The 52,565-nt window shown below is 42.1% G+C and overlaps 1 protein-coding gene across 1 annotated transcript; it reads left to right on the forward strand.

Annotated features, from left to right (window-relative positions):
* Positions 1 to 469: 469 nt before the first annotated feature.
* Positions 470 to 32,331, forward strand: klhl8 (kelch-like family member 8). Its single transcript, XM_084159818.1, has 10 exons — positions 470 to 563; positions 21,012 to 21,240; positions 21,601 to 22,149; positions 24,002 to 24,188; positions 24,448 to 24,591; positions 26,974 to 27,085; positions 27,252 to 27,420; positions 28,527 to 28,686; positions 29,636 to 29,837; positions 31,693 to 32,331. The coding sequence occupies exons 2-10, from the start codon at positions 21,034 to 21,036 to the stop codon at positions 31,814 to 31,816; spliced, it is 1,854 nt and encodes a 617-aa protein (XP_084015944.1). The 5' UTR covers positions 470 to 563; positions 21,012 to 21,033; the 3' UTR covers positions 31,817 to 32,331.
* The last annotated feature ends 20,234 nt before the right edge of the window (positions 32,332 to 52,565 follow it).

Raw genomic sequence — 52,565 nt, forward strand, 5'->3', positions numbered from 1 at the left:
AGATTGTAGGGTATTTGTTGTATTTGTTTTATATATCTTTTTTTTTTTAAGCAAAGTATAAGGGAGTTATACTCCGGTCTAGTAGGTGGCGGTAATGCAACATTTATTGGATACCAACCGCCATTAAACCTCATCAAAGAAGAAGAAGAACATAAAGTCACTTTTTGAAAACGGCAAGGAACGGAGAAAAAAAAAAAAAAGTATGTACCTTGCTGTCTATTGTCATATGAATCTAGACGTGCCACCCGAATCAAGAGGTATTGACGAGCAAACTCCTAATATCAAACCAATATTCAAACTGAAAACAATAGTAATGCAGTTCATTTGTTTAATTTATAACATGTAATTTTTGAAAGTAATAGATAATGCATGTATTATTTACTGTATCTTACAATGTCAACATTTTTCATACAACGACAACTGTGCTCTGCTGGAAGTCGACTACATATCCCATAAAGCATTGCAAATTACAACATCTGTGCCTAAACGAGTCGAATGTTTATTTCTTCACTCTGCAAGAAATTAGATTGGATTGAAGTGTGAATGGATTTGTACAAACTGAGGTAACATAAAAATACATTTGTTTCATGTAGATTGTCTCAAAGTTTCCATGTAGTACATTTTATTTCATTTTAATGTACAGCAAGGGTGACAATTAGTTTCCTCCAACATCTTGCATGATTGATTCGAAGTGAACAAGTTCAGGATATTGTCAGCTAGCAAGCTAACGTTAGCTAACGTTCCTTGTTGTTAGCTAGCAATAATATACGCCAATAGCTAGCTATTATTTTAGATTTCCACACTACTACGGACTTACTTGCACTGCAAAATAAGAGAGACGCAGACTTTCTGACATCTAACGGTAGATCCTTGCTACCTGTAAAGTTAGTAGCCAATGAAGGTAACGTTTGCTAGCAAGTTAGCTCTAGCTACCTATTTCCCTAGCTAGCATTAGCATGTTAGCTAGCGTAACAATAAACATAACTAGGTGAGCTTATTTGGATGAAAACATAAACATGGAATAGATGGATAGTTGGCTAGCTATGGTTTGGTTGGTTGCCAAAGACTGGCTAGCATAGCAAGCTAAGCTAGCAAGGTGTAGCTTGTTTTTGGTTGTCCAGAATGTCAACTTTACCTTCTCAATGCCATTTATCCATAAGCCCTAACTAAGACATGCTGTAATTGCTCCCTGGCCATGTGTCACTGAACATACGGTCATACAACACAGTGCTGTTTTTTTACTTATTCAATCTTCAACCTCATTCAGAGATATTGCTTGTTTATTGGATGGGTCAGGGTAACTTTGACACATGACAATGGGACAAATCTGCTTAGTAAAATCATGGTGGATGGGACCGGGCAGGCTAATTAACCTATTGCAGAGAGACTCGCATAGAGAAACATGGCTCTTCAAACTGAAGATGTCATTTTTTAGTTCTCTGGGAAGTGGATGAAGTAATTAGACATGACAAAAGTAGGTTGCTATAGTGGCGTGTTTGCCCTGTGTGCGTTTCTTCATGGCTACACATGTCGCTTTGCACAGTGGAAATCCCTGATGCACTGCTGGCACACTGTCAAACACACACACACTGGATAGAAAACCCCAACTGTTGGTGGCCTAAATTTCAATAAGGGTATGGGTGCAGTGCACTTGCTCTCGACCTCAGTCAGTAAATGTATGTCGTACAGCTCTTTCCCTGATTTCAATACACACATTGCCTACAGTTTTATCAGTATATACAGTGCCTTCGGAAAGTATTCAGACCCCTTGACTCTTTCCACATTTGTTACCTTACAGCCTTATTCTAAAATGTATTTAAAAAAAAAAAAAATCCCCCTCATCAATCTACACACAATACCCCATAATGACAAAGCAAAACAGGTTTTTAGAAATGTTTACTAATCACAAACCCTTTACGCAGAACTTTGTTGAAGCACCTTTGGCAGCGATTACAGCATCGCGTTTTCTTGGGTATGACGCTACAAGCATGGCACACCTGTATTTGGGGAGTTTCTCCCATTCTTCTCTGCAGATCCTCTCAAGCTCTGTCAGGTAGGATGGGGAGCATCGCTGCACAGCTATTTTCAGGTCTCTCCAGAGATGTTCAAGTCCGGGCTCTGCTGGGCCACTCAAGGACATTCAGAGACTTGTCCCGAAGCCACTCCTGCGCTGTCTTGGCTGTGTGCTTAGGGTCATTGTCCTGTTGGAAGGTGAACCTTCACGCCAGTCTGAGGTCCTGAGCGCTCTGGAGCAGGTTTTCATCAAGGATCTCTCTGTACTTTGCTCCGTTCATCTTTCCCTCGATCCTGACTAGTCTCCCAGTCCCTGCAGCTGAAAAACATCCCCACAGCATGATGTTGCCACAACCATGTTTCACCGTAGGGATAGTGCCAGGTTTCCTCCAGACGTGACGCTTGGCATTCAGGCCAGAGAGTTCAATCTTGGTTACATCAGACCAGAGAATCTTGTTTCTCATGGTCTTAGTTTTTAGGTGCTTTTTTGGCAAACTCCAAGCGGCCTGTCATGTGCCTTTTACTGAGGAGTGGCTTCCGTCTGGCCACTCTACCATAAAGGCCTGATTGGTGGAGTGCTGCAGAGATGCTTGTCCTTCTGGAAGGTTCTCCCATCTCCACAGAGGAACTCTAGAGCTCTGCCTGACCAAGGCCCTTCCCCCGATTGCTCACTTTGGATGGGCGGCTAGCTCTAGGAAGAGTCTTGGTTGTTCCAAACTTCTTCCATTTCAGAAGGATGGAGGCCACTGTATTCTTGGGGATCTTCAATGCTTCAGACATTTTTTGGTGCCCTTCCCCAGATCTGTGCCCTGACACAATCCTGTTTCAGAGCTCTACAGACAATTCATTCGACCTCATGGCTTGGTTTTTGCTCTGACATGCACTGTCAACTGTGGGACCTTTATATAGATAGGTGTGTGCCTTTCCAAATCATGTCCAATCAATTGAATTTACCACAGGTGGACTCCAATCAAGTTGTAGAAACATTTCAAGGATGATCAATGGAAACAGGATGCACCTGAGCTAAATTTCGAGTCTCATAGCAAATGGTCTGAATACTTATGTAAATACTGATCCAAGATGGCGTAGCAGTGCGTTCGTGTTTGCTATAGTGTCCTCATGTAAATAGCCTGTTTTTTATTTTATTTTTCGTATATATTTTCTTAGATATTTCTCAATCTCACTTTCCATCCGTTAACTAAATATACTTTCCTGCAACCCGCCTCACCCAATGTGGAACGGATTATATTATTTATTTTTATCCAGAACCTCTGGCTGAAGCTAGCCAGCTAACTAGCTACTTGCTATTAGCCACCGTTAGCGGTCATTACCATTGTCCGTGGCCTGCACTACCTACCAGCCAGCTCTAGCCCGGACAATTATCGGCCAGTCTGCACATCGCGCTATTGAGCCAGAGCATATCGGATTTTCTGCCGGAATCACTGGAGCTTAACACCGGATCATCGCAGCTAGCTAGCTGCAACCGAGTGGCTGTTGTTGTTGTTGGCTAATTACCACTGTCCGAAGCTAGCCCCAGTTAGCCTTGAGCTAGCCTCGAGCCAGGCCCATCTCCCGGCTATCTACCTCTCAGTCAACCGGACGGGACCTCCTAGTGTTGACACGGAGCCCCACCGATCCATCACGACTGGTCTGCCGACGTAATCATCTGATGTGGTTTCAACAGGCTTCCCGTTACGACAACCACGAAGATCCATCTGCTAGCCCCGGCCCGCTAGCACACGCAATCAACAGCCGTGCATCCTGCTCGCCTGTGCTTTAGCAGCCTACGATCTGCTCCCGGACTTACTTAGTGCTGTTCACTGGACCTTATGATCACTCAGCTACACAGCTAATGCCTGCTGGACTGTTCCTTTACACGGTACCCCATCCTGTTTATCTGTTTAGCCTCAGCCCAACTTTCGTCGCCATTACCAGTTGTTGTCTTAGCCCTCTCGAATAACACCTGTGATTGCGTTATGCCTCTCTCCCATGTCAATATGCCTAGCCATGTGCTGTTTGGGTTAGTTTTTATTATACAATTTCACTGTAGAGCCCCAAGTTCAGCTCAACCAGCCTCAGAGAGCTCCTTTGTCCCACCCCCCATACACGCGGAGACTGGCTCAATCGGTACCTCCAGTGATGCTATCTCTTTCATAGTTACCCAATGCTTAGGTGTTCCTCCACTGTACTCATATCCTTCCATATCATTGTTTGTAATAATGCCCTGAATCAATTCTACAACGCCTGGAAATCTGCCCCTCTTCTCTATACCCAACGCACTAGAAGTTCTTAAAGCCTTTAGCCGTATCCTTATTCTCTTCCTCCTCTGTTCCTCTGGTGATGTAGAGGCTAACCCAGGCCCTGTAGCCCCCAGTATCACTCCTACCCCCCAGGCGCTATCATTTGTTGACTTCTGTAACCGTAAAAGCCTTGGTTTCTTGCATGTGAATATCAGAAGTCTCCTCCCAAAGTTTGAGTTATTCACTGCGTTAGCACACTGCCAACCCTGATGTTCTAGCAGTGTCTGAATCTTGGCTTAGGAAGGCCACCAAAAATTCAGAAATGTCCATTCCGAACTACAACATTTTCCGTCTAGATAGAACTGCCAAAGGGGGTGGAGTTGCAATCTACTGTAGAGAGAGCCTGCAGAGCTCTATCATACTATCCAGGTCTGTGCCCAAACAGTTTGAGCTTCAACTTCTAAAAATCCACCTTTCCAGAAATAGGTCTCTCACTGTTGCTGCTTGCTACAGACCCCACTCAGCCCCCAGCTGTGCCCTGGACACCATATGTGAATTGCTTGCCCCCCATCTATCCTCAGAGTTCGTACTGTTGGTGACCTAAACTGGGATATGCTTAAAATCCCCGTCCGTCCTACAATCTAAACTAGATGCCCTCAATCTCACACAAATCATCAAGGAACCTACCAGGTACAACCCTAAATCCGTAAACATGGGCACCCTCATAGATATCATCCTTACTAATTGACCCTCTAAATACACCTCCGCTGTCTTCAACCAGGATCTCAGCGATCACTGCCTTATTGCCTGCGTCCGTAACGGGTCCGCGGTCAAACGACCACCCCTCATCACTGTCAAACGCTCCCTAAAACACTTCAGCGAGCAGGCCTTTCTAATTGACCTGGCCCGGGTATCCTGGATGGATATTGACCTCATTCCGTCAGTAGAGGATGCCTGGATGTTCTTCAAAAGTGCTTTCCTCTCAATCTTAAATAAACATGCCCCATTCCAAAAATACAGAACTAAGAACAGATATAGTCCCTGGATCACCCCAGACTTGACTGCCCTTGACCAGCACAAAAAAATCCTGTGGCGTACTGCATTAGCATCGAACAGCCCCCACGATATGCAACTTTTCAGGGAAGTCAGGAACCAATATACACAAGCAGTTAGGAAAGCAAAGTCTAGCTTTTTCAAACAGAAATTTGCATCCTGTAGCACTAACTCCAAAACTTTTTGGGACACTGTAAAGTCCATGGAGAATAAGAGCACCTCCTCCCAGCTACCCACTGCACTGAGGCTGGGAAACACTGTCACCACCGATAAATCTACGATAATCAAGAATTTCAATAAGCATTTTGGTACGGCTGGCCATGCTTTCCACCTGGCTACCCATACCCCGGCCACCAGCTCTGCACCCTCCGCTGCAACTTGCCCATGCCCCCCCACCCTCCCACCGTACCTTCTCAGCTATGCAATCTGGTTTCCGAGCTTGTCATGGGTGCACCTCAGCCACGCTCAAGGTCCTAAACTATATAATAACCACGATCGATAAAAGACAGTACTGTGCAGCCGTCTTCATCGACCTGGCCAATGCTTTTGACTCTGTCAATCACCGCATTCTTATTGGCAGACTAAATAGCCTTGGTTTCTCAAATGACTGCCTCGCATGGTTCACCAACTACTTCTCAGATAGAGTTCAATGTGTCAAATCGGAGGGCCTGTTGTCTGGACCTCTGGCAGCCACAGGGTTCAATTCTCTGGACGACTCTATTCTCTGTGTATATCAATGATGTCGGTCTTGCTGCTGGTGATTCTCAGATCCACCTCTACGCAGACGACACCATTTTGTATACATCTGGCCCTTCATTGGACACTGTGTTAACAAACCTCCAAACGAGCTTCAATGCCATACAACACTCCTTCCATGGCCTCCAACTGCTCTTAAACGCCAGTAAAACTAAATGCATGCTCTTCAATCGAACGCTGCTTGCACCCGCCCGCCCGACTAGAATCACTACTCTCGGCGGGTCTGACTTAGGATATGTGGACAACTACAAATACCTAGGTGTCTGGTTAGACCGTAAACTCTCCTTCCAGACTCACATTAAGCATCTCCAATCCAAAGTTAAATCTAGAATCGGCTTCCTATTTCGCAATAAATCCTCCTTCACTCATGCTACTAAACATGCCCTCGTAAAACTGACTATCCTACCGATCCTTGACTTTGGCGATGTCATTTACAAAATAGCCTCCAACACCCTACTCAGCAAATTGGATGTAGTCTATCACAGTGCAATCCGTTTTGTCACCAAAGCCCCATATACTACCCACCATTGTGATCTGTACGCTCTCGTTGGCTGGCCCTCACTACATATTCGTCTCCAAACCCACTGGCTCCAGGTCATCCATAAATCAATTCTAGGGAAATCCCTGGCCTATCTTAGATCATTGGTCACCATAGCAACACCCACCCGTAGTATGCGTTCCAGCAGGTATATCTCACTTGTCATCCCCAAAGCCAACACCCTCCTTTGGCCGCCAGTCCTTCCAGTTCTCTGCTGCAAATGACTGGAACGAACTGCAAAAATCTCTGAAGCTGGAGACACTTATCTCCCTCACTAACTTTAAGCATCAGTTGTCAGAGCAGCTTACCGATCACTGCTCTTGTACACAGCCCATCTGTAATTAGCCGACCCAACTACCTCATTCCTATATTGTTATTTACATGTTTACATTTATTTTGCTAATTTGCAGTATCTCTATTTGCACATAATCTTCTGCACATCTCACTCCAGTGTTAATACTAAATTGTAATTATTTTGCACTATGGCCTATTTATTGCCTTACCTCCATAACTTACTACATTTGCACACACTGTATATAGATTTTCTATTGTGTTATTGACTGTACGTTTTGTTTATTCCATATGTAACTCTGTGTTGTTGTTTTTATCGCACTGTTTTGCTTTATCTTGGCCAGGTCGCAGTTGTAAATGAGAACTTGTTCTCAACTGGCTTACCTGGTTAAATAAGTTATTTCCTTTTTTTTATTTTTATAGATTTGCTAAAATTTCTAAACCTGTTTTCACTTTGTCATTATGCGGTATTGTGTGTAGATTGCGTAGAAAAACATATATTTAATCAATTTTAGAATAAGGCTGTAACGTAACAAAATGTGGATATCAACAATTTACATTGAACATTTTGCAAAAACACATTTACCGGAAGACCTGTGGAGATGCAAAATTTGATAACAGAATTTCTGTAAAATCTCTCTGACCACGTTTTCCAATTAAGATTCAACGATGTCTGCAGAAAGAATGGGGTTTCAGCCAGGATGTCAGTTAGCCGGCAATTTGCCGGCTTTCGGCCGATTTTAAAAAAATAAATTAAAAAAATAAAACTGTTGCCGGCCAATAGGACCGGGAGGGAAAAAAATCCTATTGCAAAATAATGTTTTTTATTCATTAATAGAAATACCAGTCGATGTAAATACCATCATGCTTATCGGTCTATAGTTTAATTTGCATAATTTAGTGGAATTAAATTGGTTTGTGTATTTTTGTTAGTCATCATGTCCCATTCACCATTCAAGTGCATGCAACACGCTATCAGTGCGTCACCCACCACTTTACAATGTGAGCTGGAGGCAGTATGCATTTTGAAAACATTCTTAATTGTTTGAAACTTGAATATTTTATTTCATATAATGAGGCAATGTCTTACCTTGCTTCTAAGTAGCCTATAGGCTAAATCTGTGGAAACAATAAATGTTTATAAAGACTTCATAGGCGGCACGTGAGTTTCAAGTTTGGGGAAGCTTACAATTTATGCTACTGTTCTGCGTGCCAGTTATGCATTTCATAAGCACATTTTCATGGAAGAGTTTCATTTCAATAATAACGTTTTTATTTCTCAATCATTGTCACATGGTTAATAATAAAAATCTGAATTAAAATGGTGAAAATCTAAAAGTCAACTAATGCGAGATCACCAGCATCTGCCATATGGACACATTGATACGCTGGTCCATTGGCAGCTAAAGAAATGAGCGCATGCAACTCGTAGCCTATAGGCCAATGCAGAAGTAGGCCTGTAACTTCCATTGCTCATTCATTATTGAGGTAGAGCCGGCAGCATACCACCCTGCATCCCACTGCTGGCTTGCCTGTGAAGCTATGCAGGGTTGGTCCTGGTCAGTCCCTGGATGGGAGACCAGATGCTACTGGAAGTGGTGTGGCCAGTAGGAAGCACTTTTTCCTCCGGTCTAACAAAAAATATCCCAATGCCCAGGGCAGTGATTGAGGACATTGCCCTGTGTAGGGTGCTGTCTTTCGGATGGGATATTAAACTGGTGTCCCGACTCTCTGTGGTCACTAAAGATCCCATGGCACTTATTGTAAGAGTAGAGGTGTTAACCCTGGTGTCCTGGCTAAAGTCCCAATCTGGGCCTCATACCATCATGGCCACCTAATCATCCTCAGCTTTCAATTTGCTCATTTATCCCCCTCCTCTCCCCTGTAACTATTCCCAAGGTCATTGCTGTAAATGAGAATGTGTTCTCAGTCAACTTATCTGGTAAAATAAGGGTAAAAAATAAATTGTTGGAAAGATTTTTCAAATAGCTTACTGTGAAGAACTATAGTTTTTATATTATCATTAGCAGTGGATGTTAAAAAAACGTTCCTACATTTCTGTGCAGCAAGCCAGGTACTTCTATGCGTACTCAGGCGTGCGCGCTGTCAACATTATCAGGACGGAGAAACCAGACACATGGTCATTGCTCACATGGAGCACTCCAAACAAAAGACAATGAAAAAATTGGCATGTCGTAAATGATGGTTATGAAATAAGCCAAAACTTGTTTCTCACAAGTGTAGCAGGTTGTGAACTCTGCAAACAACATTTCCACTCTGTAAATGAAAATGGTAAATGACTAATACATGCGTTAACAGAATTTAATGTAACCAAATGACTGGGATTAACGGTACATTTACTACTGGTGACATACTGTATGTAATGGAGATTGATAAAAATATGGAAATAAAGGGCAAAAAAATTCACACAGTAAAACAATGAATGAACAAGAATTGGCGGGAGACAGCTGAGCCCTTCTGGAGAGAGACTCGCCTATATCTTCTCCACATACCCCTACCACTTCTTCTTGTCTCAACATTTATAATTATACTGAAGACACATTATCTTCACACATATGCTAATTATCCTCGATTCCTCTGTGGCTAAGTCATGCTTTCTGGTGAAGTATTTTGAAGTATTTTATTTCTGTATAGACAGGAGTAATTTATATAATTTTGGCAAATGTATTTCCATTTACTTCCCTATTGGACCCACCGCTATGCCATTCATCTCCTGTTCTATTGGTTTTCATAACTTTCATAACATAACTTCCAATCTTAGTCGTATTAGCAACTAGGGCTGACCCATTTTTTTCAGAGCACATAACCTATGCTACACTTGTGAGAAACTAGTTTTGGTTTATTTCATTCTATTTACGAGTTGTCAATTTAGTCATTGTCTTTTCTTTGGAGCGCTCCTGTCAATGTTGAGGAAGGATGCACACCTGATTACACATAGAAGTAGGCCTATAGGTTACCTGGCCTGCGTGCATATGTACAGTGGCTTGCGAAAGTATTCACCCCCCTTGGCATTTTGCCTATTTTGTTGCCTTACAACCTGGAATTTAAATGAATTTTTGGGGGGTTTGTATCATTAGATTTGCACAGCATGCCTAACACTTTGAAGATGCAAAATATTTTTTCTTGTGAAACAAACAAGAAATAAGACAAAAAAACAGAACTTGAGCGTGCATAACTATTCACCCCCCCAAAAGTCAATACTTTGTAGAGCCACCTTTTGCAGCAATTACAGCTGCAAGTCTCTTGGGGTATGTCTCTATAAGCTTGGCATATCTAGCCACTGGGATTTTGCCCATTCTTCAAGGCAAATCTGCTCCAGCTCCTTCAAGTTGGATGGGTTCCGCTGGTGTACGTGGTCCTCTGTAGCTCAATTGGTAGAGCATGGCGCTTGTAATGCCAGGGTAGTGGGTTCGATCCCCGGGACCACCCATACGTAAAAATGTATGCGCACATGACTAAGTCACTTTGGATAAAAGCGTGTGCTACAGTGAGGGGAAAAAAAGTATTTGATCCCCTGCTGATTTTGTACGTTTGCCCACTGACAAAGACATGATCAGTCTATAATTTTAATGGTAGGTTTATTTGAACAGTGAGAGACAGAATAACAACAAAAAAAATCCAGAAAAACGCATGTCAAAAATTTTATAAATTGATTTGCATTTTAATGAGGGAAATAAGTATTTGACCCCTCTGCAAAACATGACTTAGTACTTGGTGGCAAAACCCTTGTTGGCAATCACAGAGGTCAGATGTTTCTTGTAGTTGGCCACCAGGTTTGCACACATCTCAGGAGGGATTTTGTCTCACTCCTCTTTGCAGATCTTCTCCAAGTCATTAAGGTTTCGAGGCTGACGTTTGGCAACTCGAACCTTCAGCTCCATCCACAGATTTTCTATGGGATTAAGGTCTGGAGACTGGCTAGGCCACTCCAGGACCTTAATGTGCTTCTTCTTGAGCCACTCCTTTGTTGCCTTGGCTGTGTGTTTTGGGTCATTGTCATGCTGGAATACCCATCCACGACCCATTTTCAATGCCCTGGCTGAGGGAAGGAGGTTCTCACCCAAGATTTGACGGTACATGGCCCTGTCCATCGTCCCTTTGATGCGGTGAAGTTGTCCTGTCCCCTTAGCAGAAAAACACCCCCAAAGCATAATGTTTCCACCTCCATGTTTGACGGTGGGGTTGGTGTTCTTGGGGTCATAGGCAGCATTCCTCCTCCTCCAAACACGGCGAGTTGAGTTGATGCCAAGGAGCTCGATTTTGGTCTCATCTGACCACAACACTTTCACCCAGTTCTCCTCTGAATCATTCAGATGTTCATTGGCAAACTTCAGACGGGCCTGTATATGTGCTTTCTTGAGCAGGGGGACCTTGCGTGCGCTGCAGGATTTCAGTCCTTCACAGCGTAGTGTGTTACCAATTGTTTTCTTGGTGACTATGGTCCCAGCTGCCTTGAGATCATTGACAAGATCCTCCCGTGGGCTGATTCCTCACCGTTCTCATGATCATTGCAACTCCACGAGGTGAGATCTTGCATGTAGCCCCAGGCTGAGGGAGATTGACAGTTATTTTGTGTTTCTTCCATTTGCGAATAATCGCACCAACTGTTGTCACCTTCTCACCAAGCTGCTTGGCGATGGTCTTGTAGCCCATTCCAGCCTTGTGTAGGTCTACAATCTTGACCCTGACATCTTTGGAGAGCTCTTTGGTCTTGGCCATGGTGGAGAGTTTGGAATCTGATTGATTGCTTCTGTGGACAGGTGTCTTTTATACAGGTAACAAGCTGAGATTAGGAGCACTCCCTTTAAGAGTGTGCTCCTAATCTCAGCTCGTTACCTGTATAAAAGACACCTGGGAGCCAGAAATCTTTCTGATTGAGAGGGGGTCAAATACTTATTTCCCTCATTAAAATGCAAATCAATTTATAACATTTTTGACATGCGTTTTTCTGGATTTTGTTGTTGTTATTCTCTCTCTCACTGTTCAAATAAACCTACCATTAAAATTATAGACTGATCATTTCTTTGTCAGTGGGCAAACGTACAAAATCAGCAGGGGATCAAATACTTTTTTCCCTCACTGTAAATGGCTTATTATTATTATTATTATTATTATCATGTGTACAGCAATCTTTAAGTCATACCACAGATTCTCAATTGGATTGAGGTCTGGGCTTTGACTAGGCCATTCCAAGACATTTAAATATAATGAGATCATGTGACAGATCATGTGACACTTAGATTGCACACAGGTGGACTTTATTTAACTAATTATGTGACTTCTGAAGGTAATTGGTTGCACCAGATCTTATTTAGGGTCTTCATAGCAAAGGGGGTGAATACATATGCACGCACCACTTTTCCGTTATTTATCTTTTGGAATTTTTTTTAACTAGTTATTTTTTTTACTTCACCAATTTGGACTATTTTGTGTATGTCCATTACATGAAATGCAAATAAAAATCAATTTAAATTACAGGTTGAAATGCAACAAAATAGGAAAAACCCCAAGGGGGATGAATACTTTTGCAAGGCACTTTAGGCATATAAATGTGCCAATTTGGGGATCTAATGGTATTTCTGATTGTCTTAACAAGGGCCGACCCCATTTAGTCAACTGGTCAATTCTTTGGTCGATAGGCTGTTGGCCGACCAAGATTTCTTTAGTCGAGCAGTAGCAAAACAAAATCGTAGTTTCATGGTGTACATGACACCTGTCTGATTCGCACCTGTCAGAGTGCACTAAACCATTGTGGAGGCCATGGGGATGGCACAGTCCATCACTAAGACGTGCTACTGAAATTGTATATGGTTATGTTACATAAGAACAATGGTGCAACACTAATACAAATATTATTTTATAACAAATGCGCTTTCTCCCGCGTTGGATAGCGGTCGCTGTCCGCGGTTCTGAAACATCAGTGCGCTGTTGAATTGGCGCCGTCTCCTAGACCATGTTGCTATATGCATAATAGCAAAGTTAATCAGCATATTGGTGTTGAGAACAATGCGGCGGAGGCAGCAGCGGAGTTGGGAGAGAAGAAAAGTGAGGAGAGAGGAAACGCCTACTTAATTATGTCTATAATCAATAGCCTAACTGTTAAATGTGCCTGGCTTTATAAATCACCCATATACAGTGCATTCGGAAAGTATTCATACCCCTTGACTTTTTCTACATTATGTTACTTTACAGCCTTATTCTAAAATTGATGATTTAAAAAAATATATACATACAGTGGGGAGAACAAGTATTTGATACACTGCCGATTTTGCAGGTTTTCCTATTACAAAGCATGTATAGGTCTGTAATTTGTATCATAGGTACACTTCAACAGTGAGAGACAGAATCTAAAACAAAAATCCAGAAAATCACATTGTATGATTTTTAAGTAATTCATTTGCATTTTATTGCATGACATAAGTATTTGATACATCAGAAAAGCAGAACTTAATATTTGGTAGAGAAACCTTTGTTTGCAATTACAGAGATCATACGTTTCCTGTAGGTCTTGACCAGGTTTGCACACACTGCAGCAGGGATTTTGGCCCACTCCTCCATACAGACCTTCTCCAGATCCTTCAGGTTTCGGGGCTGTCGCTGGGCAATACGGACTTTCAGCTTTTTCTATTGGGTTCAGGTCTGGAGACTGGCTAGGCCACTCCAGGACCTTGAGATGCTTCTTACGGAGCCACTCCTTAGTTGCCCTGGCTGTGTGTTTCGGGTCGTTGTCATGCTGGAAGACCCAGCCATGACCCATATTCAATGCTCTTACTGAGGGAAGGAGGTTGTTGGCCAAGATCTCGCGATACATGGCCCCATCCATCCTCCCCTCAATACGGTGCAGTGGTCCTGTCCCCTTTGCAGAAAAGCATCCCCAAAGAATGATGTTTCCACCTCCATGCTTCACGGTTGGGATGGTGTTTTTGGGGTTGTACTCATCCTTCTTCTTCCTCCAAACACGGCGAGTGGAGTTTAGACCAAAAAGCTCTATTTTTGTCTCATCAGACCACATGACCTTCTCCCATTCCTCCTCTGGATCATCCAGATGGTCATTGGCAAACTTCAGACGGGCGTGGACATGCGCTGGCTAGAGCAGGGGGACCTTGCGTGCGCTGCAGGATTTTAATCCATGACGGCGTAGTGTGTTACTAATGGTTTTCTTTGAGACTGTGGTCCCAGCTCTCTTCAGGTCATTGACCAGGTCCTGCCGTGTAGTTCTGGGCTGATCCCACACCTTCCTCATGATCATTGATGCCCCTCCTGGCAGCAGGTAGCTTATTGGTTAAGAGCGTTGTGCCAGTAACCGAAAGGTTGCCTCGTTCTAATCCCCGAGCCGACTAGGTTAAAAATCTGTCGATGTGCCCTTGAGCAAGGCACTTAACCCTAATTGCTCCTGTAAGTCGCTCTGGATAAGAGCGTCTGCTAAATGACGTAAATGTAAAAAAAAAAAAATATTGCATGGAGCCCCAGACCGAGGGTGATTGACCGTCATCTTGAACTTCTTCCATTTTCTAATAATTGCGCCAATAGTTGTTGCCTTCTCACCAAGCTGCTTGCCTATTGTCCTGTAGCCCATCCCAGCCTTGTGCAGGTCTACAATTTTATCCCTGATGTCCTTACACAGCTCTCTGGTCTTTACCATTGTGGAGAGGTTGGAGTCTGTTTGATTGAGTGTGTGGACAGGTGTCTTTTATACAGGTAACGAGTTCAAACAGGTGCAGTTAATACAGGTAATGAGTGGAGAACAGGAGGGCTTCTTAAAGAAAAACTAACAGGTCTGTGAGAGCCGGAATTCTTACTGGTTGGAAGGTGATCAAATACTTATGTCATGCAATAAAATGCAAATGAATTACTTAAAAATCATACAATGTGATTTTCTGGATTTTTGTTTTAGATTCCGTCTCTCACAGTTGAAGTGTACCTATGATAAAAATTACAGACCTCTACATGCTTTGTAAGTAGGAAAACCTGCAAAATCGGCAGTGTATCAAATACTTGTTCTCCCCACTGTATATACATCTACACATAATACCCCATAATGATATAGCAAAAACAGGTTTTTAGAAATGTTGTGTATAAAATTTATGAACAAATAATTACCTGAGATCACATTTACATAAGTATTCAGACCCTTTACTCAGTACTTTATTGAAGCACCTTTGGCAGCGATTACAGCCTCAAGTCTTCTTGGGTATGACGCTACAAGCATGGCACACCTACATTTAGGGAGTTTCTCCCATTCTTCTCTGCATATCCTCTCAAGCTCTGTCAGGTTGGATGGGGAGCGTCGCTGCACAGCTATTTTCAGGTTTCTCTAGAGATGCTAGATTGGGTTCAAGTCTGGGCTCTGGCTGGGCCACTCAAGGACATTGAGGCGTGTCCCGAAGCCACTCCTGCGTTGTCTTGGCTGTGTGCTTAGGGTTGTTGTCTTGTTGGAAGGTGAACCTTCGCCCCAGTCTGAGTTCCTGAGTACTCTGGAGCAGGTTTTCATCAAGGATCTCTCTGTACTTTGCTCCGTTCATCTTTCCCTCGATCCTGACTAGTCTCCCAGTCCCTGCCGCTGAAAAACATCTCCACAGCATGATGCTGCCACCACCATGTTTCCTCCAGACGTGACGCTTGGCATTCAGGCCAAAGAGTTCAATCTTGGTTTCATCAGACCAGAAAAATCTTGTTTCTCATGGTCTGAGAGTCCTTTTGGTGCCTTTTGGCAAACTCCAAGCGGGCTGTCATGTGCCTTTTACTGAGGAGTGGCTTCCATCTGGCCACTCTACCATAAATGCCTGATTGGGGGAGTGCTGCAGAGATGGTTGTCCTTCTGGATGGTTCTCCCATCTCCACAGAGGAACTCTAGAACTATGTCAGAGTCAACATCGGGTTCTTGGTCACCTCCCTCCCTGACCAACGCCCTTCTCCCCCGATTGCTCAGTTTGGCCGGGCGGCCAGCTCTAGGAAGAATCTTGGTGGTTCCAAACTTCTTCCATTTAGGAATGATGAAGGCCACTGTGTTCTCGGGGACCGTCATTGCTGCAGAAATTTTTTGGTACCTTCCCCAGATCTGTGCCTCGACACAATCCTGTCTCTGAGCTCTATGGACAATTCCTTCGACCTCATTGCTTGCTTTTTGCTCTGACATGCACTGTCAACTGTGGGACCTTTTATATAGACAGGTGTGTGCCTTTCCAAATCATGTCCAATCAATTGAATTTACCACAGGTGGACTCCAATCAAGTTGTAGAAACATCTCAAGGATGATCAATGGAAACAGGATGCACCTGAGCTCAATTTCGAGTCTCATAGCAAAGGGTCTGAATACTTATGTAAATAAGGTATTTTTTATATTTTATTTTTATAAATATACAACAATTTTTAATAAATGTACAACAATTTCTAAAAACCTGTTTTTGCTTTGTCATTATGGGGTATTGTGTGTAGATTGATGAGAAAAAAATAATATTTTATCAATTTTAGAATAAGGCTGTAACTTAACAAAGTGGAGAAAGGGAAGGGGTCAATATTTTCCGAAGGCACTGTATCTACAGAAATAAGACAGATCCTGCTTCTGTTTGAGTGTTTGTTTAATAGCCTACTGATTCCGTGAGCACCAAGTCTCAGGCAACCACAACATGTCAGATAAACAATTTCACATATTCGGCTGTTTTTAATCTTTGCTATGCTGTAATAAAGGCTTTGCACTTATTTTGTTAGAACAGCCTCTCTGGTATTACCTGTAATTTATTTAGTGTTGTTTACACCCTTCCAAATTGTCAGGAAAATAATATTTATAATAATAACCCTCCTTTATCTTGATCTCCTTATTGTTATTATTATGATCATTATCATTATGTCGTCATCATTAGGAGGCTTAGTATAGCAGCCTTGTGTCACCACCATCGAGCTGTGGGCCAAAGAGCACATTCTGTTTAGTCCTAATACCGTAACTTACTTAGGCCTATATTTCAATACTTATATAGGCTACTGTATCATTCATTCGTTCATGTCATCACACAGCATATGAGTCATTCATGATTTGAAATGCAATCAGCTGGTAGAGCACGGCGCTTGTAACGCCAAGGTAGTGGGTTCGATCCCCGGGACCACCCATACACAAAAAAAAATGTATGCACGCATGACTGTAAGTCGCTTTGGATAAAAGCGTCTGCTAAATGGCATATTATTATTATTATTATAATCAAGCATTTTCGTTTTAGAATCAAATAAAGCGACCCTTAAATAATTAGCGTAAACAATAAATAAACCTTTCCATTTCGGAAATTGCATTCACGAAAGAATGTGACTGTTTTTAGTCTTTGCTGTAATAAAGGCTTTACAAAAAACAAGAACAAATTACAACACTCTCTGGTACACTTATTTAGTGTTGTTTACCTTGTTCCAAACTGTCAAAAAATGATATTGTAATCTAACAGCACCTGTTTGGCACACACGCAGCGCTTGCTCCTTAGCTTATTTTTCTTGATCTCCAGTATTTTCCACAGCTAGTCAAATTTATTCCACACATCCGACTTCCCCTTTACCTCTTGATCAACGAATAAACATTCCCCCGTTTAGAGTTTTTGCCACGCCCTCAGCATCCATTTTTCTGTCACGTGTTCGGAGTTAGTTATAACCAATTTATTGATGTGATTATGATATGCTATATATGTATCTATATCCACAGTTTAACAAGTCCTATATCGACATAACCTGAAAGGCCGCTCAGCAAGGAAGAAGCCACTGCTCCAAAACCGCCATAAAAAAGCCAGACTACGGTTTGCAACTGCACATGGGGACAAAGATCGTACTTTTTGGAGAAATGTCCTCTGGTCTGATGAAACAAAAATAGAACTGTTTGGCCATAATGACCATCGTTATGTTTGAAGGAAAAAGGTGGATGCTTGCATGCCGAAGAACACCATCCCAACCGTGAAGCACGGGGGTGGCAGCATCATGCTGTGTGGGTGCTTTGCTGCAGGAGGGACTGGTGCGCTTCACAAAATCGATGGCATCGTGAGGAAGGAATATTATGTGGATATATTGAAGCAACATCTCAAGACATCAGTCAGGAAGTTAAAGCTTGGTCGCAAATGGGTCTTCCAAATAGACAATGACCCCAAGCATACTTCCAAAGTTGTGGCAAAATGGCTTAAGGACAACAAAGTTAAGGTATTGGAGTGGCCATCACAAAGCCCTGACCTCAATCCTATAGACAATTTGTGGGCAGAACTGAAAAAGTGTGTGCGGGCAAGGAGGCCTACAAACCTGACTCAGTTACACCAGCTCTGTCAGGAAGAATGGGCCAAAATTCACCCAACTTATTGTGGGAAGCTTGTGGAAGGCTACCCGAAACGTTTGACCCAAGTTAAACAATTTAAAGGCAATGCTACCAAATACTAATTGAGTGTATGTAAACTTCTGACCCACTGGGAATGTGATGAATGAAATAAAAGCTGAAATAAATCATTCTCTCTACTATTATTCTGACATTTCACATTCTTAAAATAAAGTGGGGATCCTAACTGACCTAAGACAGGGAATGTTTACTAGGATTAAATGTCAGGAATTGTGAAAAACTGAGTTTAAATGTAGTTGGCTAAGGTGTATGTAAACTTCCGACTTCAACTGTGTGTGTGTGTGTGTGTGTGTGTGTGTGTGTGTGTGTGTGTGTGTGTGTGTGTGTGTGTGTGTGTGTGTGTGTATATATATATATATATATATATATATATATATATATATATATATATATATATATATATTACAGCAATAGTTGAATAGGATGGCAAGTCTGAGCACATTCTAATCAATTGCGGTCGGACTACCTCTGGTAATTTGTGTGTCTTGATTATTTAATCAAACCGTGCTCTTAAAGCATCAGACAAGCTCAGTGCATATAGTTGATTTGATTAAAACACATAGGATGTCTATATATGGAAAAATACACGTTTCAAAATTTCAACCAATCGATTGGCTGTTTAGAATGTTTTCCCAGGTGCACTGTTTAGAATAGTGTTTTCCCGCAAATTGCATTTTGGCAAGTATTTGAAAATGACTTTTTGTTGGCTGCTTCATTACATGAGTTGCATGTTCTGTTAAGATGTATTACCATAATCTAAATGTGATTTCTGTCATTCTGAGCACCGTGGGTGGACGCCCTAATGGGTTATGCACCCAATACATTTGGGTCTGGTACATTTCTCAAATTGCCGGTAAATTAAACTCTTCTTGGTCACGTTGTCCGGTGCCACATTTTCCTAATGGAAGCCCTGGTGTCAGCTATGACATGACACCTTGAGTTTGAAAAAATCTATTTTGGTTATTGAAGTACAGTAAGTGAAGTGGATTTACACCCGGTAACAGAATTACGGTAACATAATTTCATCATGGGTCCCTGATCTGTACTACAGAGAAATGCATAATTTTGAATATGATATGAATGTCGTTCTTTTCATGGTGATGTACCCTTAATAGGTACACAAAGGTAGAAATATGCAATATCCTCCTTTGCATATTTGGGTATTAGTAGCAAAGGGGGGACCAACTCCATAATAATACCCATGATTTTGGAATGAGATGTTCGACGAGCAGGTGTCCACATACTGTTGGTCATGTAGTGTACATTACATGACCAAAAGTATGTGGACACGTACACTACATGACCAAAAGTATGTGGACACCTGCTCGTCGAACATCTCATTCCAAAATCATGGGCATTAATATGGAGTTGGTCCCCCCTGCACTCTTCTTGGAAGGCTTTCCACTAGATGTTGGAGCAGTGCTGCAGGGATTTGCTTCCATTCAGCAACAAGAGCATTAGTGAGGTCGGGCACTGATGTTGGGCGATTAGGCCTTCCAATTCATCCCAAAGGTGTTCGATGAGGTTCAGATCATGGCTCTGTGCAGGCCAGTCATGTTCTTCCACACCGATCTCAAACCAAGCTGCAGTTGAGACATGGATTGTGTATGTGTGCCATTCCGAGGGTGAATTTGCAAGATCAAATATTGAAGTGCCTTTGAACGTGGTATGGTAGTAGGTGCCAGGCGTACCGGTTTGAGTGACGCTCAAGTTTCCTGTGTGTATCAAGAATGGTCCACCACCCAAAGGACATCCAGCCAACTTGACACAACTGTGGGAAGCATTGGAGTCAACATGGGCCAGCATCCCTGTGGAACTCTTTCGAATTGAGGCTGTTCTGAGGGCAAAAGGGGGTGCAACTCAATATTAGGAAGGTGTTCCTAATGTTTTGTACACTCAGTGTGTCTACAGAATTTCAAGTTTTAATCACTTAATAATTCATAAACAATGTATATCAGTAAAAACACGAATTGTTACTTCTGTGAACTTTATTATCCTCCCTCATGAGGGAGAGACATTTTAAAATATCTTAAGTGCAATATGTTGCTAAAATTCTAATAGTTTGCATAATTTCAGTTTATGTGACAAAACAAGCCGCCATTGTGTAGATAATCAATCTAAACAGCTGTACAAAACCGAAAGTAAAATAAGCAAAAATCTAACTTAGGAATGGGAAGCATAGAAAGGGCGCACATAGAACAGATTTATAGCATCTTAGACATGCTTTCAATGAGTGACAGATCTATAACTCATATTTCTATGTGAATTTGGTCGGGTCGACCAAAAAGTTACATATTGCAGCTTTAAAAAATATTTGGGTTTTTGGTAATGGAATTTCAAGAAACAAGGGAATGTTTCTTAAACTTACAGAAGGCAGAAAGAATTGTCCTAAACTAAATATATGTTGATATTGGCAGGGGTCTTCAACATTTGTCTTTTGATGTATTTCTAATCTTTTAAGAGTTTTTCTGGTAGACGTTTTCTGAGACCCCTTTTCAATCTGTTTGACAAGAAATCAAAGCCTTTTGCTTTTACACATTTTTAGGATGGAACATTTTTGAAAAATGTATGTCTTAATTTCCAAAAAATATAGACTCTTAGCTTTTATTTGACTCCCAATTTCACATGCTCCTATGAATTTCACATGTTGGTGCTCATGGGTCCTTTAACATGGAAATTACCGATTGTATTGTTTGGGAGCATTCGCTTCATATTATATCTCCCATTCGTTTTGACCTCTCTTCCCTAGGTTTGGCTCCCTGTAGACGGTGATGGCGCCAGGCGACATGGTGCCGGAGCATGCCAAGCAGCATAAGCTCAAGCAGGAGAAGGAGAAGCGTCAGAGCACCACCAGGCCTGATGGAGACTGTGAGCCAGATGGATCGTTTGTCTTTGAGGCTCACGAGGCATGGAAGGACTTCCACAACTCCCTGCGCCAGTTCTACGAAGTGGGGGAGCTCTGTGATGTCACACTGAAGGTAGGCAGAGTATGGTTTAATAGGGTTGTCGCAATACTCTTCATACTCAGTTAGCTATATCATGGCAGGAAAAAGTAAGTAAACATGAAACAGACGTGTCATATGTGACAAAAAAGCCTTTTCATGTCTGTTTTTGTGAAGTTTGGTGGAGACCAGTTAGGCCTATGGAATTAGTTTCAATCGTTGAATAGCTGGTGAAAGCCATCGTCTCTTTTAAAATATTTTTAGGCACAATTTAACCAACTGAAGCTTGTGGAATGAATAGCTCAGGGAATGAGTAACTTTTGAGCTGACATTAACCTATTTCCGTCCTTTCTCCCTCCCTCTCTCTGTCTTTCTCTCTGTTCTCCCCGTGTTCAGGTGGGCAGCAGGCTGATACCATGCCACAAGCTGGTGCTGGCCTGTGTCATCCCATACTTCAGGGCCATGTTCCTGTCTGAGATGTCAGAGGCCAAACAGGACCTGATAGAGATCAAGGACTTTGACGGAGACGCCATACACGACCTGGTGCGTTTCGCCTACTCCTCCCGCCTGACCCTGACAGTGGACAACGTGCAGCCCCTTCTCTATGCAGCCTGTATACTGCAGGTGGAGCTGGTCGCCAGGGCCTGCTGTGAGTATATGAAGGCCCACTTCCACCCCTCCAACTGCCTGGCTGTCCGCACCTTCGCCGAGAGCCACAACCGCGTCGACCTGATGGACATGGCGGACCGCTATGCGTGCGAGCACTTCCTGGAGGTGGTGGACTGTGAGGACTTCCTGTGCGTGTCGCCTCAGCACCTGAGAACCCTGCTGTCCTCCAGCGAACTGAACATCCACTCTGAGACACAGGTTTACAACGCTGCTGTCAAGTGGCTGAAAGCCAACCCCCAGCACCATGAGGCCTGGCTGGACCAGATCATGACTCAGGTCAGATAGTAGTCTCACACAGCTCAGCCTGGACTGTTTGGGGAGCTTTTGCATTTCAATGAATTCTCAGTTGTAGGTATGCTTGTTGGTGCTTATGTGTTTCTGTGTGTACATTGACTTTGTGTTGTCTGTTTATGGAGCTTTTGCATTACCACTACTCGTGTGTGTGTGGTGTTTGAATCTGTGCTGTGTCTGTGTTACCGGCTGCCCTGCAGGTGCTTCTGTGTTTATGTCCGAGTGTATGTTAACTCTGTGCTACAGTGGGGGAAAAAAGTATTTAGTCAGCCACCAATTGTGCAAGTTCTCCCACTTAAAAAGATGAGAGAGGCCTGTAATTTTCATCATAGGTACACGTCAACTATGACAGACAAATTGAGGGAAATAATTCCAGAAAATCACATTGTAGGATTTTTTATGAATTTATTTGCAAATTATGGTGGAAAATAAGTATTTGGTCACCTACAAACAAGCAAGATTTCTGGCTCTCACAGACCTGTAACTTCTTCTTGAAGAGGCTCCTCTGTCCTCCACTCGTTACCTGTATTACTGGCACCTGTTTGAACTTGTTATCAGTATAAAAGACACCTGTCCACAACCTCAAACAGTCACACTCCAAACTCCACTATGGCCAAGACCAAAGAGCTGTCAAAGGACACCAGAAACAAAATTGTAGACCTGCACCAGGCTGGGAAGACTGAATCTGCAATAGGTAAGCAGCTTGGTTTGAAGAAATCAACTGTGGGAGCAATTATTAGGAAATGGAAGACATACAAGACCACTGATAATCTCCCTCGATCTGGGGCTCCATGCAAGATCTCACCCCGTGGGGTCAAAATGATCACAAGAACAGTGAGCAAAAATCCCAGAACCACACGGGGGGACCTAGTGAATGACCTGCAGAGAGCTGGGACCAAAGTAACAAAGCCTACCATCAGTAACACACTACGCCGCCAGGGACTCAAATCCTGCAGTGCCAGACGTGTCCCCCTGCTTAAGCCAGTACATGTCCAGGCCCGTCTGAAGTTTGCTGGAGTGCATTTGGATGATCCAGAAGAGGATTGGGAGAATGTCATATGGTCAGATGAAACCAAAATAGAACTTTTTGGTAAAAACTCAACTCGTCGTGTTTGGAGGACAAAGAATGCTGAGTTGCATCCAAAGAACACCTCATGCTTTGGGGCTGTTTTTCTGCAAAGGGACCAGGACGACTGATCCGTGTAAAGGAAAGAATGAATGGGGCCATGTATCGTGAGATTTTGAGTGAAAACCTCCTTCCATCAGCAAGGGCATTGAAGATGAAACGTGGCTGTGTCTTTCAGCATGACAATGATCCCAAACACACCGCCCAGGCAACGAAGGAGTGGCTTCGTAAGAAGCATTTCAAGGTCCTGGAGTGGCCTAGCCAGTCTCCAGATCTCAACCCCATAGAAAATCTTTGGAGGGAGTTGAAAGTCCGTGTTGCCCAGCGACCGCCCCAAAACATCACTGCTCTAGAGGAGATCTGCATGGAGGAATGGGCCAAAATACCAGCAACAATGTGTGAAAACCTTGTGAAGACTTACAGAAAACGTTTGACCTGTGTCATTGCCAACAAATGGTATATAACAAAGTATTGAGAAACTTTTGTTATTGACCAAATACTTATTTTCCACCATAATTTGCAAATAAATTCATTAAAAATCCTACAATGTGATTTTCTGGGAAATAATTTCTCATTTTGTCTGTCATAGTTGACGTGTACCTATGATGAAAATTACAGGCCTCTCTCATCTTTTTAAGTGGGAGAACTTGCACAATCGGTGGCTGACTAAATACTTTTTTCCCCCACTGTATATATCTGTGTGTCCTGTAGGTGCGCCTCCCCCTGCTCCCAGTGGACTTCCTGACGGGCACGGTGGCCAAGGAGGAGATGATCAAAGGAAATCTGAGCTGCCGGGATCTGCTGGATGAGGCCAGGAACTATCACTTGCACCTCAGCAACAAGGTGGTTCCTGACTTTGAGTACTCAGTCCGCACCACGCCTAGGAAACACACTGCAGGTAACACAGACTGGTAGCCTGTCCAACTATTAAACAATCAGCTATGTGATACGGTCGAGCTTGTACAATGCAGAACAATGATAAAGGAAAAGCTGGAAATCCTGCAGTTCTTCTTCATGTCACTTGTATGTATTACGAGCCTGACATAATGAAACCTTCAGTCTTTGATTGAGTGTATATTAATATGTTGAGCTGGCATTGCAGAGTGTTGTTTTTCTCACTGGTCCTGCTCTGACCTTTGCCCCCCACCTCTCCTCAGGTGTATTGTTCTGTGTTGGTGGCCGGGGAGGTTCTGGTGACCCATTTCGCAGCATCGAGTGTTACTCCATCAGCAAGAACAGTTGGTTCTTCGGGCCTGAGATGAACAGCAGGAGGCGCCATGTTGGAGTAATTTCTGTAGGAGGTGAGAGATGGAGGGATGAGGGAGGTGAAGGGAGAGAATTGGTGAATAGATGTGTGTTGGGCACAGAGATGGATATAGGACTCTAGTGGCCAAAAGCCAGTTTTCGCATGGGCAGCGCCATTGAGGACTTTCACCACTTTGAAGGAGTCAACTAGGTGGGACTTCCAATTGGTTAAGGAAGGATCATATGACTCCAACTGGGTCATCAGGAGGGATCAGCCAATGAATTATACTTGTGAAGAAGAAAATGGACTACTTCAAAACGGAGATGGCTTCAATGGCGTTGTCCATGCTCTCACAGACGCCTTAATTAGACAGAAACAGTGATGCGATGTCTATCATGTCTATGGTGTTGGGAGAACAGTAGGGATGTAGCGATTCACCGATACGCATTGGTCCCCAGTTCAAATGTTTAAGATGCAAGTGCATCAGTCTGCAGGAGCCCAAACCGATCCAAATGAAGCATGTATTGGTAAGAAAAACGATTTAAAACATTACGACTCGCCGGTTCACTAACGTTTTTTACTCATTATTTTTTTCTGCCTTATTCCAAAAATACTTATCTGTTGAGACGGAATTGATGTGTCCTCTCCTTCAGCCTATTGAACTTTTATGCATGTAACTGCGTATCTACATGTCAGATAACAACTGTTTGCACAGTGCGGGAGATGCAGCTGCTTGTGCCAACGAGAAGTAGGCCTGACCTATCCCTTTTTCTAATAAACGTAGGCTACATCTGTGCGGCACCTTTAGCATTCAGATGTTTGTAAAATGGCTTTTGCAATATTAAATCAAAGGCTTTATTAATTGAGGGAAAACCAATGTAATTTGCTGGGTCATTGTTAGCAAAATGCTGTGTAGGCTACCGGAGTGGACACAACTCACATCTTGCTGATTGCACATCTAACTGCTGATTGGGGCTTTGTGATTGCCAGATTCACCAGATGAAATGTTTTTGGTAGTTCTGCTTTAAACACTGTTTTACATTAACAGGGTAAAGGTGTAATTTCATAACAAGGACAGCAATAATTTTTTGCGAGCCGCACTGGTCGGAACGAGCTCTCCTCTGTAAAGTTTAAAACGGTCAAAACCATTTGCTTTTGAGACGGGGGTGAAATCCAAAGCGGTGTTATAATAATTGGCTATGTATGCCATAGTGGTTCACTGACATTATCGGCTGATATTGGCCTTTTATGGCTATATCGGTATCGGACGATAACGTCACCGATTAACCGATATTCAATAAATAGAATGAAAGAAGGGAATATCATGCTTATCTGAACACATGGCCATTCTCATTATGTAATTTATGTAACAATGTAAGAAATCAACATTTGAAGCATATTTCTTGGACAATTGCTCTTTTGGATGGCAATTTATGAGAATTCAATGTGGAAAAACTACACCATCGGCAGATATAACGGTATCGGTAATCATCCCGCCCCCCATTTTTTTTGGGGGGGGGGAATCAGTATCGGACCCCAAAAAACATATAGGTCTGGCTCTAGTCATAGCTAATTTCTAAAGAATTTGGAAAGGCACACACCTGTCTGTAAGGTCCCACAGTTGTCAGAGCAAAAACCAAGCCATGAGGTCGAAGGAATTGTCCGTAGAGCTCCGAGACAGGATTGTCGAGGCACAGATCTGGGGAAGGGTACCAAAAAACTTCTACAGCATTGAAGGTCCCCAAGAAAACAGTGGCCTCCATCCTTCTTAAATGGAAGGAGTTTGGAGCCACCAAGACCCTTCCTAGAGCTGGCTGCCCGGCCAAACTGAGCAATCGGGGGAGAAGGGCCTTGGTCAGGGAGGTGAACAAGAACCCGATGGTCACTGACAGAGCTCGAGAGTTCCTCTGTGGAGATGGGAGAACCTTCCAGAAGGACAACCATATCTGCAGCACTCCACTAATCAGGCTTTTATGGAAGAGTGGCCAGATGGAAGCCACTCCTCAGTAAAAGGCACATGACATCCCGCTTGGAATTTGCCAAAAGGCACCTAAAGATTTGTGATTTGTGGTATTCCAGATATAATCATTGACCAGTACCTGTCCTGAAATGTGATCAGTAGGCCTACCTCTAATCCTAAACCATAAATTCTACATCCTAGAATTTAGGATTAGTTACGATTGTTTCCCCTGCACAGTTGAGTTCAGTCTAATATATAGTCAGGTTATGAGGGTCTAGTAGTCCTAACCTTGTGTTCCTTGTGTTCCTTAACTTGTGTTCATCTTGGTCCTCTAGCTCAGTTGGTAGACCATGACGCTTGCAACAACAGGATAGTGAGTCTGTTTCCCGGGACCACCTGTATGTAAAATGTATGCAAGTATGACTAAGTTGCTTTTGATCATAAAAAAAAGGCATTATTTATTCTATCCCTCATCAGGTAAAGTGTATGCAGTAGGGGGCCATGATGGTAGTGAACACCTGGGCAACATGGAGATGTTTGATCCTCTCACCAACAAGTGGATGATGAAGGCTTCCATGAACACTAAAAGGTATGTAATGTCTGGCAAAAGGCAAATTAAGTCTCTAATATGAGTTACAGAGATTGTGTTATAGAAATGTAGTTTTACAGCCAATCATAAAGATCCCTAATTATAATCCTACTCACACTCATATACTACGCATACTGAACTATTTTCAATGCTGTGCTGTGTGAAGGAGAGGCATAGCTCTGGCAGCTCTGGGAGGTCCTATCTATGCCATCGGGGGTCTAGATGACAACTCCTGTTTCAACGATGTAGAGAGATATGACATGGAGAGCGACCGCTGGAGTGCTGTGGCGCCCATGAACACGCCCAGAGGTGGAGTGGGCTCTGTGGCCTTAGGGGTGAGAACAAGACAGTCTAGACACCTGGCTGTACTGACCATATACTATTATGGATCAAGTGTTCATTAGGGCACACCATAGCAACATTTTCCAAAATGTTGTACAGCAGAAAAATAGTGTTTCTTTCATTCAGATAGTTCTGCACTGTTTTGTGCCTAGTGAACACGACCCAGGTGTTACATCACATTTATACGTACACTCATGACATCCTCAGATGCTTTTATAACCATTTGATATCATTGACATTGAGTAAGGAGATTTTATCCCTCGTGCTGTTTGTGATTTGAAGTCTGTGTTCCTGTGCATAATAACAGGCCATAATAACAGTTAACCCTATCAGTCCAGAGACCCCAGCAAAAATCTGCTTTTCATTTATCTGACTTTCATTTACCTGCATGTCCAGCTCTAGTGCTGTATTTAGCCTCACAATGAAGAGTTTTACCATTTTCTATTCAGGACAACCAGGACTACAAGTAAAACAATTTGACATAAACAGTTGCATTCATGAGTTTTATTGACAAATATCAATAAACAAATAAGGTCCCTCAAAGCAAAAACCTGATAAATGAATGTATTTGAATGTACAGAAATAGTTTGCTCAGTGGGAAATTAATATACAACTAGTCAGTGACAACTGTGTGGAGTTTGTGACAGCAACTATGTGATCTTATTACAGTATTATAGACACTATGTCCTGGGATTTCCTATGATCTTCTATGTAGAAGAACCCATTAACTGTAGCTTGTGAGCATCATTAGTTACATGTGCGTGTTTGGGAGAATCTCAGCTTTTCATACATAGCTTTTAATAATGTGTAGCTCAAACCATTCGGACTCTACAGACATTTCTGTAAAAAGACCCGGTCCCGGGCCCTTGTCTCACAAACACCACTCTAGCTCAGCCCCAGTTAATCACACAGACTAATGGATGCAGAAGAAATAGACAAATCCAATGGTACAACCCAGAAGTCTGTAGCTCAAACACACAATGTTTAAAAGGGATTAGAAGTCCAAATCACACTGGTGTTGTGGTGGGACTTACTGGGTTAACCCTCTCCTCCCCTGTCAGAGTTAGACCTATATGTTAACACTCTCCTGTCCTGTCAGAGTCACGTGTATGCTGTGGGGGGTAACGACGGTGTGGCCTCTCTATCCAGTGTGGAGAGGTTTGACCCACACCTCAACAAGTGGACGGAGGTCAGGGAGATGGGCCAGAGACGGGCAGGGAACGGAGTCAGCGAGCTCAACGGGTGCCTCTATGTAGTGGGTAAGAACACAGCTCAGCACCACTGCATTTACATTTTAGTCATTGTGGGGGGGGACTATGGATCTGTCTCCGTACGTACGTTAGTCACATGCGATATCTGACACCACTGGCCCGACGTTTACGAAACTTGAGTGAATGATGTGTCTTGCCATAGAGATCTGGCATTAAAAAAATTACACTGATTGGCCCAAGGGGGGACGCTATAGTAATCGACTGGAATTACAAACTTTGAACAAACATTTTTCCTGTCCCGTTGAATAATTGTCACTAATTGGCCCATCGCCCTGAGAGGGCGCTGCAACATTCGTGGGGGAAGACATGTTTACTGTTGCCTTGTTTAGCAGATGGTCTTATCCAGAGTGACTTAGTAGGTAAAACAACCACATATCGATTCACCACATCATTGGAAACAAAACCTTCTCATATTTCACATCATTCCAATGGCCGCTTATTGCTATGGGTCACATGGTTCCCACCCACTCACACACCACTACACACAACAGCTGTTGGCTTGTAAACATGAAACAGGAGAGAGAAAAGTTCATGTTTTGTCAAGTTGGTTGCTAATTAAAAGCGATCCATGAGGATGGGGTGATTTTATTGTGTTTTATTGTATAGTTTGCATGAGTCAGCATTGGTGTGTTTGTGGAGGAGGAAAAGCTACTGATAACCTCAGTCTATGCATTGACCTCAGTGGAGGGAGTAGATATTTTATTGATAGTCTGCAGCTTCACTGACAGCATAATGCTATTCAAGACTTATAACAAGATATTGGATTGATTTGCGACTTAGAACTTAGTGAGTGCATAGATTTGTAGTATGTTTGTGATCCCTGCGGGAATTCAACCCAAGACCTTGGCGTTACTAGCACCACACTCTTACCAACTGAGCCAGCTATACAAGAGTACATCTTAGCCATGTATCTGATACTGTCTGTCTGCGCTGTCAGGTGGCTTTGATGACAACTCCCCGCTGAGTTCTGTGGAGCATTTTGACCCCCGTCTGAGTCGCTGGGACTACGTCTCTGAGCTGACCACGCCCCGGGGTGGAGTGGGTGTGGCCACGGTTATGGGTCGCGTGTTTGCGGTCGGAGGTCACAACGGGAACATCTACCTCAACACAGTGGAAGCCTTTGACCCCCGCATGAATAGGTGAGATGGAGAGGGGGGATAGGAAGGGGTTCTGTTCAGGTGAGACAGATGGGTTGTACCAGGTCAGCTAAATCAAGTGCACCCATTTTATAAAAGAGTATCTCTGGCCTACTACACCACCACCTGTACACTGGACACCTTTACAGTATCCTGTTTGTTTTTGTTTTTTTACAGTTGAAAGGAAATTCTACATTTTGGAGCAGCTAGTCTGATGTACAGTGGGGAGAACAAGTATTTGATACACTGCCAAATTTGCAGGTTTTCCTACTTACAAAGCATGTAGAGGTCTGTAATCTTTATCATATGTACACTTCAACTGTGAGAGACGGAATCTAAAACAAAAATCCAGAAAATCACATTGTATGATTTTTAAGTAATTAATTTCCATTTTATTGCATGACATAAGTATTTGATCACCTACCAACCAGTAAGAATTCCGGCTCTCACAGACCTGTTAGTTTTTCTTTAAGAAGCCACCTTGTTCTCCACTCATTACCTGTATTAACTGCGCCTGTTTGAACTCGTTACCTGTATAAAAGACACCTCTCCACACACTCAATCAAACAGACTCCAACCTCTCCACAATGGCCAAGACCAGAGAGCTATGTAAGGACATCAGGGATAAAATTGTAGACCTGCACAAGGCTGGGATGGGCTACAGGACAATAGGCAAGCAGCTTGGTGAGAAGGCAACAACTGTTGGCGCAATTATTAGAAAATGGAAGAAGTTCAAGATGACGGTCAATCATCCTCGGTCTGGGGCTCCATGCAAGATCTCACCTCGTGGGGCATCAATGATCATGAGGAAGGTGAGGGATCAGCCCAGAACTACACGGCAGGACCTGGTCAATGACCTGAAGAGAGCTGGGACCACAGTCTCAAAGAAAACCATTAGTAACACACTACGCCGTCATGGATTAAAATCCTGCAGCGCACGCAAGGTCCCCCTGCTCAAGCCAGCGCATGTCCAGGCCCGTCTGAAGTTTGCCAATGACCATCTGGATGAACCAGAGGAGGAATGGGAGAAGGTCATGTGGTCTGATGAGACAAAAATAGAGCTTTTTGGTCTAAACTCCACTCGCCGTGTTTGGAGGAAGAAGAAGGATGAGTACAACCCCAAGAACACCATCCAAACTGTGAAGCATGGAGGTAGAAACATCATTCTTTGGGGATGCTTTTCTGCAATGGGGACAGGACGACTACACCGTATTGAGGGGAGGATGGATGGGGCCATGTATCGCGAGATCTTGGCCAACAACCTCCTTCCCTCAGTAAGAGCATTGAAGATGGGTCGTGGCTGGGTCTTCCAGCATGACAACGACCCGAAACACACAGCCAGGGCAACTAAGGAGTGGCTCCGTAAGAAGCATCTCAAGGTCCTGGAGTGGCCTAGCCAGTCTCCAGACCTGAACCCAATAGAAAATCTTTGGAGGGAGCTGAAAGTCCGTATTGCCCAGCGACAGCCCCGAAACCTGAAGGATCTGGAGAAGGTCTGTATGGAGGAGTGGGCCAAAATCCCTGCTGCAGTGTGTGCAAACCTGGTCAAGACCTACAGGAAACGTATGATCTCTGTAATTGCAAACAAAGGTTTTTGTACCAAATATTAAGTTCTGCTTTTCTGATGTATCAAATACTTATGTCATGCAATAAAATGCAAATTAATTACTTAAAAATCATACAATGTGATTTTATGGAATTTTGTTTTAGATTCCGTCTCTCACAGTTGAAGTGTACCTAGGATAAAAATTACATACCTCTACATGCTTTGTAAGTAGGAAAACCTGCAAAATCGGCAGTGTATCAAATACTTGTTCTCCCCACTGTATATTGATCTGTGTTGTGTGTGTTACCTCAGATGGGAGCTGGTGGGGTCGGTGTCTCACTGCCGGGCCGGCGCAGGAGTGGCTGTCTGCTCCTCGCACATCAGCCAGATCAGGGACGTGGGCCAGGGCTCCAGCAACGTGGTGGACTGCATGTGACCTGTGATCCCTGAGCTGACCACATCGACCGACTGCACAAGAGCAGACCAACCCAACCCACGCACAAGCACTCAACCACACTGCACAGTCACTGAACAGGAGCACTAGCTGTTGTTCCTTTTAAGCGCTGACTGTAGGCTTCTCCCTAAAGAATGTAAGAGGGGTGCTGCGCCACCTTGTAAACTAGCTGTGCCACTGTGGGGGGGAAAAAATACAAAAAGTTTTACTGTATTTTCTTTGCTTCTTTCGACTGCTTTGGTTCTTTATCAAGTGAAAATGGCTGATAGTTGAGCTTTAGACGTCATATTAGACAGGCCTTGAATATCAACTTGAAGAGGAACTTTAAGAGTAACCAGTTCGGAAACTATTCAGACCCCTTGACTTTTTCCACATTTTGTTACGTTACAGCCTTATTCTTAAATTGATTAATTTGTTTTTCCCCCCTCATCATTCTACACACAATACCCCATAATGACAAAGCAAAAAGAGGTTTTTAGACATTTTTGAAAATGTATAAAAATAAAATAAAAATAAAATATAACATTTACATAAGTATTCAGACCCTTTGCTCAGTACATTATTGAAGCACCTTTGGCAGCGATTACAGCCTTGAGTCTTCTTGGGTATGACACCACAAGCTTGGCACACCTGTATTTGGGGAGTTTCTCCCATTCTTCTCTGCAGATACTCTCAAGCTCTGTCAGGTTGGATGGGGATCGTCGCTGCACAGCTATTTTCAGGTCTCTCCAGAGATGTTCGATCAGATTCAAGTCCTGGCTGGGCCACTCAAGGACAGTCAGAGACTTGTCCCGAAGCCACTCCTGCGTTGTCTTGGCTGTGTGTTTAGGGCCGTTGTCCTGTTCGAAGGTGAACCTTCGCCCCCCAGTCTGAGGTCCTGAGCGCCCTGGAGCAGGTTTTCATCAAGGATCTCTCTGTACTTTGCTCCATTCATCTTTTCCTCGATCCTGACTAGTCTCCCAGTCCCTGCCACTGAAAAACATCCACACAGCATGATGCTGCATCCATCATGCTTCACCGTAGGGATGGTGCCATGTTTCCTCCAGATGGGCCTCTGGAGCTCTGTCAGCTTGGTCACCTCCCTAACCAAGGCCCTTCTCCCCCGATGGCTCAGTTTGGCCGGGCGGCCAGCTTTAGGAAGAGGCTTGGTGGTTCCAAACTTCTTCCATTTAAGAATGATGGAGGTGACTGTTCTTTTTTTTATTTTTTATTTTTTATTTTTTTTATTTTTGGGGGGGGGATGGATCAGCTTAATATTGCAGATAGATTGTATCTTCTATCAATGTAATTGTCTGCATCACTTCCAATCCCCCATGTTTTTTTTTAAATTTTTTATATATATATATTCCCCTTTATTACTTTTCAACCCCACCATCCTTTCCCTACTTGGAGTAAATTAGTGAACAACAACGCCCAGGCCTCTACTTCCGGTCTATAATTACTATCTACACCTTATGGACAGAGTTAATTTTACAGTAATTCTATATCCATATATATATATATATATATATATATATATATACACATATATACACATACACACATACATATATATACACATATATACATATACATATATACACACATACTTACATACATACATATATATATATATATATATATATATATATATATATATATATATATATATATATACATATATACATACATACATACATCTATTTATTTTTTTTGCTCCTGAAACTTCTTCTACTCTAAACCTCTCCGATCATTTTCATGATGTCCATCCGGTTTGCTTCTAAATGCCATATCTTTCTAACTGTGCTCTTTCCCAAAAGCTCCCAACATACAACCTATATACTTATTATGGACACAGTATGCTTACATTATTAGCTATCTTTGTTATTATTTGTTGTTATTTGTTATTAGTCTGTGACTGTGTTCTTGGGGACCTTCAATGCTGCAGACATTTGTTGGTACCCTTCCCCTAGTCCTTGCCTCGACAAAATCCTGTCTCGGAGCTCTACGGACAATTCCTTCAACCTCATGGTTTGGTTTTTGCTCTGACTTGCACTGTCAACTGTGGGACCTTATATAGACCAGTGTGCCTTTCCAAATCATGTCCAATCAATTGAATTTACCACAGGTGGACTCCAATCAAGTTGTAGAAACATCTCAAGGATGATCAATGGAAGCTCAATTTCGAAGTCTCATAGCAAAGGCTCTGAATACTTACGGTATTTTAGTTTTTAATACATTTTCAAAAATGTCTAAAAACCTGTTTTCGCTTTGACATTATGGGGTATTGTGTGTAGATTGATGAGGGAAAACAATGAATTTAATACATTTTAGAACAAGGCTGTAACGTAACAAAATGTGGAAAAAGTCAAGGGGTCTGAATACTTTCCGAATGCTCTGTCAGACCTCACTTTCACATTCATCACTATCTGGTAGATAAACTGAGAGCTCTTCATAGGTTCCTAGCAGTCTCTCACATATAAAACAGTGTGAGAGAGTGGATTGTGAAACTGTGAAATAAAGACTCAATAAAGAGAACCGTGTTTGGGATAGAAATCAGTTGACATTCTTTTGATTCATTTTCAGTTTGTTTTAGGATTTTGGGGCATTCTATCAGTTCCATCTGCAAAGGCTCAGTGATGCTGAAACCTCTTCAGTGTTAGCATTAGCTAGCTGTAGCCTCTATTTGCGTTTGAACAATCATTCCTGACAGACTGAGTCTCATTGGTATGTATAAAACTATGGAAGTCTTTTGCAGAGTTAGATTAATTTGTGCTGCAATAAAATAGGTTGAAGCCTGCCTTTTGTTACCAGACTGAACGTGTGAAGTTTTGAAATGGCTGAGGGACTAGTGCTACCCCTCTGGACACACAGTCTGGGGTCTTAGCAGAGTGCTACCCCTACTCTCTGTGTTCTACCCAAAGATAGCTGGGCTGTCAGTAAACAAGTGTGCTTTCAGACGTGTGAAGAGATTAATCTTCTATCTGCCAAATGGTTAAGATATATTTTAATATATGGAGTTTTGTATTACGAAATCAGTGTGTATCTTTGGTGTTATTCTTTACTATATATCTTGGATTTATTGTTGTGCACTAATTTCCTGGAATAGTCAGGGGTTTGAACATACAGTATTTTGTCCTATGGCAATTCTGATGCTATTTTCAAAATGTTTTTACAGTGTCTGCTCTTTTTTTTAGGCTTTGAGTGTGAAGCTTGTTCCTCACCCTTATTTTCTTGTATATCCTCCTGGCCATTTTAAAGCATTTCAGGCAATTCTGGATTTATTGTAAGACTGCTGTTGGTCAAAAAATGGACTGAAGACTTTGATTTTTCAAACAAAGGTGATATAGAATATAAAGAACACCTGCTCTTTCCATGACAGACTGACCAGGTTTTTCCAGGTGAAAGCTATGATCCCTTATTGATGTCACTTGTTAAATCCTCTTCAATCAGTGTAGATGAAGGGGAGGAGAAGGATTATTAAGCATTGAGACATGGATTGTGTATGTGTGCCATTCAGAGGGTGAATGGGCAAGACAAAAGATTTAAGATGTCGGATCACTGCCTCAAGCTGAACCTCGGCAAGAAGGAGCTGCTCTTCCTCCCGGGGAAGGACTGCCCGCTCCATGATCTCGCCATCACGGTTGACAACTCCATTGTGTCCTCCTCAGAGAGTGCAAAGAGTATTGGCGTGACCCTGGACAACACCCTGTCGTTCTCCGCTAACATCAAAGCGGTGACCCGATCCTGCAGGTTCATGCTCTACAACATTCGCAGAGTACGACCCTACCTTACACAGAAAGTGGCACAGGTCCTAATCCAGGCACTTGTCATCTCCCGTCTGGATTACTGCAACTCGCTCCGTGCCTGTGCCATTAAACCCCTACATCTTATCCAGAACGCTGCAGCCCGTCTGGTGTTCAACCTTCCCAAGTTCTCTCATGTCACCCCGCTCCTCCGCACACTCCACTGGCTTCCAGTTGAGGCTCGCATCTACTACAAGACCATGGTGCTTGCCTACGGAGCTGTGAGGGGAACGGCACCTCCTTACCTTCAGGCTCTGATCAGACCCTACACCCAAACGAGGGCACTACGTTCATCCACCTCTGGCCTGCTAGCTCCCCTACCTCTACGGAAGCACAGTTCCCGCTCAGCCCAGTCAAAGCTATTCGCTGCTCTTGTGGAACAAGCTCCCCCACGACGCCAGGACAGCGGAGTCACTGACCACCTTCCGGAGACACTTGAAACCCTACCTCTTTAAGGAATACCTGGAATAGTATGAAGTAATCCTTCTTCCCCCACCCCCCAAAAAATTAAAAAATTAAAGTGGTTGTCCCACTGGCTATCATAAGTTGAATGCACCAATGTCTAAGTCGCTCTGGATAAGAGTGTCTGCTAAATGATGTAAATGTAAGTGCCTTTGAATGGGGTATGGTAGTAGGGGCCAGGTGCAACGGTTTGTGTCGAGAACTGCAACGCTGCTGGGTTTTTCATGTGTGTGTCAATAATGGTCCACCACCCAAAGGACATCCAGCCAACTTGACACAACTGTGGGAAGCATTAGAGTCAACATGGGCAATCATCCCTGTGGTACGCTTTTGACACCTTGTAAAGTCCACGCCCTGACAAATTGAGACTGTTCTGAGGGCAAAAGGGGGGGCTGCAACTCAATATTAGGAAGGTGTTCATAATGTTTGGTATACTCAGTGTACCCTCCATTAAGGGAATATTGAATTGTTGCACTGTTGGTTTGTTATATTCTACAATTCAACTGTAAATGCTGCCTCTTATACTTTACGTCAGGGGTGTATACTGACTTGCCAACCATAATATAGAAAGTGTAAGATCATGCTTTTGTACATTTGTTTATTGGTTCAGATGTATGCTGTATCTTGTCCTTTTCTCCCCTTTTTACAGCTTGAATCTTCATTTCGTCGTATTTCTATAATAAAGCTGTCAATGTATAGATTCTTTTTTTTTTAAATTGCACATTTATTGAAAATGAAACAGAAATATCTAATTTACGTAAGGATTCACACCCCTGAGTCAATTACATGTTAGAATCACATTTGGCAGCGATTACAGCTGTGAGTCTTTCTGGGTATGTCTCTAAGAGCTTTGAACCCCTGGATTGTACAATATTTGCACATTATTTTAAAACATTCTTCAAGCTCTGTCAAGTTGGTTGTTGATCATGCTAGACAGACATTTTTAAGCAGATTTTATGTCAAATCTGTAACAAGGCCACTCAGGAACATTCAATGTCGTCTTGACATTTTAGGTTATTGTCCAGCTGAAAGATTAATTTGTCTCCCAGTGTCGTTGGAAAGCAGACTGAACCAGGGTTTTCTCTAGGATTTTGCCTGTGCTTAGCTCTATTGCATTTTTTTATCACAAAAAAAAAGAGTGTGAAGAGTGGTACTCCGTGATGTGTTGTGTTACCTAACGCTTTGTATTCAGGACATAAAGTTCATTTTCTTGCCACATATTTTGCAGTTTTACTATTATTAAGCGATTTATAGCCATAAAACTCTGTTTTAGTCTCCATTGGCCTCATGGTGAAATCCCTGAGCGTTTTCCTTCCTCTCCAGCAACTGAGTTAGGAAGGACTTATGTATCTTTAAAAAAAATACATTATAAATATAGTTTATTTATTTATTGTCCTATCATGTTGGAACGCTCCCCAACCCTATACCCTAGACACCCACCTGAGCGACCCATACACTAAGGAGAAGACCTTTATCTGTTTTATAGGCCTACTGCAAGTAGCCTATACGCAGACAAGACAGAAAGATAAATGCGGTCAGAGACCCCTCAAGATTATGATCCTGCCTTGCAGGTCTTACAAAGCCAAAGCCCCCGAATGGGTGAGCATAATATACAAGGAATTTCTCAGAGCTGCTAATGAGAACCTTGACGAACTTGCACCTAGCCGGTGGTAATTCCGGTGGGTGCCCACACCCAGGTAGTGGCATTGCTGGCAACACTAGCTGCAGTAACTAGTAGGGAAGGGGGTCATACAATCAGAGAGTGGGCAAATTATTGTGGCCCTGATGGCACAAAATAATCAAAGGTCTGACTGCACAGAGATGCTTGGAAAAATGGTCACAACGGGGGACCAGCGTGTGTGTGTGTGTGTGTGTATCAGAGCTCCATTAGCTAGGACTTGACATTGGTTAATAAAATATCCCCATTATTGCTCAATTTTGCACGCCTTCTCAAACAGCTACAACTGTATATGCATTCGCACATCAAGTCCTTTCTTGCGTTGGGCTCAGGAATGGAACAACTGTTGAACATCTGAGCTTGTGGTTTTTTATGGGGGAAGGGTGGGGAGTGTGTGCGCGTGTATGTAACCCACATCTGTTGCGATGGAGTAATGATGTTAAGGACAAAATAGGATGAATCACAATAATTGTTTGCCAAAATAGTAATGGCTTGCCAAAAATGACATTTTTGTAATGACAATCCTGGTTATAGGTAACAATCCTTAGCATGAACTGCCTACATTATTAAGCATATTATTTGTTAATTGTGGAAATATTAAGATATGCAATATTTTTTTATTACTATATAATACAATCGAGGTGAGGGCGTTGGAAATGCTTTTGGCTATTCTGTGGGTGGAACTGTGTGCTCTTTTCAAAGGATGGGTCCCAATCTCTCAAAGGCCCTAGGATCCAGGGGGACAGGGGATGGGGGGAGGTTTTAGCGGGTAGAATAGTGGAGAACAATTGGAGGTTTGCTTAGCAGCAATGCAAATATCAAGGTACAGCTATATGGACAATCAAACATTATGGTACTTTTTAATGGTACGTTTACAAACATATTATTGTAAATATAATTGAGACTTGTATCTCATTATGGTAAATGGTGAAATTAGTATAGCCAGTTATAATTAGCAGATAGTATTTTCTTATTATCAGTATTTACCTGGCTAAAATTTACAGGAAACTCACACAACAACTTTAGATTAAGTTGTGTGGAAAAAGGACTGGGGGGGGGGGGGCAAAATATACTTCTCCCATGGGTAAAGAATCTCAAAAGGGGTGATGATATTAATTAACAACAATTTTGATCCGAATGTACAAATTATCCAAACAGATCCGCAATGTAAATAGATGATTTTAAAAATGTTATTGGACCATAACATTTTCCGTATTGACTGACCTTCATGTCTTTAAGTAATGATGGACTGTCGTGTCTCTTTGCTTATTTGAGCTGTTCTTGCCATAATATGGACTTGGTGTTTTACCAAATAGGGCTATCTTCTGTATACCCCCTACCTTGTCACAACACAACTGATTGGCTCAAATGAAAGAAATTCCACAAATTAACTTTTAACAAGGCACACCTTTTAATTGAAATGCATTCCAGGTGACTACCTCATGAAGCTGGTTGAGAGAATGCCAAGAGTGTGCAAAGCTGTCATCAAGGCAAAGGGTGGCTACTTTGAAGAATCTCAAATATAAAATATATTTTGATTTGTTTAACACTTTTTGGGTTACTACATGATTCCATATGTGTTATTTCATAGTTTTGATGTCTTCACTATTATTCAACAATGTAGAAAATAGTAAAAATAAAGAAAAACCCTTGAATGAGTAGGTGTGTCCAAACTTTTGACTGGTACTGTACATGGTGGAGGCTCAATCAAGCTAATCGTCTTGACTACTTTCTTATGTCATTCTCGCTGGCACCAAAAGTTAAAAAGTGTTGATAGGGGACAGAATGTGGTCGGAGCATCACATAATTGGCATATACATTACTTGTATTGGCGATTCCCTATGAAAAGCCACTGGCACAAGAGAGAGCTGTCCACAAGAATCAGCTTTCCAAACGTTACTCTTTTTGGGTGAAGTTCTCATTTATTGCACATATAAAATATAAATAGCTCCAATACACATATTCCTATACAACAGGTACAGAGAGATGCATTCTATAAGCTGTACCTGTGATACGGTAAGAACTGTATGCCCTATCCTCTCACCTGTGCTACCAATATACACACACACACGTGTACCCTATAGTGTACGAAACAAGTTAAAATAACCCTTGACAGACAACAGGCCAAAACGGCTCCTACACACCGGCCCCTTATTGTTCTCTGACTTAGGCAAGAAACAATTATACAAATGCAAAGAAAGGAGCCAACAATGTATGTCTTCTTGGAAGGATGACCTTCAGGGCTAGATGTTGCTAGCACTTATAACAAGGTAAGTTCTGTAGTAGCTTGACGGGTCATACAAGGCAGCATCCTGTAGCACCCAGTGTGCCATTCCTGCATGTGTCTCATGTAAATGGTGTGGGCAGTAACAGCAGGACAGCCAATCTGTCCTGGGTTTTTTATTATTTCCATACAATACCATTCAAACGTTTGGACAAACCTACTCATTCAAGGGTTTTTCTTTATTTTTACTATTTTCTACATTGTAGAATAATAATGAAGACATCAAAACAATGAAATACAGTGGGGAAAAAATTATTTTGTCAGCCACCAATTGTACAAGTTCTCCCACTTAAAAAGATGAGAGAAGCCTGTAATTTTCATGATAGGTACACGTCAACTATGACAGACAAAATGAGAAAAAACAATTATGGTGGAAAATAAGTATTTGGTCAATAACAAAAGTTTCTCAATACTTTGTTATATACCCTTTGTTGGCAATGACACAGGTCAAACATTTTCTGTAAGTCTTCACAAGGTTTTCACACACTGTTGCTGGTATTTTGGCCCATTCCTCCATGCAGATCTCCTCTAGAGCAGTGATGTTTTGGGACTGTCGCTGGGCAACACGGACTTTCAACTCCCTCCAAAGAATTTCTATGGGGTTGAGATCTGGAGACTGGCTAGGCCACTCCAGGACCTTGAAATGCTTCTTATGAAGCCACTCCTTCGTTGCCCGGGCGGTGTGTTTGGGATCATTGTCATGCTGAAAGACCCAGCCACGTTTCATCTTCAATGCCCTTGCTGATGGAAGGAGGTTTTCACTCAAGATCTCACGATACATGGCCCCGTTCATTCTTTCCTTTACACGGATCAGTCATCCTGGTCCCTTTGCAGAAAAACAGCCCCAAAGCATGATGTTTCCACCCCCATGCTTCAACAGTAGGTATGGTGTTCTTTGGATGCAACTCAGCATTCTTTGTCCTCCAAACACGATGAGTTGAGTTTTTACCAAAAAGTTCTATTTTGGTTTCATCTGACCATATGACATTCTCCCAATCCTCTTCTGGATCATACAAATGCACTCTAGCAAACTTGAGACGGGCCTGGACATGTACTGGCTTAAGCAGGGGGACACGTCTGGCACTGCAGGATTTGAGTCCCTGGCGGCGTAGTGTGTTACTGATGGTAACACACTACGCTCTCTGCAGGTCATTCACTAGGTCCCCCCGTGTGGTTCTGGGATTTTTGCTCACCGTTCTTGTGATCATTTTGACCCCACGGGGTGAGATCTTGCGTGGAGCCCCAGATCGAGGGAGATTATCAGTGGTCTTGTATGTCTTCCATTTCCTAATAATTGCTCCCACAGTTGATTTCTTCAAACCAAGCTGCTTACCTATTGCAGATTCAGTCTTCCCAGCCTGGTGCAGGTCTACAATTTTGTTTCTGGTGTCCTTTGACAGCTCTTTGGTCTTGGCCATAGTGGAGTTTGGAATGTGACTGTTTGAGGTTGTGGACAGGTGTCTTTTATACTGATAACAAGTTCAAACAGGTGCCAGTAATACAGGTAACGAGTGGAGGACAGAGGAGCCTCTTCAAGAAGAAGTTACAGGTCTGTGAGAGCCAGAAATCTTGCTTGTTTGTAGGTGACCAAATACTTATTTTCCACCATAATTTGCAAATAAATTCATTAAAAATCCTACAATGTGATTTTCTGGAGAAAAAAAATCTAAATTTGTCTGTCATAGTTGACGTGTACCTATGATGAAAATTACAGGCCTCTCTCATCTTTTTAAGTGGGAGAACTTACACAATTGGTGGCTGACTAAATACTTTTTCCCCCCACTGTAACACATATGGAATCATGTAGTAACAAATCAAAATATATTTTATATTTGAGATTCTTCAAATAGCCACCCTTTGCCTTGATGACAGCTTTGCACACTTTTGGCATTCTCTCAACCAGCATTGTCCTAACCAACTTGCCAAAACTATAGTTTGTTAACAATACATTTGTGGAGTGGTTGAAAAATGAGTTTTAATGACTCCAACCTAAGTGTATGTAAACTTCAGACTTCAACTGTATGATCAATACATGTTGATGATTTAATTCCTGTACTGTTTGTAACTACCCTGGCAACCTGAACCAGGTTGCAGGCACTGGTTACAGTTTGAAGCTTTCTCTTGAGTGGGCAGCCTGATGAAAGCCAGTCAATATTTAAATCACCCAGAAAGTATACCTCTCTATTGATATCACATTCATTATCAAGCATTTCACACATGTTATCCAGATACTGACTGTTAGCACTTGGAGGTCTAAAGCAGCTTCCCAACAGAATTGGCTTTAGGTGAGGCAGATGAACATGTAGCCATATTACTTCAACAGTATTTAACATGAGATCCTCTCTAATCTTCACAGGAATTTGTGTTAAGTGAATTATTAAACAAACTATTTCAGTGTCTCTGTGCGTCTCCCAAAAGGTTGTAAGTCTTTTGGGATTTATGTAACGGACAGAGTCCCGATCTGCATAGTCAGAGATCTTTATTCATTGAGAATTCTGCCATCACAATTTCAGAGTCCATCTTTTATACTCATACGTCATACAAAAAATTCAATCCACCCTTTGACTAAATATTACACACATACCAAATATATGTTGTTATAGAAATGAATCACACACATTGAAGTATATAAGTTGGTTTGCATATAAAAACATAAAAAATTGTCTCATTCAATACAGGTTCATCAGGGTTACCCCATGATTAAAAGTGTAACGTTACTTTTTAGCAATGGTAACTAGTACATCATACTTAAAACGAGACTTTTAATATACAAAAGATAATTACAATAACTTTTAAACTAGAGATTTATAGTTCTAGGAAAACATCCAGTCTCAAACTATCTGAATCGTCGTCGTCCTCCACCAAGCCTGGTGGGTCATATTCTTCATTCCTTAGTTCGGAGTCCGGGATTGGGCCGTATCTCACCATCTGCTGTGATACTGCTCCAATGCCTTGCTCACCAATCCTCGGACACAGGGAATAAGACAACATCCACAAAGAACAAGCATACCCATAGACGCGATTGCCGCGCCTAAAATAGTTACAACAATAGTTTTCCATTTACCAAACATTTTATCAAACCAACCAGTCATTGATGTATTCACCCCCCAGTTCTCAGCCCATTCCTTAATGAATGCAGTGAGACCTGCCAGCGCTCTAGTTACTGTACCATCTGGGGCTGTATTGTTGGGGATAAACATACAACAATGACCTCCCACCATCTTGCAAATCCGCCCTTCTCTGCTAAAAGCATTTCGAGAACCAAACTATTCTGCAGGTCATGAGTGAGGTGGCAGATAGTTGGCCTGAGATTCTCTTCACTGCATCCCCTGTCTAATTAACGAACCTTTGTAGATGTAATTAATCCAGTCAACATTTTTATCATTTGTAACCCACCAGAAAAACTTTGTTGTAAACCCTTCTCCAATTTGATCTGTGATTCGCATTACTTTGGTGTCTATAACATTGATAATCTCCGGGGTTCATGGTGAATTGGGGTGCCTTAGTATTATCATTTTTAAGAGTGGTTATTTTAATATCAGAACAATTAGGTGAGGTTTGGTTTGATCCCAAATCTATCACACAAGAGAACATGGTCTGAGGCATAGGTGCAGTTACAAGGGTTGGCCTACCTGTTGAACAGGCATAACAATTAGTTTGACCCAACACCCTAGCTGTGTAGTTCATCCACCTTACCCAAAAGTTCTCATTTGAAATTCCTTCTACTTCTCCTTGGTTCATTTCCTGCAAGAGGAAATATTCTACCCTTGGTGATTTAGTGCTATTTAGGATTCATTCTGAGGGCCTTCCAAGGGGTATTAGACTAGTTTTTTGGTACCTCTGGTGATAACATTAGATCTACCTGCTGTTTTGTCTCGGGGGTGGTAGATTCATTTCTCTCCTAAAAAAATGAACCTCAAACATATATCTGCCCCGAAATCATCAACACAGGCCCAATAGTTCCTTGCTATGTCATCTTGCATAATTGACTTTACCGTTATCACCAGTTCCGTTTTAGATTTATCATGGGTTTGTTTAATTCCCCATCGGTGTACTGCGTCCATTCCATTCTCATAGTATGTTCCCCAGTTATGTTTAAACACCCTTGCCCAAGGACATGAGCGTTCCCCAGTGCAAATGTATTTACCATACCTTCTAGGACCTAACTTTCTTGTACATGCCATCTTCTTACCAAAGCCCCCAAAACCTCCTATCTCTTCATGGGAGAAGTCGAATGGTATCTTGAATCCCCCATCTTGTCCTAAACTGACTTTAACTATTAAAATAATCATTCCACCAATAGTCTTTCTTGGTTTCAGTATTTCTACGAGATCGAATCAGTGCATAATTTCTCTGTTTAGGTTGACCTGGATTAATCCATAATATGGTTAACATGATGATGCAGCTCAGAGTCCCCCAAAATCCCCAAAACTGCCATCCCAATCCTGTCCCTGACTCACCTGCCTGGTACTTCCCCATACCCACACCTCTATAAACACCCCACAGTGATGAAAGGTCGGGGTAGGGTTTCTTCGTTAACAGAGTTTACCCCCGAACCCTAATGGGTCAGTTCTTCTCTTTAACTCTGTGTGTGTTCAACGGTGTTGGTATGTGGGCCTACCTTTTTGCAGTGGGTAACGTTGACCCAAGTGGCTCTCTCAGCTATTGTTATAGCGAAGGCAGTTACCAATAGGACTTGGTATGGTCCCTCCCAGTGTGACTGCTTTCAATCCTTTTTCCTCAACGATTGGTTCCACACTCAGTCTCCAGGTTATATAGAGTGGGTCACCCAGTGGCGGCTCCTGAAAAAATTCTCAGGAGGGGCAATTTTTCTGATGATTTAGGTGACCTACACACATTTTAAAAAAGATATGTCCAGCAACAACATGAAGACAGGGGCAGCATATAAGTCAATACCAGAAGCATTTATTGACTGATCTGGGGAGATGGATTCCAGTTTCTGTGACAGATTATAAATAATCTCTGATGCCTTTGTTATATTAGCTTTTGGTTGAATGTACTGTCGTAGTAAATATATAATGTTATAGCTTGGTCTGACTAAAATCTTGTGCATGACCCATTTTGTGTTGGGCGTTTGTTTTCAATCAATGCTGTTCCTATCCTATAACAATGGACAAAAGAGTCCTATCTTGTCAGCCTTGTCAGCAGGTGGCCAAGGACAACACCCACGCCATAGGTCTCTCAGTTCTTCCAACTCACGAGTTCTTGCTCTGAGGACACACACACACACACACACACACACACACACACATCATCACTGATAACACACACACACACACACATCATCACTGTTAAACACACACACACACACACACAAAAATCCCCTCTCTTTAGGCTGAACATTTGAAGACAGAGAACCCGACTCAGAGCCAATGCAACAGTGGAGGGGACCTCGCCCAACTCATCAGGACCAATCAGAAGATCAGAACTACTAGATTCAACCTACATCATTTATTGTATAAAATGTCTGCACACAATGTTTTCGGGGCTCTCTTCAGATAGCTCCCTAAGAGTTTGACGAACGAGTCCGTGCACGCGATTCCAGATATCTTTACCTCTGAATAAACTGCCTTTATTATACCATATCCACCCTGTCCAAAGTCTCTACTTGGTCTCAGTTCTCCAGTAAACTTGTGATTATCAACAGTACACAATGGTAACAAACAATTGGGGGAACTCACGGGGCAGATAGTAAGGTCGCAGTGACACAGAAAGCAGTTCAATGTCGGGGGTACAGAGTCGCTCTCTTACCAGGATCGATTTTCCCTGTGACTGTGTCAGATCGCGGTCCGCTCTGACCAGGGTGAAGCCGGCCGGCTCCACTTCTCTGTCCGGGACTCTGTCATCCAGCCAAGTCTCCCAGCTGTATTGGATTCCGCTGCCAGCAGCGTTTTCATTATTTAGTCCGTTCGTAGCGGGTATGTACACGATCAACAAGATCAGTCCAAAACCCACCACTGGAAATCCATGGTTGGCAGAATGTTTGTAAACTAAGTGTACAAATTAAAAACATAAAATAACGCCACTAAGTGTACAAATTAAAAACATAAGATAACGCCACACTGCAGGTCGCAACAGAGACGCTGCTAGCCGCTATTTTCTTAGTTACGTTCATGGTTACGTCACGTATGACGAAAGCGCGTAAGTGCAAGCCCACAGACACCCATACAGATTGTATTGAAAGCTTTGAAATTTGAAAAAAATAGATTTTACATGGGAGTCTATGACAGACTTCTGGGCGATTTTCAACATGACTGAAATCGCCCCAAAAACGGGCGGGGCCATTTGAAGCACGACTTTAGCCTGATTTGACATTTAGTGGCAGTCAGATCAGATTAGAACACTGATAACTACTGTTGCCGTGATATAATTGATTAGAAAAAAAATCCCTTCCTTTTCCCGTTTGGCAGTGCGTCGCCCATATCGCCCTATTGAACACACCGCCCCTGGGGTCACCTTCTCCTTTAGTTAACCTGTGGGGCACAAAACCTCTGACATACAGGTGTGGTTATTAAACTACATTCTCACGTGTTCTGCTAGGGTGCTCTCTAGTTCTATGTCTGCCTGTCTGGTCCTGCCAACTGTGGCATTCTGTAAGGTCTTCCAAACACTTTCTCAAAGGGGGATAACCCATCTTTATCTGGGGTTACTCTAAATGTCTTCCCTTCACTCCGTGATAACTCTATAAAATCCATTTCCAATTGCTGGAAAGGGTACTTAGCCGGAGGATACTCACCCTGAGGTGCCCTTTATCTGCCCTGGTGATTCTTTTGAGCACAGATAACACATCTTGAACAAACGTTTTTTATTTTATTTTATAATTAGTAATCCTGTATTCGACAAAGTGTTGTCTAATCTGCTCTACCATCCATCCCTCCTCTTGACACATGTCACTGCCCATGTGTCAATATTACCACCTACCTAAACTATCACTTAGGTAATATTGGTAATTTATCATCCAATTGCCATCCCTTATTTATTTTTTTGACTGTCCCTTGCTTTTTTATTACTCCTATCTTCCTGATCTCATTACTAAATAAATGATCTAGGTAATAGCTGTTTCACATTAGATTGTGCCTTCCTCTGATTACTGCAGCTCATTGCATTAATTTAGTTTCAAATACCAACTTGTTGTTTATTAAAGCATAATAAAAATGAAATTTAAATGACAACATTTGATAATACCTCAACTTACTTATATCCCGTAAAAGTAATCCAAGATTAGTACAATTGACTAGCAACAGGTATCCCTCATTCAGGGAAAGCTCTCTCTCTCTTCTGTTGTTTTATGGTTCAAATCATATATATTATTACCAAATTATAATCTTCTTCACACTTTTCACAGTATTATAAATTACCCTCAACTTGGTAAAATAAACTATCTTAAAGTCCTCCTCTCATGCCTTTAGAATTTACCAGTGTGGATGATTAATTAACACCAGAAAGTCAAACAGAGTTTAGAGGCAATTTGAAATTATTCAACGAACTGTTCCATCCCATAGTATACTAAACATCACCATCATTCTAAATATTTCATAAATGTTACTTATCCCAAGTGTTCATTAAGTCCTCATGACATTTATTATCATAAGAAATCATATATCCTAACTCCATTAAACTGCTCCCCCTATCACTGGGCAACATTCCAATGAGATAAGCGAATCTCTTTCTCCTGGAAGAGAAATTATTCATTTTGTTAACCTTCAATTACCATCAGTAATCTAAAGACGGTAAGTACACACAAAACATGATACAGATATCCCCAGTCCTAACTCATCAATAATCGTTTGTATCAATCTAATTCCTTATAACTAATCCATAAAACCACTCAAAATTCCTTGAGTATACTATGATTATGTTTAATTGATTACCCTTCAGATCATATCCTCTTTAAATCTCACAATGATAATTGAACCCCTAAATCTGCTCCATGTGATCTCATCTCAAATGATCCATTCTCAATTATTTGATCAACACCATAGGAAAATCTGTCTCCCCTTCTATTGTTCCTGTCGCCCCTGTAAATGTCATATTTCATTCATTAGCCAATACAATCACATACTCCGTGTAAGTAAGGCATTATATTTTAGCCCAGGCATCCCCTTAACATAATGCTATAGGAGACTTCCATCAATCCTGGAAGACACTATATAATACCACGTTTCATTAAGTTCACTACACCTTCTAATATAAACCTATAACCCCTTTTTATTAATTTAATAATCGCAACCTGTTGCATTGATGTTTTTAAAATATAAACCTATTGTTTAATAACTTCATACTTATAACCAATGTTTATAACTCTTTTACCCACGAACTAGAACCATAATTATTTGATTTTTTTTTCTCAATTCAAATCATTGTCCCAACTCTATGGCAATTTTCAGTTCGCTATTCAATTTATTTTACTGTTCTCTCTGATTAGGCCCTAATTAATAAAACAAATACTTGCTATCGTTGATAAGCATACATTTCATTTTATTCCTATCATTTGAACTATGTACTGTCTCTCACCCCTTCCCCCTCAAAAGTGTTGGCTTACAAAAGCAAAATAAGTTATCACAGTAAAAATAATCAAGGGTGTTCTTTCACATTCCTCAACACTGCATAAACAATATGCATTTCCATAAAACACCTCATCTAATTGTGCCACAAAGTTGACAAGTCCAAGAAAAATACCAGGGTTGGTGGAGCCCTCAGTTTCATCTTTGCCTCGCAAAGCTAACTCAAACACTCCGCAAAACTTCACACACTGGATTAGCCGGCTGAGGATGTGGCGGTTCTTGCTAACCTCATCGTTGTGGCGGCGGACAGCTAGCCTGTATCCCTCATCCAGTTGAGTGGCAATGTTCACTCTCCCCAAAGCAGACAATCTCAAACAGCTATCCATGTGGGTCTTTGACAGCTCATGTTTCTTAATCTTTTCTGAAAGATGGTGCATGTCCGTTACACCAGTCGCTGTCCAAGCGGTGCTGTCTGCCGTGCCGCCTTCAGGGTGAAAGAGTAAGCAGGGGTAGCAGAAGACTGCATTAGCTACATCGCAGCCTGCTAGCCAGGTTTTTCGTTCGTACCAATTTTTGGAAAATCCTCGGGTGTAGGACTTTCCCCCTTTAGTAGAAACCTGTTGAATTATTAAATTTGGTCTGGGAGGTCCTAATTGTTTCGTTGCCAATTTATCTTGATTTGTTCGCCGACAAAAAGGAACTTCTTTCAAAGAGACAATCGAGTTGCACTGAACGCTAGCCATCTTGACAGTAGTACGTGAATTGATTGACGCTGCTACCCGCTCTTTTCTTAGTTACGTTCATGGTTATGTTACGTATGACGAAAGCGCGTAAGTGCAAGCCCTCCCGGAACCCATAGAGATTGTATTGAAAGCTCTGATATTTGAAAAAAAAAGGTTTTTAAATGAGAGTCTATGAGAGACTTCTGGGGCGATTTTCAACCTGACTGAAATCGCCCCAAAAGGGGCGGGGCCATTTGAAGTACGACTTTAGCCTGATTGGACATTTAGTGGCAGATCAGACGTCTAGATTAGAACACTGATAACTACTGTTGCCGTGATATAATTGATTAGAACAAAAATCCCTTCCTTTTCCCGTTTGGCAGTGCGTCGCCCATATATAATGAACACACCGCCCCTGCTCAGTAGTTTTTAACTCACCTCATTCGGCAACACAGAAACTCTCTCCCTGCACCTATTCCTGTTGAATAAGTGAGCCTTTCTATTTAACCCAAACCACGCTACAAATCTTCTATTCAACATCACTAAACCAAATACTCAGTAGTATCTGGTTACCACCCATACCCGCCGTTGAATTACACTCATAAATACAGATTTCACCTTATGCCATTGAAATGACAAATAAACCATAATAGTTCAATGGAACCCTATATTTGCTTTCTACTATATTATACATTACGTCTATAACCACATTAGTTATTGTCCGATTACCCATTAAACATTATCACATTATCCAACAACTGTACAACCTTAGAAAACTCATATTCTCTACTTTCTCACCCATGACGTACGTCTACGTTTGGGTGAGCAAGGTCATACATATATAACGTTAGGAACTTATAGGTACCTTCCAAATAATCCCTTCGTGGTGTTTTTAGCCAATTCTTAATCGACACAAATCACTTCTTCAAACTTTTTACCCGTGGAACTAAAAAAATTGACTTTCATTTCCCGGACACTGCTCTCACTACATCTCTCTGAGTCCATGCTCTGTATACTTATAAGGTATCAGGCTGGTTGTCTTCTCCTGCTCTGGGGTTTGGCAGGGCTATTAAGGGATAGGATTGCTCCATCTTACCCTTACCACTGCCAGCCCCACCTGACTCTTCTCCGTCTGTCTCCTCTACCTCTATTGCTGACTTTCCATATGTGTACCTCATATGTTATTATTCTTACAGTGGGGAAAAAAAAGTATTTAGTCAGCCACCAATTGTGCAAGTTCTCCCACTTAAAAAGATGAGAGAGGCCTGTAATTTTCATCATAGGTACACGTCAACTAACTAATATGGCTACATGTTCATCTGCCTCACCTAAAGCCAATTCTGTTGGGAAGCTGCTTTAGACCTCCAAGTGCTAACAGTCAGTATCTGGATAACATGTGTGAAATGCTTGATAATGTATGTGATATCAATAGAGAGGTATACTTTCTGGGTGATTTAAATATTGACTGGCTTTCATCAGGCTGCCCACTCAAGAGAAAGCTTCAAACTGTAACCAGTACCTGCAACCTGGTTCAGGTTATCAGTCAACCTACCAGGGTACTTACAAACAGTACAGGAATTAAATCATCAACATGTATTGATCATACAGTTGAAGTCGGAAGTTTACATACACTTAGGTTGGAGTCATTAAAGCTAATTTTTCAACCACTCCACAAATGTCTTGTTAACAAACTATAGTTTTGGCAAGTTGGTTAGGACATCTACTTTGTGCAGGACACAAGTAATTTTTCCAACAATTGTTTACAGACAGATTATTTCACTTACAATTCACTGTATCACAATTCCAGTGGGTCAGAAGTTTACATAACCTAAGTTGACTGTGCCTTTAAACAGTTTGGAAAATTCCAGAAAAAGATGTCATGGCTTTAGAGGCTTCTGATAGGCTAATTGACATAATTTGAGTCAATTGGAGGTGTATCTTTGGATGTATTTCAAGGCCTACCTTCAAACTCAGTGCCTCTTTGCTTGACATCATGGGAAAATCAAAAGAAATCAGTCAAGACCTCAGAAAAAATATTGTAGACCTCCACAAGTCTGGTTCATCCTTGGGAGCAATTTCCAAATGCCTGAAGGTACCACGTTCATCTGTACAAACAATAGTACGCAAGTATAAACACCATGGGACCACGCAGCCGTCATAACGCTCAGGAAGGAGACGCGTTCTTTCTCCTAGAGATGAACGTACTTTGGAGCAAATCAATCCCAGAACAACAGCAAAGGAACTTGTGAAGATGCTGGAGGAAACAGGTACAAAAGTATCTATATCCACAGTAAAACGAGTCCTATATCGGCATAACCTGAAAGGCCGCTCAGCAAGGAAGAAGCCACTGCTCCAAAACCGCCATAAAAAAGCCAGACTACGGTTTGCAACTGCACAGGGGGACAAAGATTGTACTTTTTGGAGGAATGTCCTCTGGTCTGATGAAACAAAAATAGAACTGTTTGGCCATAATGACCATCGTTATGTTTGAAGGAAAAAGGGGGCAGCTTGCAAGCTGAAGAACACCATCCAACTGTGAAGCACAGGGGTGGCAGCATCATGCTGTGGGGGTGCTTTGCTGCAGGAGGGAATGGTGCACTTCACAAAATAGATGGCATCATGAGGAAGAAAAATTATGTGGATATATTGAAGCAACATCTCAAGACATCAGTCAGGAAGTTAAAGCTTGGTCGCAAATGGGTCTTCCAAAAGGACAATGACCCCAAGCATATTTTCAAAGTTGTGGCAAAATGGCTTAAGGACAACAAAGTCAAGGTATTGGAGTGGCCATCACAAAGCCCTGACCCCAATCCTATAGCAAATGTGTGGGCAGAACTGAAAAAGCGTGTGCGAGCAAGGAAGCCTACAAACCTGACTCAGTTACACCAGCTCTGTCAGGAGGAATGGGCCAAAATTCACCCAACTTATTGTGGGAAGCTTGTGGAAGGCTACCCGAAACGTTCGACCCAAGTTAAACAATTTAAAGGCAATGCTACCAAATACTAATTGAGTGTATGTAAACTTCTGACCCACTGGGAATGTGATGAATGAAATAAAAGCTGAAATAAATCATTCTCTCTACTATTATTCGGACATTTCACATTCTTAAAATAAAGCGGTGATCCTAACTGACATAAGACAGGGAATTTTTACAAGGATTAAATGTCAGGAATTGTGAAAAACTGAGTTTAAATGTATTTGGCTAAGGTGCATGTAAACTTCCGACTTCAACTGTATCTTTACTAATGCTGCAGAGATTTGTTTGAAAGCAGTAT

Source organism: Coregonus lavaretus (genome assembly GCF_964263955.1).
Source record: "Coregonus lavaretus genome assembly, chromosome: 4".
Classification (NCBI taxonomy): Eukaryota; Metazoa; Chordata; class Actinopteri; order Salmoniformes; family Salmonidae; genus Coregonus; species Coregonus lavaretus.

Coding starts and splice junctions, on each gene's coding strand:
- klhl8 (XM_084159818.1), top strand. CDS start 21,034: ATGGCGCCAGGCGACATGGTGCCGGAGCATGCCAAGCAGCATAAGCTC. Junction 21,241..21,600: donor TCTGTGATGTCACACTGAAG/GTAGGCAGAGTA, acceptor CCCCGTGTTCAG/GTGGGCAGCAGGCTGATACC. Junction 22,150..24,001: donor TGGACCAGATCATGACTCAG/GTCAGATAGTAG, acceptor TGTGTCCTGTAG/GTGCGCCTCCCCCTGCTCCC.